We start from the raw sequence: 72089 nt of genomic DNA on the forward strand, positions 1-72089 counted from the left end.
TCACTGCTATGGGTTTTCAGTTTTCAGTTAGGTTTTCGAAAAGTGACCGTTACTAGATTTTTGCTATCGCCAATCCACAAATTTTCAATGCAGGCATCGAACTACCAAACGGAATTTCAATCTGAGTGTTGCTACAAACAAGGCCGATAGCCATTAGTCACGAGCTCTTGTGTAATGAATGAATGCATGAATGTAGGATTGACATGAAATTCTTAAAGATAAACTAAAATGACAGAAACCATGGGCTGAAATGACTTAAATAAATAAAAAGTAAATGACTTAGAATGACTTTAATGAAGTTAAGGAATGACCTTAAGAATGATTTGAATGCTTAAAAAATAACTGGAATCCTTCAAAAATAACTTGAATGATCTGGAGAATGACTGGAATGGCTTCGAGACATACTGGTTGTAAAGTGGGTGATCATTTTACATTAAATTAATACAGAAAAGTTATTCCCACTTTATATCAAAATTACAAACATAAGTACAGCATGTAGTAAGAACAGATGCTACACTTTGATCTTGGCCTTTTGGCCAGGAAAAGGGTATTTATTTGCTCCCCCACCAAGCAAATTAGGCACAAGGCCGATTTTTAATGTGAGGAGTGAAGGGGAAATGGGGACTAACTCCCCGGGGAGTGAAGGAGCTGAATAGTGACAATTGGTATAAAAGGGTTTCCCCTACATTGACCAAGGTCTTATATGTGGGTTTGCCCCCACATATGGTCTTTGCTTGCAGTATCTGTTCCGGCAGATACTACACTTTGATCTTGGCCAAAAGGCCAAGAAAAGAGTATTTATTTACTCCCCCATGGAGTCAATTAGGCACAAGGCCGATTTTTAATGTGAGGAGTGAAGGGGAAATGGGGACCAACTTCCCGGGAAGTAGGGGAGCTGAATAGTGACAATTGGTATGAAGGGTTGCCCCAACATTGAGCAAGGTCTTATATGTGGGTTTGTCCCCACATATGGTCTTTGCTTGCAGTACCGGCCGGAACAGATACTACACTTTAATCTTGACCAATGTCGTATATGTAAAGTTGCCCACACATATGGTCTTTGCTTGCAGTATGTATTTATTTGCTTTCCCACTGAGCAAATTAGGCACAAGGCCGTTTTTTTAATATGGAGAGAGAGGGAGGGGGGAGGGAAAAAGGGGATCAGCTCCCGAGAGGTGGGAAATGGGAGTTGGATAGTAACTGTTGGTATGAAGGGTTGCCCCTACATTGACCAAGGTCTGATATGTGGGGTTACCCCCACATATGGTCTTTGCTTGCAGTATCTGCCGGAACAGATGGTATTTATTTGCTCCCCCACCGAGCAAATTAGGCACAAGGCCGATTTTTAATGTGAGGAGTGAAGGGGAAATGGGGACCAACTCCCCGGGGAGTAGGGGAGCTGGATAGTGACAATTGGTATGAAGGGTTTCCCCTACATTGACCAAGGTTGTATATGTGGGGTCGCCCCCACATATGGTCTTTGCTTGCAGTATCTGTCGGAACAGATACTACACTTTGATCTTGTTTATATATTTTATTGCTTTTAAAAATTTTGAAAATACAATTAAGTAAAATTTGATCGTGACCAAAAGGCCAAGAAAAGGGTGGTATTTATTTTCTCCCTCACCGAGCAAATTAGGCACAAGGCCGATTTTTAATGTGAGGAGTGAAGGGGAAATATGGACCAACTCTCCGGGGAGTAGAGAAGCTGGATAGTGACAATTGGTATGAAGGGTTTCCTCTACATTGACCAAGGTCTTATATGTGGGGCTGTCCCCACATATGATCTTTGCTTGCAGTATCTGCCGGAACAGATACTACACTTTGATCTTGTTTATATAGTTTATTTCCGTAATGAAAAAATTTTACAATTAAATAATGAGAAATTAAAAAAATAAAAGCAAAAAATTAACATTTGTAAACAAACTTAGGCACAAGACCATACAAGAAGTGGGATGGCGAGTGTTGCAGGGTCTTTGTTACTAAAGTGAAAATGGAGTCTTTGGCGACTTTATTCTTGACTGGCAACATTTACCACAATACCTCATTCACTCTGTGGACTCTAAACTAACTAATGAAAACCCCAGCGTTTTTGCAAAAAAGAATATATTTATAATTTCTGCGTGTGTGTGTGTGTAAAAAATTTTTTTATTATTATTATTAAAATGTGTGTGAGTGTGCGTGTGAAAAAAAGTTCAATTCATTGGAAAATAAAAAGTCCTTGAATTTGGAAGAGAAACAGTTCGTATTGGGGAGTGGGGAATCTAGAAAAAATATACAAAAAGTAAAATTGCCTAGTGCATTGTTAGTAAGGTCTCTTCCCTTCCGGAGCAGATGGTATTTATTTGCTCCCCCACTGAGCAAATTAGGCACAAGGCCGTTTTTAATGTGAGGTAAAAACCAGCTCCCCTAAAAGTAGGCAAAAAGGGGGCACTCTAGTTACCAAAAATAATAATTGTCCCAGTATAGAGGGTTTCCCCTCCATTGACTGGTACAAATTATCTTAAGTGCAGCATCTGCCGGAACAGATGGTATTTATTTGCTCCCCCACTGAGCAAATTAGGCACAAGGCCGTTTTTAATGTGAGGTAAAAACCAGCTCCCCTAAAAGTAGGCAAAAAGGGGGCACTCTGGTTACCAAAAATAATAATTGTCCCAGTATAGAGGGTTTCCCCTCCATTGACTGGTACAAATTATCTTAAGTGTAGTATCTGCCGGAACAGATACTACACTTTGAGATATTAAATCTTTTATTCATGTTAAAAAAATACAGAAAAAAATCAACGATGAACAAAAAACTTAGGCACATGGCCAACTCAAAAGGGGGGATTTTGGGGGTCGTTGGTCATCCTTGTCACTCCAGAACTAAACAAAGTCAAAAGTTTCTCCCAGCTAGTATCTTCTTTCACCATAATACCGCATTCACCCTTTCATATTGGGGGACGTCCTAGTAACTCCCAATTTTTAAAACATTTTTTATTGACGTGTAAAAACAAAAAAGATAACAATAAAATGGTAACAATAATTCATTTGTGTCGAGGGAGGGGGAAGAAAAAACAAAAGGTGATTAGTAGGACCCTCCCAACCCCGTCTAGTTGATAGACTGCCCGTTCCACTAGGTTTGTAAAAGGAACCTCGCTTCTGCGGGTCAGTCTCTAGGTGGGGATGCCCTCTAGATGGGGGTGAATGGAGAAAAGAAAATTTTGTGGGTAAGGGATGGAGGTTAGTTTGTATTTCTTTTTCTCCAAGATGGGTAAAATTTAGAGGAAGGGGTGAAAACACAAATTGCAGGTAAGAGGGGATGGGGATCTTGGAGGCTTCCTAATCGGGGAGGGATGGAACACACACTCAGCTAGCTGAGAGACTACTTGTTTAATTTAACTTTACAGAACTGCGCGTTCCACACCTAGGCGGGGAACACGTATTCAAATCTGGCTCCTCTTCGTACACACAGACTTGCCACATGTATCCATCTTCTGTCAAATGATCTTGACCAAAAGGCCAAGAAAAGGGGTAGGGTATTCATTTGCTCCCCCACCAAGCAAATTAGGCACAAAGCCGACGGAGTGACTTATAGGGTCGCTTGCACGCAACTAAAAATCGTGTCCCAGTATTATTTCGCAACAAAGGTTTTTCATTACGGATAATTTAGTGGTTTTATGAGACGTCATTAAAAAGTAAGTCCACCAAACAATAACCATTTACTTGTGTAGTCAATGACATTTTCCATTGTTACTCTGCTGGGGGAGGGGACAAAATACAACTTGTTGGTTTTAACCAAGCTTTCTTTAATAAAATTTTCTGAGTTCCCGTTATCGAGCAAAGCATTCGTAGATCTCCCATTAATTTTCACTTTTACACGAGTTTTTGAAAGGCAGTCAGGGAAGGCGTCTAAAGTTGCAGATGTATTTTGACGAGTGGCTTTGTATAGGGTTTTAGAAGACTTGCATACCTTTGAAAAATGACCAAGTTTTCCACATTTATGACAACGAGTATCTCTGGCAGGGCATGAAAATCGTAGCTGTTTAGATAAGCTACAAAAATAACAGGTGTCTCTTTTTAAAGCGGCAGTGACCGATCGTTCTTGAAGCTTCGTCGGACTATCGTCATTAGGGGGCAGTAGGAACATGTCGGTTTAGCGTGACGCCCACGGTGCCTGGCTGTAAATAAGAACTAGACTGCTATATAGCACATTCGAAGGTGTAGGCTTGCTCGTAAGCTGTTCAAAGTATAATTGTCTTATTCTCAAGAAGTCTTACCTGAGCATTAGGTAAAACGTTAATGAAGGCGTCCAAAATGTGTTGCTCTTGGGCCTCTAATGCCGTCATTGGACAGAAATTGCCATCTTTGCGCAATGGCCGAAGGCTTTTAAGAAAATGGTTCAATGTTTCACCTGATTCTTGTCGGCGAGTCGCAAGTAGGTGTCGAGAAAATATATCATTTTTCGGGTTGATGGATGTAACGTTCAGTACATCGATTGCTTCTTCGCAGGTAATGCAATCAGAGATAATTTCGTTGACTGTGAGACAAGTAGTTAGAGGCACACAAGCTTATTGATGGGGCGTCCCGGTTTTTCTGAATGTAGAACCTCAAAGAAAATTTGTAAATGTCTCTCTCCAATGTTTCCAGCACTTGTCGGCTGAATCGTTTTCTGGATCTGTTGTAAATCGCTCCTGTCGCATAAATTGTTTCATTCTTAATTGAATAAATTGTATTGAAAACAAGGCAAGAAATTCCGTCTAGTAATCTTTTATTCAATTAAGAATCTTATTACTCGTCTACTTGACAAGCGGAAATGTACAGCTTTTGTTGCTTGGATTATCAAAGAGGAGATAATCCGTAATCACAACAGTAATAACATCTGTTATTTATCTGAACGCAAAAGATTTCGCACGGTAGTATAATTGCATACCAATAATATCTACGGTGTAACTACATCTACGATTTTCGTAAACGCAAGATAATTCGAACAGTAGCATAAAGGTAAGAATGTAAAAACATCGACGATTTATGTAAACCTAAAAGAAGTAACATAAGTGTATAAGAACAATTAAAATCTACGATGTAACAACATCTACGATTTATGAGAACTTGAAAGCTTATGAACGGTAGCATAAGGGTATGACCACGATTAAGATCTATGATGTAACTACGTCTTTTTTTTCTTTTTTTTACACAGTGGTCACCACTTATCAATGCCCGGAAGCCACTCAGGGATAAGGGTTATTGCAAGTACATTACGTTAGTGTGGAGATTTGATGAAGTGTTTACTTAAGGGGGCGGTTCATTAGGAATTTGTTAACATTGGACTTGAACACATCCAAGTTGTAGTCAGGTGGGAAGCAGGCAGACGGAACAGAGTTTCACAGGCGTGCAGTTCTAAGAAAGAAGCTTTGTTCATGGAATCCACGTTTTGATTTAGGCACAGATAAAGAGTGGGGGATATTTTTCACAGAAAATGGTTCAATGTTTCACCTGATTCTTGTCTACGATTTATGTAATCACAAAAAAAAATGCGTAGTAGCATAAGTGTATGACAAGATCTACGATGTAACAACATTAACGATTTGATTTAAGCGCACAAAATTTGGTGCGGTAGCATAAGTGTACAAAGACAATAAGCATCTATGATATAACAACAACTACAATTAATGTAAGCGCAAAAGATTTGGAACAGTAGAATACGTGCATGACAACAATTAAAATTTGCGATGTAACAGCATCTACGATTTATGTAAATGCAAAAGATTTCGCACGGTAGCATAAGTGCGTAACAACAATTAAAATTTACGATGTTACAACATCTACCACACTGGACAACATTTTTTTTATTTTGTGAATGTTGTCTAGATTTCTCCAAGTGATTTTGGGTATTTTTGCACTACGGAATCAGGATATAGAATCCGTTTCTCTCCATCCGGTCAGGCTTGTGCGCTAAGTTGATTAAAAAAAATCAGACCGTGTGACAAAATTGATTACATTATTGTGGTATTATCAGCTCATTTTTGTCAATACACATCATCCTAAGTAAGGTTTTTAAGGAAAAATGTTTTTCCAACAATATATATTGATTACCTGATGGAAACATCGATTACTGTAAACTGAATGGTGGACATTGAGTAAATTGCATGTCGCGACATCGTTGTTCAAACTTCAAGGCTTGAACTTCCGTTTCTTCAAACCCCTGGAATGCTTAGCGACAGGGAGGTCTCTCTTCAGAGTCCAAAAGTAGTTAGCCATCATGACTGCATCCGAACGACCTTGATCTCGTCTCCAGTTCTTTCATGTCCTGATGGAATATCTCCTCCTACTCGTCACTCATTTTTTTTTTATATGGGAGTCACCACTTATCAAGGCCCGAAGGCCACTCAGGGATAAGGGTTATTGCGTGTACAGTAATCAATGAGATAGTATCGTAGTAATCATTAGTATTGGAGATTTGATAGAGTGTCTTACTTAAGGGGGCGGTTTGTCAGGAGTTTGTTTATGTTGGACTTGAAGACATCCAAGTTGTAGTCAGGTGGGAAACAAGCAAGCGGCAGAGAGTTCCATTGGCGTGCAGATCTAAGAAAAAAGCTTTGCTCATGGAATCTACGTTTGGATTTAGGCACAGATAAAGAGTGGGGAAAATTATTGGCAGTAGTTTCAGCGAGACGGGTGTTTCTCGTGAGAGATTGGCGGGGGGGGGGCGAGGGATTGGAGCTCAGACGAGCACCTGCCATGGAAATAGCAATAAAACAAAGACAGGCTTGCAACGTCTCTTCTGTGGGAGATATGTTGCAGGGAAGAGAAAAGGGCATCCCCAACTAAACCACGAAGCCTATTTTGTACCCTGTCAAGGCAGGATAGGCTGTTTTTAGCAGCTCCTTCCCAGATGTGGCAGCAGTACTCCATCCTTGGACGTACTTGGCTTTTATAAAGATAGAGAATTGCATCAGAAGTGAGATATATTCTGGAGCGGTAGAAAGATACTACCATCTTTCCTAGCGTCCCTGGCAACAGACTTGATGTACGTGTTCCATTTCAGATCAGGAGTAAAGATCAAGCTCAGAAGCTTGTCAAAACATGGGGCCTCCCCTAGACGAGAGCCATCCATTTCAATTGAAGCCAGATGGGGATCAGAGCGTTCGTGATGTAAAGATAGGCGCTTGGTTTTAGATGCATTAAAGGTAACCAGCCACGTCTTTACCACTGAACCACACGCTCGAGATCAGAGGAGAGAGAATCAGAGAGAACTTTGTCATTTACAGCCTTTGATGTGTTGCCATAGATGGTCGTGCCATCAGCATAGATGTCAACGAATTATTTAAGTATGTGTTTTGGGAGATCATTGATATAGATGAGGAAGAGAGTTGGGCCCAGTATTGACCCCTGAGGAACTCCAGCATTAATACTGCGGGCCTCTGATTTTTGTCCATCAACCACTACTCTTATGAGCTTATCAGAGAGAAATGATTTAATGATTGAGAAAACATTTCCAGTTATACCGTAACTGGAAATCTTGTGAAGTAGGCCTTTATGCCATACCTTGTCGAAGGCCTTTGGTATGTCAAGAGCAATTGCCTTAGAAAGGAAGCCTTTGGTCGAGAGCTTTGGTAAACTGCTTGATCAAGACGAGCTTAATGTGCAACGGTGGGAAGAGTATTCTGTCAGTCAACCAGAGGGTCATTGATGACGTTACTTTCTTTGCAAGGCATAGTTCCTCCTGCACAGGCCAGTTCTTCTTCGTGTAATGCTTAGCATGGTCCCTACTATCTCACATGCTCAGAAAACCTGGATCTTGGTGAAGCCAGACTGTTGTTCCAACAAAAAGTCCACCATTTTCAAGTCAACACTAATAAACAACTTATGATGATCATGACGAATTTTCTTCACCACATACTTCACCGCTTCATACTTCTCTTTCAGTGTAGTCGAGTGAGCGATGTGTACAGAGTCAAACTTGTTGCCGTTGTGTAACAGAACACATTTCAGTGATCGCTGCTGTCAATGAACAGTCTCCAATCTTTGGGTTTGTATTATGGCAACCCAAGCTTGAGCAGAAGCTGCGCAATATCTGCACAGTATACCAAGTCCTTTTCTTCAGAGAAAAAAACGGAAGTATTCTTTACGTCTGTTGCGGAAGAAGGTGATGCTATCACTGTCAGAGAAGAGATTTTCTTTTCCTTCAATCTGGGTGCCAACAGTTTGGCAGAGTTATTTGACAAGCTGAAGTCGTAAACTAGATCATTCAACTCCTTTTGGGAAACTGGATGTGGAGCATCATCTTAAGAAATCACTTCTTTTTCTTCTTCTTCTTTAACTACATCTACTATTTATGTAAACGCAAAAGATTTCGCATCATGGCATAAGTGAATAACGCCGGTTGAAAAATAATTATTCAGAATCGGGTTTCTATATCCATTTATCTGTTTAATATCCATTTTTCTCTAGCTGACAGAATGACAATAGTTAAATCGTGGGAAAAGCTTAAAGGATCAATGTTGAATGATCCGATCGGCTGCTGGTTTTGAGAAACTTAGAATAATTTAGTTGTTGAGTCTAGACACGACAGAAGCAACATGTGAAAAACAGCATCTCTCCCAAAAAGGGGGCGACGGGTTTGCCCGTATGTCAAGATCGCCATCATTCTAGTCTGACAGACGAAAATGTCTGGGGAGTGAATAAAAACATATAAGAACAAATCATCATCTTGTGTTATCTCGCATGCGTTTGTAAACAGAATCCACTCCCTAGATGATCGACGAAATCCTCCCCAGCAAAGCAGAACCAGATACGTCACGTCATGTTTATGTATTCGTGTTATATGTAATTGCCACACACACACACACACACACACACACACTCACACACACACACAAACAAACAAACACACACACAGATTTTTAGACAATCACAGAGACACTAAGAAACAAATAGATAACGATACAGACATTTCACTCATAATTACAAGTTAGAGAACATTATAGTAAAGTAAAAGTAACGAACCTCTCTCCTTGTAAGACGCAACACGAAATTTTGTTACATAAGAACAATATCTTCTATTTATGTAAACCCACAAGATTTTGTCCGGTAGCATAAGTGCATAGGAACAATTTACATGTACGAAGTATTTAATGTAAAATAAAGTTTTTGGTTATTATGTTTGTATTTTGTTTATTTTATGTAAAACGAATACATCGTGTAGAGATAGCCGCCATATTTGAAAAGGTTTGGCGCGTTCGTTTCTGTAATATGATGTGTATTCCTGAATAATAGATCTTTCAGTTCTCAGCCAATGAGAATTCCTAGAATTTTAGAAGGGAGGAATTTCTTATTTTTAAATCGGGGAAAGGAAAGATAATGACATGTCTATGAGTTTATGATCCCATTACGAATGGTGCTAGGAAAATATCGGTATAATGTGTAGATTTATTTCCGTTAATGACTGGGGCCAGTAGAAGGATTTCAAATTTTGAGGGGAAAATAGGAACTACTTCGCCTAAAAACGGTTCGATTTTGATGATGTTGCTCCTAGGATAAAATGTAGGATTTTATTATAACCAACCTTTGAATTGAAAAAAAAAAAAAATCACTTAACCGCCGGTCGAGTGTGAGGGAAAAGTTACCCGCCCTAAAATATTTTTACTCGTCCGACTTTATGTTTTTGTTTCAGTCAATAATAGTAAATAATTTTACAACAATTTAAGAAATTACCGAAAATCCTATCCACAAAAATAGCAAGGTTTGTAAAATAAATACCATAATGCTTTGCTTCTGGTTTTTTCCTAGTCAACATGCTTGTTTGCGTTTCGTGTATACGATTAAATTTGGCAAGGCATTTTTATTTATTTATTTATTTTTCATTTTTTCAGTAAAACATGGTTAATTTAAAACATAAGAGTAGATGTGGTAAATGTCAAGATTAGGTGTCACTTAAGTTTTGTCGAAATGCAATAGGTTAAAGCATTTGATAACCTGCTGATTGAACGCATTTGACTTAAAATTGAATTAGTCTTCTATGTTGAAGAAAGACGCTTTGAATTATAACATTAGTGTACTTGCATTATTTTAAAATTTGAGATAAAAATTTACGAAACTAGGTGTAATGAAAAGCATGTCTAGGGATTGTACAGTTAAACCAACAAATAACTAAAGGAAAAATAATTATTTAATAGCGGGACCTGTGAAAATTCCACAAGAAAATCATTCATATGTAATATTTTGATGTTGGTATCCTGTAGATGTTCAGTGTAAATGAAGATGCTCTGATATTATTGTAGCTTTTTTTGCTAAAACTGCAAAATTATTTATCTAAGTTAGCATGAACGCCCGGCAAATACGCTTAAATATGTGAGAAAATAAAAATAAAAATAAAAAAAGAAGATTGCTTACTTGGTGGCGCCGGCCTCGAGGGCAGAATTCTAATCTGAGTGGTTGAGAGGACGAGTCTCTTATAGACTTGGAGGAGTAGGGGGAGGCACAATTCTTCTGTTATAAAAGAATTGTGTCTCTGACTAGTACGAGTTCTGTTAATGACTTACTGGTGAACGGTTGGCACAACTTAGTTACTCGCTGCTCGCCGTACTACAATACTTGTTACTCGACCCAGTAGGGGGGGGGTCGCATAGGGCATCCTTTGCAACCCCTCGGAGCTTACGCTATCACCGGGTAATCTACTTTACCCTCTAAATAGTTTTTTTTTCCACATTTTGCAAAGGTTTTGCTGCTTACTCTTTCGTTGGTTAACTACTGTCATGAACGTCACGAAAGAGCAGCTCCTATGCAGAAGGGAGTCATTGACTCAGAAGATTCAGGGACGACTGAACATGTGTCGTGATGGAGTTAGGCCATCGGCGTACTCATTCTTAAGGACGGAGATTCGACAATTCATTGTCGAGTTAGAGACTTGTATCACACAGCTGGAGTTAGGCTCCTTTGATGAGAGTACACCTGCCGAGATTGAGGGTGCTTGGCTGCCTCAACTGAAGGATTATTATGAAGACTTGGGCGATTTGGATCAAGCATACCGACAGCCAGAGCCCAGCCCTTACTCGGAATCTGCCTTTGAGTTCTCAAGGGCTTCTGCAACTACCGGGAGAGGTTCTTCCTTCATTGTTAAACCCCCACGTATACAGATCACAGGGCCTACATTTAGCAGACAGGAAATGGAGTCCGACCGCATGAGTTTCAGAAACTTCTTGACTAGGTTTGAGAACTGCGTGATCGGCATGGCCAATGATGCCGAGAGGTTGAACTTCTTGAAGTGTTCACTCTCAGACAGAGCCTTGAGGCTGGTAAATCATCTGAGTTGCACTGACACCAATTACCAGCAAGCCATGGCTATACTGAAGAGGGAGTATCTGGACCTGGATGAAATCATTGACCAAATATTCCAGGATATTCTGGACTATGTACCAAAGAAAGGTGGAGGCCTTTTTGAGCTGGGAAACTTCGTTTCCAGGACGGCATCGCTGTTGGAAGAGCTGGGGAATTCCTTTTCGTGTGACTTTTCTGTGGACGATTCTGGCGGAGCCAGACTGATGGCTAAGATTCTATTTAGGAAATTTCCTCTCGAACTGAAAGGGGAGATAATAGCGCTAACAAATAGACGGGTGCCGCCTTTGTCCTCCATATTGAGACTAACTGGAGAAGCAATAAAGAGATTGCAGATTAAGGGCGGTGTCTCCACTGCATTTACATCAACAGTAAGACAGAATACGTCTCAAAAGTTTGGTAGGGGGAACGATATTACTCCTTCTTTTCATGTGGATGTGAACAATGCAACTTCAACCGGGTATTCCCGCACGTTGCCACCCATTCTCTCAGTTACATTCTCTTGTGGACCAAAGACAGTGTCAGTGAATTGCCTACTGGACACGGGTAGCGGGCGGACATATCTGGCGGCAGATGTACTGAGAACTTTGTGCCCAATCGAAACCCTTGGTGTCAATTGTCAGCTGAGATTGTCTACCTTTCTAGGTGAGTGTCAGCGTGGGTTCACAGAGGTAGTCCTGGGAGTTGACTTGGGTTCTGGAAGGACTGTGACATCTCCTGTCTTGGTAGCCGATGGTATGGACTTGTCGGTTCGAGTGGCCAACCTGGAATCTCTATTGCGTGTCTTTCAGGATGCAAAATATGCTTTGGCCGGCCAGTTTGAGACCGGAAGGGATTTAATACCGATCAAGGGAATAATTGGGTTAGACCTGATTTTATCTCAAAACATGGCTAGCAAAAATGTTTTTGCAAAAAATAGACTTAAAGACATTCTGCAGATGAAAGTGGAGTTGGAGTCTCGCTATGGCTTGAAGACTCTCTTCAGATATGTTGATAGTACACTCAACCCGGCGGATTTGTTAACAAGAGGATTAACATTGAGAAAGTTCCAATCCAAGATGGAATTTTGGTGTTCAGGCCCTTCCTGGCTATGCAAAGGAATATCTCAATGGCCAGGACAGGATATGCCCTGTTTGAGTGAGATATGCCAGCGAATGACCCGCAGTTCAGCAAATTGTTCTTTGATCCATGATCAAGAGTACACTTCGGCCATACCTTTTCAGAGGTTTTCCTCATTCTCTGGTGTACTGACTGTTACTGCCTTGGTGTTTAAGTTCCTAGCCATCCGATTTAATTGACAATGGGACTACAACTCTAAGGCAGCGATCTACCTTATGAAGACAGTGTAACGGCAAGAATTTCCCGTGGAAGTGGAGTACCTAAAGGAGCCGAGTGGTAAACCCATGCCAGTTAGGGTTCGTGCTCTAGATCTTTTTCTGGACCCTGACGGTTTGATTCGATCTCGGGGAAGAATCAACCAATCTTCCCACTTTGGTTATGAAGTTAAAAACCCCATTCTGATAGGGAAACATCATCCTGTTACCAGACTCATCATTTTAGATTGTCATGAAAGGTGTTGCCACCTTGGAACTGGGTCAACTCTAGCGGAGTTGAGGCGAAGCGGTTATTGGGTCCCGCAGGGTCGACAAGCTGTGAATAAGGTACTGGCTGTTTGTGCCAGATGTAAACGTTATAACTCAACGCCAGTGACGCCGAATGCTGCTGCTGCCCTGCCGTCGCACCGTACCGATTTCAGAGTCCCCTATCAACACACTGGGATTGATTTTACTGGCCATCTTTGGGTGAGTGACGGGAAACGAGATACGAAAATGTACTTGCTCCTGTTCACTTGCTTGAATATCAGAGCAATACACATTGAAGTAGTTCCCGACATGAGCGTACCCTCTTTCTTCCAGGCACTGGTTCGATTTACTAACCGATGTGGCGTTCCCGAAACCCTTTATAGTGACAACGCGAAAACGTTTATAGGAAGTGGAAAGATTTTCGACCGTCTCTCTCTTTTTATGGACTATCAAAGAAAATACGGTCCTTGTAAGTTAAAACTTAAAACCATTCCCTTGTTCTCTCCTTGGTATGGAGGAACATGGGAGCGATGTATCAAGACCATGAAGAACTGCCTATTTAAGATTCTTGGCAGGGGTAGATTGGATTACTTTACCCTTCTGACAGTGTTATCGGATATTCAGAGGTCTGTTAATAACCGGCCTCTTACTTACCAGGTGTCAGCCGACAAAAATGCTACTCCAATTACCCCTAATATGTTCCTTAAGCCCAATCAGAGCCCCGGGCTATTGATACGACTGGATAGAGAGGATAGAACAACCTTGTTGCCTCCCAGCAGGGAGAGGCTAATTCAAACCTTGGAACTTAGGGACCAATGTCTGACAGATTTCCACAAACTATGGTATGAGGAGTACCTGCTAGAGCTGGGAAGGAAGATTCCTGGTCGATCCCGACTCAGTACAAGAACCCGCCTCCAGAAGGATGATGTTGTGCTGATTAAGAGTCCTTTGAAACCCAGACCGTTTTGGGTCTTAGGAACTATTACTGAACTGATTCCAGGCCATGATGGTGTCGTTAGAGCAGCACGTGTTCAAAAAGGGGAGGGCTTGGAGGAAGTACATTCCCTGAAACATCTGTACCCCTTAGAGCTTTCTAGGACTCCTGAAGGACCTCCTGTTGCGGAGGGAGGGGAGACGTTGGGTTCACCCCCTAGTGTTGAGGAGCAGGTCTGGTTGTGTCCCCTGTGCAGCTCTCCGCAGCAGAATCAGAATATGATCGGGTGTGACTCGTGCGACGATTGGTACCATTTCCGATGTGTCGGTATCGACTCAGAACCTCCCAACAGACAAAAGTGGTATTGCCCAGAATGCGCGCCCCTTAAAAAACGACGGGGTAGACCTAGCCTGCTGCCTGCTTGATTGATATCTGGACTGATCGACTACTGCTATATTGTACTAACAGCTGTTTTTTGATTAAGTATTTTGGTGATCTGTCATTTTTATGTAACTTTTTTCTTTTTCTTTTCTCTCTTCTACCTTTTGTTTTTTTTCTCGTTTTTGTCGGGAGTGTGTGAGAAAATAAAAATAAAAATAAAAAAAGAAGATTACTTACTTGGTGGCGCCGGCCTCGAGGGCGGAATTCTAATCTGAGTGGTTGAGAGGACGAGTCTCTTATAGACTTGGAGGAGTAGGGGGAGGCACAATTCTTCTGTTATAAAAGAATTGTGTCTCTGACTAGTACGAGTTCTGTTAATGACTTACTGGTGAACGGTTGGCACAACTTAGTTACTCGCTGCTCGCCGTACTACAATACTTGTTACTCGACCCAGTAGGGGGGGAGGTCGCATAGGGCATCCTTTGCAACCCCTTGGAGCTTACGCTATCACCGGGTAATCTACTTTACCCTCTAAATAGTTTTTTTTTTCCACAAATATGACATTTTAATTCTTGCAGATTTCGTATATATTATTATTAGCGGAAAAATCTACTTTTCTGAGACTGAAACTGAGACTGAGACTGCCCCCCCTCAACAAAAACTTGTTCATTTTATACATTCGATCCACTTGGACAATTTTCTTTTAAATGACGACTTTTTGGGGTTTTCGACTATGCTTAATAAGAAAATATTTAAATTTTGTATCAACAAGTAATTTGAGATATAAAGACTGCTCCCCCCCACTTATTTTTTTTACGATATTTGTAAGCTAAAAGTACAGAATAATTAAAAAACACCATCCACTTAAGTATGTGTAACTAAATATTTCAGGTTCGCAAGAAAAATAAATGAATAAATAAAAGGAGAGAACATTCAAATTCAACGCTCACCTTTAAAATTACGACTTTTATTGGTTTTCATGTATGCTGAAAACGAATATCACATTTAAACTTTCCACGGACTCCGGGTATTAAGATATCTTGGTCAAATAACACGGCAAATAAGTAACAGACAAGATTGTTTTCCCCCGAACAGAAACATATTTGAAAACCAAAAAAATGCGTAAAAAAACAAAATTTTAATAAAACAATCTTTTAATTAAAGCAACATTGTATTTTTATAAAGTTGAACTGTGAAAAAATGTCAGTGATATTTTGAATGAAGCGATGTAACTATTCAGTCGGAAAAATCAGTTCGCTTTGTTTACAGTGCATGCGTATCAGATGTTTTGTGTGCACGAGAATCAGAAATTCTATATTACAGGTCTTTATGTCTTGCAAACTACTTGTTTCAGTAAAATTTAAATGAGATTTTAGTCTACGGAAGTTACAGTTTAAAAAAAAATTGTGGATTGTTGGCGCGGAGAAATAGATTTGTTTCAGTGGCGGAAATAGCATGGTCTTTGTTTGAGCCACTTGTGTGAGATCACAAAACGTTAATGGAAAATTTAGGCATTTCCACCCAGTGGCGTAGCATCAGATTTTGCCCCCCACCCTGGCATATAATTGTCTGTTTTGACCCCCTCCCCGCTGAAATATAATTACCTGTCCCCCCCCCCCGCTGGCATATAATTACATATTTTGCACCCCTCCCCCGCTGGCATATGATTACCTGTTTTGCTGACCCCCCCCCCCACTGCTGGCATACGACAACCTATTAAAACCTTCAAAATTCCAAAAAGCCTTCAAAATATTTATTTTCATTGAACTAATGTTTACTAATTCCCTTCAGATTAATGCCTACACAATTTCCCCTGTTTAAATTTTAATTTAACAAATTTTTATCAATAATTTGAATAATAATAAATATTATGGAATTATGTAAAGGATGATATGAAACAAAAAAAAACAAATATTTTTTTCAAAACAAAAACGTAGAATTCAGATTATAAATTATTTTTTAAATCAACTTAATTGGTTATGCAAACAAACATAATAATAAATTTAAATGAGAACATTTGGACACCTGAAAATGTTATGAAATGATAAAATCATTTTTATTTACTTTTTTGTTGTTATTAAAGTCCGAATTTTCACCAAATAACATGTCTGTATCAAAGAGAAGATAGTCCGATGTAGTTTTCTTTTCTTTTTCTTCATAATATTATTATTAAGAGGTCGAGCCTCTCGAAGAAAAAAAAAGTCTTGTATTGGCGCTTTTTGAAATCCTTGTATGTAATCGCTCGGTTTAAGCGCAAACTTTACGAAATGAAAAATAAAAAATATTAGAAAACATTTGATTTTATAATTTTACTGGGAATATTTGAAATTTGAATTTATAAATTTAAATGAGAACATTTGAAAACATGAAAAGATTAAGAAATGATAAAATGATTTTTATTTACTCTTTTATTGTTGTTATTTCCAAATTTTCACAAAAAAATATGGCTGTATCAAGGAGAAGATAGCCCGATGCAGTTTTTTCTTTTTCTTCATAATGTTATTATTAAGAGGTCGAGCCTCCCGAAGAGAAAAACGTTTTTTATCTGTGCTTTTTGAAATCCGTGGTTTAAGCGCGAAATGTAAGAAATTTGTTGTTAATAAGGTTTCAATCCTTTTAAAAATAGTTTAATGTTTTTTTTTAAATAAATGTATTTATGGATTGAACATATGGCTATAAATTTATTTTTGTGAGAGAACTATCGCAAGGCATCAAGTCGGTCAAAAATTTACAAACGTACTTTTCGCGCTTTTTTCGGCAAAGTTATCAATAACCCTATCAAATTCCATTATATCGACAAGTTCCCTCTCTATGGAGAGGATTGCCAAGTCTGTAAGCTCATTTTTGATCGAAGGTAGTTTTTTATGAGCTTCAGTTTCGAGAAAGAGCGCTCACAGCTGGCAACGCGAATAGCTCGGGTAAGGAAAATGCCCAGAAAGATCAAAATATTAGGTAGGAATCCCCAATGTGGCATCAAGAGGTCCATTAATTTTGTCTTTGCCTGAAGCTTTTACAAAATACTGTAATCTCTTCCTTTCGGCAAAGAATTTATCTTTTTCTATATCTTCGTCAACTTCACTAAGCTGACAATTATAATAATCAACATGCAGATTTGATGGCGTAAGAAAAACGTATTTACTTGCAAGATTGTGAACTTGTTGTAATCTGCAAGATATTTCTTCAGTCAACCTGTCCATGACAGACAGTATTTCCCATCTCAACTCAGTATCCAACCCAAGTGCTGCATCAGTCAATCGTTCCCCACCCATTCGTTTCTTTTTGCGGATATTGCTCCATGCTTATCCCCATTTCAGAGCAGAACTTTTTTGACTCGTCTATTGTAGTTTCCACCATCTTTTCTCTGTTCTGAAGAAGGCAATCTTTCACCGCCGATGACAGAACTTGACAGAACTTTGTTGCAGATCCAGCCCTTTTTCTTGAAGATACTTCTGGGCATCATTGATTTCTGGGAGAATAGTTTTCCAAAGGCTCAGAAATAAAAGAAACGGAAACGATAATACCGAGTTGAGAATTTGATGTAATGGAATAACCTAACATCCCTTCATAGCTGAAATGAACTATAGATATATTGACCCTCTCACGTGACTGAGAGAGAAGGAAAAAGGCAGGAAGTGAATAAGAAAAGAAGTCGAGTAACGCTTATGTCACATGTATTCCCTTGTAAATAAACCCCTTTGTCTTTCATCCATAACCCCTTGTTTCTTGCTGTATTTTTATTTAAAATAAGGATATAACAAATGGCGACAGGATTCGAATTCACAAAAAGGAAACTTTAAGCCAGAAACATTGGAAAACGAAGAGAAAAAATACTGCACGGAAAAATTCAACTACTGAAAAAAAAAGGTAAGACACACACAAAAAGTAAGTTATATATATTTTTTAATTCAGTCTGTTACGGTCCTACTGAGAAAAAAAGAGCAATTGACATTTTACGAAGTATTGAAAATAACAATTTTTTAAAGTTGTCCATTTCAAATTTCTTTTGTTTGATAAGAATAAGAAATACGGCGGAAAAGAACGCTTGCATGCTGTTGGTTCAGTGTTAATTTCGTGTGTGTTGCAAAAACCTTTTCTACAAAAGAATGTTTTTTGTGGTTAAAAAAAACTATTCAGTGAATTTATTTAATGCTTTGTGCAGACACTGTTAACCTTTTGTGTTATTACTGTGTAAAAAAAATTCTTCAACATGTAACAATTAGCCGAGTTTACAAAAACGATACAATTAGCACTAGCAGCTCAACAAAGCCAGATGGAACTTTTACAAAAAGAACAGTTAAAACAAAATGAAGTATTAAAAACAATACTAATGAAACAATAAGAAAAAAAGGATTGTCGGTTCACTCTGGAAGGAATTGTAAATTCGCTGACAGAATTTTGATATGAACCAACTAATGGCTTAACGTTTCCAGCATATTATCGTAGATACGAAAATATTTTTTCCAAACGATGCCAGGCCTGGTCGGATGAAGAAAAAATATTTTATTGTTGCAAAAACTGGGTTCCCATGAAAATACCAAGTATACCAATTTTATACTTCCAAGGAAACCCGAAGATATTTCTTTTAAAGAGACTATAGAAGTTTTATTGAACATTTTCGGGGAACGGGATAGCTTATTTTATACTCGTTATAGGTGTTTAAATATTTTTAAACAAGATAATGAACGCTTTATCGCCTATGCTGGGAGAGTAAATGCCTAATGCGAGTTATTTAAGTTGAAAGACTTAAAAGAGGACATGTTTAAATACTTGATATTTGTGAAAGGGTTAACATCCTCGAAGGATAAAGAGATTCGTTCTAGGATATTATCCATTATCCATAACCTTACAGAAAGTTCCTGAGGAATGCCAGAAACTGTTAAATTTAAAACAAGATAATACTAGTATCGAAGAGAAAAATGTTGACAAAATACAAAGGGTAAAGCAAGTATATAGTGAACAGCCACGCTAAGACTGGCTGGTTAGCCGTTCTTATTTGACTCCTCTTCTCTCTTACCCTCGTACCGCTCCACTTCGACGTTCTACTTTTCTACCTCGAGTTTCAACAAGCCGTATTTTAATTTTTGGTAGATAGTAGTAATCCAAAATAACGGTATTTTTGTTAACCGACCTTTTTTTTTTCGTTTGTTTTGTTATTGTTGTAAATATTTGTGAATCACCTTATTTGTTTATTTTGTTATTGTTGAAAATAAAGGAAAGCATCATTTTTCCGAAAACCATATTTCATATCGTCCATATTTTTAATTGTTACACAGTTTGAACGTAGCAGATGAAATGAACTATAGATATATCGACCCTCTCACGTGACTGAGAGAGAAGGAAAAAAGACAGGAAGATAATAAGAAAAGAGATCAAGTAACTCTTGTGTCACATGTATTCCCTTGTAAATAACCCCCTTTGTCTTTCACCCATAACCCCGTGTTTCTTGCTGTATTTTTATTTAAAGTAATGATATAACAAAATTAAAGATGCATCTGATTTTCTGGTTACATTTTCTCCTTCTTCTGTGAGCAATGACGACTTCCAATATTTTTTTTACCACAACATTTACAGCATCTGCTTGACTACATCTAGTTTCCACAGTCCTCTTGATACTTATACCGGTTAACTGAATCAATATTTCTTAAAAGGGTGCCGCAAAAACAACATTATCCCCAACACAAAGATATACATCTACAAGATTAAAAAAAAATAGCCAATAAATATTAATAACAAAAATATTACCCCCACTTACCTACATCTTACTGCGGTTCTAACCTCTATCTGCGGTCCTAGTTTCTTTTGGTATCTTGAATATACTCTTGTTTTCTTTTTGAAAAGGGGGTACTTTCTCCAGAAATTAATCAAAGTTCGATACCACCAACGGACTTTATATACACCGGACATACAATAACTTGGTTGCAAATAATTATGTAATAAGGGGAGGAGTGATAAATGAATAAATAGTCTATTTGTTTGTTTGTTTTTCCTTTCTTTCCTCTCGTGGATCTGGCCCTTTCCGCATTGCTCTCGGCTTATTAAAACTTCCATAGATTTAAAAATAATTGTTTGTGTTTTTTTCGGCAAGATTTTCAAGGTGTCCATATGCAATCGCATAAAACAAAATGAAAGTAGAATAAAACAAAAGGAGAATATCATTATAGCCAACAAATCAATCTACTTCATATCTATGACATTATCAATAGTCATAACCGGGCAAATATTTATGATTAGGGTAAAACCATTAACATCCTTTGGTAGAGAGAACGTATAGTTTAGAATACATTCACATCTGTTCTTAAGTTAATAATTGTTTTCTATATATAAATATGTTATTTAGAAACTCATGCTTAAAATTGAAAAAGGGAATTTGTTTACTATATGCCGTTTTATTTTCCAATCGTTTATGAAATATTCAAATAGCATTTTGCCGACTAATCACAAATACAAATCGGCTTTGTTTAAAAGAGAAATGCATCTTTAGTTGTTTCAATCAATTAAAAGGAAAACATTCGAGAAAAATATTTAGACCCCCCTCCCCAAATATTTAATATATGTCCTTTCCAAACACACTAAGTGGATTTTTTGTTTGTGATAATATACGCAGACATGAGAAGGTTTTAGAGTAATTCGAAAAAAAAAAAGACAATAACAAATCACTAATTTAGAAATTTAAAAAGAATTGGAATCGGAATCGGGAATTGTGTCGGATCAGGAATTTAAGACAGAATCGGTAATTGAATCGGAATTGGGGAAAAAATTGGAATCGTCCCATCACTAGTACACACACACACACACACACACACACACACACACACACACACACACATATATATATATATGCACTGCGTATCAAATTATTAACGAGTTTACATTTTTTAAAAATATTTAAGGAACGAGTGAATAAAAATCTATGAAACTTTGAGAAAGTGCTTACAATACTATTCAGCTACTCCAGTCAGAAAATAGAAGTATTTAAAGCAGTATTAGCGAAACTATGACAGAGAATAGGAATATCTGTTGATTTCAGTGTGTCAAGTTATTAAAGAGGTTGAGAAAAAACACAATATACCCATAACTTGTTTATTGAAATAATTTTCAAACATTAAATGAACTAGGAAAATGCTTAGAGCACAATAACTACATAGCAATTTCTATGTTGACGTAATTAGTAGGGGATATACGATCTTTTTTTATGAATGACTTGTAAAAGACGTTGATCCACAGAATAAGTCAAATTTGTGATTTCGTCAACAGTTATTCCTCGCGATACCTCTCTGAGAGCATCCCACAACTCATCTTTACTCTTAAATTGGCGTTCATTTGCATAGAGGCGTAGTTTCATGATATTCCAAAGGTTCTCAATTGGGTTCAAATCTGGTGAATTCGCAGGCCACTCCATCTTCCATCGCCAGAGAACCACAGTTGTTGCAAATACTCTTTGCTTTTGTTTGCTGCATGCGAGGGAGCATCATCCTGCATAACAATAATGGTTCTTCTGAAGGTCAACCTTTTCTTCTTCAGCCATGGTCTAAAGTTCTCCTTCAGATAAGCTATATAAGAATTTGACGTCATTTTTACGCTTTCTGTGACTCTTCATGGGCCAACTAAAGTACCCCCGATAATCCCTGCTCAAATCATTATCCCACCACCACCTTGTTGGCGCCTTAAACGCTGATGACGATGTCGTCCATCTAGGACCCATTCCTTGCTCCAGCCATCTGGGCTATCAAGAGCGACACGCACTTCATCCGTGAACAAAACTTTGGAAAAATCCGTTTTCATGTTGTCCTCTGCCCATTTCAATCGGTTTTGAATTTGATGTTGCTTTAATGGAGACTTGATCACAGGCTTAACAGACTTTGCCATTTCATTCAGAAGGCGACATCGAGTACTTTTTGAGACGTTCTTCAATCCGGCTTGGTCAAAGACTTTTCGACTTGTCCGGGGGTTCTTAACGACTTAAGTTTAATTTGGAATAGAAAACAGCGTGAAACAACTCTAGATTTATCTTTATCAGCTCTCTTACATACCTTTGTAGGGTTCTTGGCAAAGTTCTTCAGTTTGATGGTATCTTCCTATCATTTTCGATATTTCGAGGGTAGTTTTACCTTTTGCTAGCTGTTCTGTAATTATACTCTTTTCAGAACTACTCAGTTCACCTTTACGAACAATTTTATTGACGAAACAAACTGCCTTGTTAATAATTTGACACACCTCAAATACCGTGCATTCAGCAATTACGATGGCAAATTGTTTACATTGCGTGGAACAGTACGAAAAATTCACAGTACACGCAGCTCAGCATTGCCAACGTTTCCAAAGCTTTTGATACAAAACTACCGGTAAGTTTCTGAAACTAGTAAAAAATGATATCATCTCGTTAATAATTTGACACGCAGTGTGTATATATATATATATATATATATATATATATATATATATATATATATATATATATATATTAAATGGTAGTCACCACTTATCAAGGCCCGGTAGCCACTCGAGGATAAAGGTTATTGTGTTTACAGTAATCAATGGGATAATATCGTAGTAATCGTTAGTATTGGAGATTTGATAAAGTGTCTTACTTAAGGGGGCGGTTCATCAGGAATTTGTTTATGTTGGACTTGAAGACATCCAAGTTGTAGTCAGGTGGGAAACAGGCAAACGGAAAAGAGTTCCACAGGCGTGCACTTCTAAGAAAGAAGCTTCGTTCATGGAATCTACGTTTTGATTTAGGCACAAATAAAGAGTGGTGAAAATTATTGATAGTGGTTTCAGCCAGACGGGTGTTTTTCGTGAAAGATTGGTGAGGGGCTACCAGGAATGTGAGCTCGGATGAACACTTGCCATGAAAATAACGATAAAATAAAGACAGGCTCACAACATCTCTTCTGTGGGAGAGAGGTTACAGGGAACAGAAAAGGGCATCCCCCACTAAGCTATGAAGTCTATTTTGAACTCTGTCAAGGCAGGATAGACTATTTTTAGCAGCTCCTGCCCAGATGTGGCAACAGTATTCTATCCTTGGACGTACTTAGCTTTTATATAGATAGAGAATTGCATCAGCAGTGAGATATCTTCTGGAGCGGTAGAAGGATCCCACCATTTTTCCAGCGACCTTGGCAATAGATTTGATGTACGTGTTCCATTTCAGATCAGGAGTAAATCACAGAAGCTTGTCAAAACATGGAGCCTCCCCTAGACGAGAACCGTTCATTTCAATTGATGCCAGATGGGGATCAGAGCATTGATGATGAAAAGATAGGAGCTTGGTTTTAGATGCATTAAAAGTAACCAATCCCATCTTCCCCCACTGTACCACATGCTCAAGATCAGAGGAGAAAGAATCAGAGAGAACTTTGTCATTTACGGTCTTTGATATGTTGCCATAGATGGTCGTGTCATCAGCATAGATGTCAACGAATGATTTAAGTATGTGTTTTGGGAGATGATTGATGTAGATCAGGAAGAGAGTTGGGCCCAGGATGGACGCCTGAGGGAATCCAGCATTAATACTGTGGGCCTCTTATTTCTGCTCATCAACCACTACTCTTATGAGCCTATCAGAGAGAAATAATTTAATAATTCAGTTATACCGTAGCTGGAAATCTTGTGAAGTATGCCTTTATGTCATACCTTATCGAAGGCCTTTGTCAGGAGAAATTGCCCTAGAAAGGAAGCCTTGATGGGCAGAAATAAGAAGCTCACAGTATTAATGCTGGAGTCCCTCAGGGGTCCATCCTGGGTCCAACTCACTTCCTGATCTACATTAATGATCTTCCAAGTCACATCCTTACATCATTCATAGACATTTATGCTGATGACACTACCATCTATCTATGGTAGCACATCTAAGACCGTAAACGACTCTCTGATTCTCTCTACTCTGATCTTGAGCAAGTGGTACAATGGGGAAAGAGGTGGCTAGTTACTTTTAATGCATCTAAAACCAAGCTTTTATCTTTACATCATCAGCGCTCTGATCTCCATCTGGCATCAATTGAAATGAATGGCTCTTGTCTTGGCGAGGCCTCATGTTTTGACAAGCTTCTGGGCTTGACCTTTACTCCTGATCTTAAATAGAACACATACATTAAATCCGTAGCTATGGCCGCTGGAAAAATAGTGGGATCCTTCTATCGATCCAGTAGATATTTCACTGCTGATGCAATTCTCTATCTATATAAGAGCAAGGTACGTCCAAGGATGGAGTACTGTTGCCATATTTGGACAGGAGTTGCTAGAAAGGACTTATCCTGCCTTGATAGAGTTCAAAATAGACTTTGTAGTCTTGTAAGGGATGTCCTTTTCTCTTCCCTGTAACCTCTTTCTCATAGAAGAGATGTTCCGAGCCTGTCTGTTTTATCGTTATTTTCATGGCAAGTGCCCGACTGAGCTCCAATCTATGCCCCCCTCCCGCCAAATTTTCACAACAAATACCCGTCTAGCTAAAATCACTGTCAATAATTTTCCCCACTCTTTATCTGTGCCTAAATCTAAACGTAGATTCCATGAACAAAGCTTATTTCTTAGAAGTGCATGCCTGTAGAACTCTTTTCCGCTTACCTGTTTCCCACCTGATTACAACTTGGATGTCTTCAAGTCCAACATAAACAAATTCCTGATAAACCGCCCCCTTAAGTAAGACACTATAAAATCTCCAATACTAACGATTACTACGATACTATCCTATTGATTACTGTACACGCAATAACCCTTATCTCCGGGCCTTGATAAGTGGTGACTACCATGTTAAAAAAAAAATCCCGAAATGTGAATAAAATGATCAGAATTTTATTAAAATAAAAGTTATGAATTACTTTTATTTCCCAAAGTTAGGGGTTAAAAAACCCTTAAAAAACATTAAAAATCAAAAACAAATACAAAAATAACAACAATTCTTAGTTGAAAGGCTGAAAACGAACATACAAAAAATGGGAAATAGTTCTTTCAAGTCCTTGTTTTAAGTCTAGTCTTTCTTTTAACAAAATGTTTTTTTTTTCTTTCTCGAAAGAGAACCACACACAAATAACGCCTCTTTGACCTTAATTAGGAGAAAAGAGGTAAAAATATGTTTCTTTTGTGAAGGCTCAGGTACCTTTAAATTCAAAGGAGAGAAAAGAAAACCATAAAGCCGCTCTATGTGTACAAATAAAATGATTCTTACGTCTGTATTTACAGTCTGTCTTTTTTTTTTTTTTTTTTTTTACACAGTGGTCACCACTTATCAAGGCCCGGAAGCCACTTAGGGATAAGGGTTATTGCAAGTACATTACGTTAGTGTGGAGATTTGATGAAGTGTTTAATTAAGGGGCCGGTTCATTAGGAATTTGTTAACATTGGACTTGAAGACATCCAAGTTGTAGTCCGGAGGGAAGCAGGCAGACGGAACAGAGTTCCACAGGCGTGCAGTTCTAAGAAAGAAACTTTGTTCATGAAATCCGCGTTTTGATTTAGGCACAGATATAGAGTGGGGGAGATTTTTCACAGTGGATTCAGCTAGACGGGTGTTTTTCGTGAAAGATTGGCGAGGGGGGGGGACCAGAGATTGGAGTTCAGTCTAGGATGTGTCTTCCTTACACGGGGAAAATTCTGGTATTTTTTTTTTCTTTAAAAAAAAAAAAAATGTTCTATGAAGGAAACTTCGGTTGAATTGTCTTTCAAGTTCCTTGAACAAAGAGAGAATTTTCTCTCCTGGCGGTGCCGATAATCTTCTCCTCTTTTTCTCAGGCCGGCGAAATTAATTTCTGTCTTTTACAGAAAAAAAAATGTTGTTCTATGAAGGAAACTTCGGTTGAATTGTCTTTCAAGAAGATCTCTTTCAAGTTCCTTGAACAAAGAGAGAATTTTCTCTGCTGACGGTGCCGATAATCTTCTCTTCTTTTTCTCAGGCCGGCGAAATTAATTTCTGTCTTTTACAGAAAAAAAAAAATCCCCAAAACACAACCGATTTCTTCCGTTGGTCTTTTAGAGACTGATTAGTTTCCAGTTGTAAGACCTTGTTGCCTTGTAATAACTGGGAATAAAATTACGTTGAAAGTTTAGTAACTATTAATGGAGTTCCAAACAAACGTCTTTCTCTAAAGGAGAAAAATTAGCAACATTATATTTAACGTGAAAACCCTTTTTGAATGAGAACGAAGTAAGCTTCCTCCTCGAAAGGCCGGCGATACTCGAAGTGGCGAAAGGGCAAAGTTCCTTTCTTCCTCAACCCCACCCCCTAGAGGGGCAAGAGTAGCTGACTGCTGGAAAGGAATTATGACATGAAGATGATGGTGGAAGGGGAAAGAGGCGACAAAGGGCAAGTGGGATGAAAAAAAAAGCCATCAAAGGGTGCGTCCCTTTCACTATATGTCAAGATATTGAATGTGTGTATTGTGGTAAAATAATAATCACTTGAGAGTAGTCTGCCCCTTTCTTGGAAATTGTCTCCCTTTGTTTGATATACCGAGTCGCCATCTTGTATATGTATCATGTGTTGTTCTAGTCGAATAAAACCTAAATCTCCTAAAGGTATACTTTATTCTTGTAAAAAAAAATGTATATAAAAAATAAATAAAAATTATTTCTTTATTAAAATTGTAGTAATGTTTAAAATATATATCGCAATTATGCAATGCAAAATTTACTCTGAGACTGATAAATAGATAAGTACAGCTTTGTAGTAAGTTTTGTAATTGTGTATAGCGATTATGCTGGAAAATTAATTACCAAAGCGCTTAATATAAAAGTAGAACTCTGTAGAAATTTTTGAAATCATTTTTCTCATTTATGCTAGAAAAATTTACTTCGAGAGTGCTCAATACATTAGTATAGCTTCATCGTAAGTTTAAAAAATATATATGCCGATTATGCTAGAGAAATTAACTTCGAGTGTGCTCAATACAGCTCTTTAGTAAATTTTTAAATTGTATAGTGCAATGTCGGAATTTATCTTGCTTCCAGATAAATTCGACGCTAAAGTAACTAAGCTGAAAAAAAAAACATGAAACAAAAGAGGGGGAAAGGGTAAAAATGAAATCTAAAGGTCTTGATTTGAAACGAAGAAGGAACCTTATTTACAATAAGTTGCAAATTTTTCCCTTTGCGGGCATTAAACTTAAACGCCAAGGTAGCACATGAAAAAAGTAACATGTAATGAAAAAATAACAACACTGCTGGTTCTTATAAAGAAGTTGTGTATATCCATTAACGAATACAACAAGAATATACAAAATAGTAGTATCTCCTAATTAAACTCGCATATGAAATAAATTTTAGGAGCGTACTCACAATTGAAAGCCAGTTAGGCACGTGCCTTTTTCTTTTTTTTTTTTTTTTGTTTAAAGTTCTTTTAGAATTTTCTTTCCCTCTATGTTGCATGAAAACCGTAGACACACATGTATTACAGGAGCAAGACCTCGTCGCTTGTCCGGATAGGAAATTCCATAATACCTTGTCACGTAAAAGGTATTTTCTTTAATTCCACTCCTAAAATACGTGCAGAACCGTAGTCACGTAAATAGTTTCCAGAAGCCTGTCTCGTCACAGCCGGGTATTAATTTCTTGCCGGGTTTACTTCTTTCAAGGAGGCTCATCAAAATTCCATTTTCAGCGCCGGGCAATGAACACGTTCACTCTCCACGACAGCAGAATTTCAAAAGAGAACGAAATATGCGCTGAGCTCGTGACGTCGTTACAGAGCTAGCATTTCTCTTTTCTTCAAATTAAAGGGAGTTTCGTACAAATCCAAAATATACGAAACTAAAAATCATAATAGATACAAAAAATCATATATAAGAACCAGATAAACAATAATAAATGTAAACAGGGGGGATGCACCATTATTGGTACAAAAAAATTCCAACAGCAATTATGCTAGACAAATTTAGTTCGAGAGCACTCAATACATTTGTAGAGCTATGTTGTAATTTTTAAAACATATTTTTGCAATTATGCTAGACGAATTTACTTCTAGAGTGCTCAACATATTAAAGAGCTAAGTGGAACATTTGGAAAACAGGTATGGCAATTCAGTTACACAAATATACTTTCACAATGCTCAGTACATTAGTAGAGCTAAGTACAAAGTTTTGTAAACGTATATGGCAATTCAGTTACACAAATATATTTTGACAGTGCTCAATACATTAGTAGAGCTAAGTGGAAAGTTTGGAAAACATGTATAGCAATTCAGCTACACAAATATATTTTGACAGTACTCAGTACATTAGTAGACCTAAGCATAAAGTTTAGAAAACATGTATTCAGCTACACAAATGCTCAATACATATGTAGAACTCTGCAGTACATTTTGAAAACATAGATGGCAATACATAAGTAGAGCTATATAGTAAGTTTTCAAAATATATGCAATTATGCTAAACAAGTTTACTTTTTGCATGCTCAATATGTTTGAGAGCTCTATAATAACTGTTATAAGGGACATAACTACGTATCGAACCGGATACGAAACAGTATATAAAAGAGCTACCATTTTAAGGTAGGACGTCTTGTCTTGTTTTCAGCCTTGCGTCCTACCAGTCTCGCGTCTTACACTCTACAAGTGTACTCCGGTTAACCAAGCTTCCCAGGGGCGAGATTTTAGCTCTCACACGCTGTTCCTTTTTATTTACCTTCATTTACACTTATCTAACTTCAAAAGCAAGTAGACATTTTGTATTTGTATTATTGCAAAGTACTAATAAACCTTTTTGTTATGCATTCCACTCGGCGTATTTTGTCAGATTATTATATACCGTTAAACAGGATATAACAGTTGGTGAACGAAGATGATTCTTTATCTCTTAACAGAGATAAATTACTGTATTTAAAGGACTGTGTACTATTCAATGATTTTTGACGAGAATTTAAAAGGATTTCGTTACTGAACTACCATTAGGATCACGTGCGACAAAGAACTATTCGAATTTTCCTACATAAAGTAGTGGAAAGTACGGATTTCTCCGATAAGAACTCACGGAAAGGTAATAAAATTGTACTAGAAAGATATTGTCACAACAAATGCGAGGTAAAGTGAACTTTATTTATATTTTTGACGAAAGAATATTTGGGAAACGCAAACTGAATTCAAACCCGGCACCATAGGATTACGAGTTTTTCGAAAGCACTCTTACAATTTTTTCTCTAAACAAAACAGACTATTGTTATAATTTTTTTTTTTTTGCAACCGTATTTTTGTTAAAAAACAGTTTGTTCGTCATGGGTAAATTAATTAGAACTATTTGTTGTGTAAATTTGAAAAAGTATTGTGTAAAATTACGTTGTTGAAACAGTTTATTTAGCAAAACTTGTAGAAGTATTGTTGCTAATTTGCGAAAACGCATATTTACGAACTTTTATAGAATTCTGTAAATTTTGAAAAGACATTTTAAAGCTAAAATGGAACAATTGGCTGAGTTGACGAAGGTGCTAACTCTTAGCATTCAGGAACAGTCAAAAATGACACAACAATTCTTAGTGCAGCAACAACAACAATAACAGCAACAACAGCTACAACAACAGCAAGAAATGACACGAAAAACTTTAGAGGCACAACAAGAACAAACAAAAATATTTCAACGCCAAATGTCGACTCAACAAAAGAATTTGGAAAAATTAATTCAAACCTCGACAACTGAGAGAAAAAACGGATTTTTCTGCAAAGGGTATTTCAAACTCTTTGTCGGCATTTCTCCCGATACTGGCGTTACATTTCCAGCATACTATAGAAGGTATGAAACAGTTTTTACAAAGAGGTGTTCGGAAAAAGTTACGCTGTTACTCCAAAAACTGGGTACTAACGAAAACACACAGTATGCTAACTTAATTTTACCCCAAAAACCGGAAGAAATGACCTTTGAAGAGACAATCAATACTTTATCTAGAATATTCGATAAGAGATAGCCTTTTCCACTTTAGATATAAACGTTTATATTTACAGAAATCGGAATCTGAAGATTATTTAGAGTATGCTTGTACTGTAAATTGCTTATGTGAATCATTTAAATTAAATGAAATTTCTGCGGATTTATTTAAATGCTTGATCTTTGTGCAGGGACTCAGAGCACCAGGGGACAAAGATAGATTCTGGATCCTGACAATGGAGTCGGACCCAAATATAACTTTACAAAAAGTTACCGAGGACTGTCAACGTCTCATTAATATAAAGAGAGGCAACACCCGCATTGAAGAAAAAAAGCGTTTACAAGGTACAACATGTAAAAAGGCAAAGGACCTCTAGAACGTACAAGACCCAAAAACAAAAGACCCCCAGAATGCACAAGTACCAAAATTGTGAATGCTGCGTAAGTAGGAGAAACACCAAAAAGACCTGCTGGTTCAGGAATAGGATATGTTACGAATGTGGATTCAGAGGCCACAAGGGAACGTACTGTGATCAGAAGAAAAATCGAAGGACCGACAAAGTGAATGCGCTTCTCACAAGGAAAGAGAAAAGTTGTGAAAGGCGTAAGTATGTCGATGTTCACATAAATGGACATCCTGTAACATTACTCCTGGATAGTGGTGCGGATATCAGCATCATAGATGAAGATATCTGGAGAAGGATCGGTGGGCCTGAACTAAGGGAAACCAGCAAGATGGCGAAGAGCATGTGCGGCAAAAAGTTGGAATTCAAAGGAGAACTAAGGTGCAACGTGACATTTGGTGGTCAGACACGCAAGTCCAAAGTGTACGTGGTGCCAGGAAGGAACACAAGTCTATTTGGAGTGGATTCGTTTGTCCTGTTTAACGTATGGGAACGACCAGTTAATTCTTTTTGTAATAGGTTGAAATCAAACCAAGTGGAAGTCTTCCTGTACGATGTAAAAGAATTCCCAAGAGTTTTTTGCCGAAGGACTTGGACACTGTGAAAATAGAAGCCAAATTTGAAGTGAAGAAAGATGCCACCCCAGTGTTCAAACCTAAAAGAAATGTACCTTTTTTATCGATGGACGCAATCGAGAAGGAGTTGGAGAGACTTCAACAGTTAGATGTCATTGAAAAAGTTGACCATATAGATTGGGCCAGCCCGACTGTATATGTGAAGAAAAAGAATAATAAAATCAGAGTCTGTGCTGATTTCTCAACAGGCCTAAATGATTGTTTAAAGGACCACAATTATCCCCTTCCGTTGGCAGAAGATCTATTCTCAAAACTAAACGGAGCAAAAATTTATTCCAAGATAGACTTCTCGGATGCGTACTTGCAAATCAAGGTCAACGATGAATGCTCAAAGTACCTGTGCATTAACATGCATAAGGGTATCTTCAAGCTAAAGAGGCTTCCTTTCGGCTTAAAGGTCACCCCTGCTCTCTTCCAACAGATAATGGATACGATGATCGCAGGGTTGGAATTTGCAATGGCATACCTTGATGATGTCTTCATAAAGAGCAGTAATTTGCAAGAGCACAAGAAGCACGTCAGAGAAGTACTTAAGAGAATGGATGTGTTTGGATTCAGATTCAGTCCGGAGAAATGCGATTTCTTCATGGAAAGGATCAAATACCTGGGTCAAATAATTGACGAAGGTGGACGAAGGCCAGATCCACAACGGACCGAAGCAATCGAAAAGATTCCTGCCCCAGACTCAGTACCAAAATTACAGTCATTTTTGGGTTGTTACAATATTATGCGATATACATCCCTAATGTGCATAATTTGAGAGCTCTTCTTAACGAGCTACTGAAAAAAGGCAGTAGATGGAATTGGACAAAGGAATGTGCATCTGCTTTCCAGAAAATTAAGAAATGTTTACTGTCAGATCTGGTATTAGCGCATTTCGATCCAGAAAAGGAGATGGTACTAGCAACGGACGCCAGTGATTACAGAGTGGCTAGAGAAATTGTCTTTGAGAGAGCTCAATTATAAGTAGAGCTCTGTAGAAAGTTTGCAAAATATATTTGGCAATTCTGTTTGACAAATTTACTTCAAGAGTGCTCATTTCATAAGTAAACTCTCTTCCTGATCTATATCAATGATCTCCCAAAACACATACTTCGTTGACATCTATGCTGATGACACCACCATCTATGGCAGCATATCAAAGGCCGTAAATGACAAAGTTCTCTCTGATTCTCTCTCCTCTGATCTTGAGCGCATAGTACAGTGGAGGAAGAAGTGGCTGGTTACTTTTAATGCATCTAAAACCAAGCTCCTATCTTTATATCATCAACGCTCTGACCCGTATCTGGCATCAATTGAAAGGGATGGCTCTCGTCTTCGCGAGGCTCCATGTTTTGACAAGCTTCTGGGATTGACCTTTACTCCTGATCTGAAATGGAACACGTACATCAAGTCTGTTGCCAAGGTCGCTGGGAAAATGGTAGGATCCTTCTACCTTTCCAGAATATATGTCACTACTGATGCAATTCTCTATCTATATAAAAGTCAAGTACATCCAAGGATGTAGTACTGCTGCCACATCTGGACAGGAGCTGCTAAAAATAGCCTATTCTGCCTTGACACAGTACAAAATAGACTTTGTGGCCTAGTGGGGGATGCCTTTTTCTCTTCCCTACAACCTCTCTCTCACAGAAGAGACGTTGTGAGCCTTTGTTTTATCGTTACTTCCATGGCAAGTGCTTTATTTTCAGTTTATGGGTATTATTTTTTACTTATCCAAATAAAATTAATGTTAAAGCATAGTATCTGTTCTGATACTTTATTTTATCTTTACTGTCCTTGGTTAATGAAAGAGGGCTCTTTTAAGATTGAGGATTAAGAAAAAGTTGTCCCAATCCGAAATTATTCTTTTTAGAGGTAGCGGGGTTATAACTACATTAACAACTGACTTTGTGTCAAATTTTGCCTTCGATAAAGCAGAGACATGCCCGCAACGTCTCTTCTGTGGGAAAGAGGTTAAAGGGGGGAAAAAGGTATCATCTAGTAGGTTTCGAAGCGTGTTTTGAACTCTATCATGGCTGGAGAGGTTGTGCTCAGCAGCTCCTTCCATTTTAGAGCATACTTTGCTCTTATATAGATAAAGGATTGCATCAATAGTGAGATATCTACTGGAGCAGAAGAGTGATCCAACAATTTTCTCAGCAATCTTGGCAACAGATTTGATGTATGTGTTCCATTTCAGATCTGGAGTGAAGGTCAGTGTCAGAAGCTTGTCAAGACATGGAGCTTCCCTAAGGCAAGAGCCATTCATTTGAATTGAGGTATGATGGGGGGGGGGGGCGGCAGAGCAGTTATGGTGAAAGGAGAGAAGCTTGATTTTCGATGCATTAAAATTAACCACCATTGCATCACGTTCTCAAGATCAGAAGAGAGAGAATCAGAAAGGTCTTGGTTGTTGCTGGCCTTTGAATGTTGTCATAGATTGTGGTGTCGTCTGCATAAATGTCTACAAATGATCTAAGAATGTGATTTGGGAAATCATTGATGAAGATCAGGAAGAGAGTTGGCCCCAGAATGGAATGCTGAGAGATGCCAGCATTAATACAATGAGTTTCTGAGTTTTGCCCATCAATGAATACTCTTATAAACCTGTCAGAGAAAGGATTTGATAATTGAGAGGACCTTTCCAACTATTCCAGAGCTAGCGATCTTGTGAAGTAGACCTTTATGCCATACTCTATTGAAAGCCTTTGATATGTCAAGAGCTATTGCTCTAGAAACAAAGAATATGTCGAGAAATTCATTAGTCCTGTGTGATATAACAGTACATCCGCAGAATGGAAACCATATTGCATGCAACTGAGCAGATTATTTTTGCTGATGTGGTTAACCACTTTTCTGTTTATCACAGATTCCAGCAACTTACTCATGATGCACAGGAGACTGATTGGTCTATACTGAGAGGAAAATAACCAATCTCCAGAATTTTGAAATACGGGACAGGCTGATGAACTTTTCTTGGGTGTTATGAAGCATTTCTTATTAAGGCAGTGTTTAAACAGCTTTGTAAGTATGGGAGATAGTTATGGTTGAAGCTTTTTAAGCACTATGACTGGAATGGCGTCAGGGCCAGTTATTTTACTGGAATCAAGGTTTTTGATAAGCTTGGCAACATCACGTACAGAAATTTGTATGTCACATAGTGTGTTTTCAGTCAGGGAGGAACTACGGGGAATAGGAAGCCCTGATCACAAAGGTTTGAATTTGCTGTAAAGTTCTTGGCCAAGAGTTTTGCTTTATCAGACGCTGATGAAATTACCTCAGATCCGTTGATGATGGTAGGGATAGAGGGCACACTTCTGTTTCAGACTATGCTTGTTATTTGCCAAAACTGGTTGGAACCAAGCCACTGCTCAGCTACTTTAAACTTGACGTACTGAGCATACAAATCTCTAGCATTCTTTATTACTCTTTTACAATGGCTTCTGGCAGTCCTAAAGGTGGCTTTAGTTTCACAACATCTGTTATGTTGGAAGCAATGGAAATAATGATTTCTGTGCGCAATAGCAGTAGCACATTCTGGGGTGAAACACGACTGGCTGTTGGGATTTTGCTGGAATTTCATGGGGATATAAATTGGTCTATACTGACAATTAGCCATTCAATTAGATCAGATACCATAGAGGACACATTTTTTTTTAACATGGAGTGCAGAGATATATCTGATATAAATGTTTGGAAGTTATCCCAAGCAGTCAGGGATATGCGAGCGACTTCATAAAAGTTAACTAATTTGCATAGTCCTTTGATAAAGAAACTTTCATTAATTATTCATTTTTTATGGTTTGTTATTGGATGAATGGTTGCATTTAACTATTTTTCACTCAGATCTATTTATGCATGTTTTTTACATTGCGAGAGCATTTAGAAAAATAATTTCTAGGGATGTAATTATATCACAGGTTGGTTCTTTTGTTCCATTTGCTATTCCTGGGAACCTGGTATTTTCCAGGATTTTTTGTTAATTAGATTCTTTTTCTTTTATACCCAGCATCATCTGACTCACAAAACCCGACACTGCCCGGGTCACTATCCAACAAATGTAGATGTAATTTATCGTTGTATTTAAAAACAATTGTGTCTTAGTGCATTCATATCTCAAAGTATTATTGTATTAGATAATAATATAATATACCTAATAGTTATTATAATACAGGTTAATTAGAGTTAATTATAATACAGGTTAGTGGTTATTCAAATTAAAATCAATAGTACTAATTCTAGTGGTTAGTTTGTGCACTGGGTATTATATGGTGGATGAGGTATTTATGACTCAATAAAATAAAATATTTTTTATGCATCTGTAATATTTATTTACACATTTATTTCTTTTAGGATCATATCAACCAAATGTCTATGTTAAAATTGTTCATGATTTTATCCATTTCTGGACTCGTTCTGGTGGTCGGTTATGGCATATATATCAACTTGTTCGATTCCATAGAAATAAAGATGACTCCGCGGCCATTTTGTCCTGAGATTTCACCACTCTCAGGTAGGAACTCTTTAATGTCTTTTCTGATTAATCTTGTCGTCCAATCACGTTTTGCTTTACAGCACTTCTTAAAAAGAATTTAGAAATATAGTTTTATGAACACGTCTGCAGACATTCACTGCACCAGCCGTAATTGCCTCACTTGTGTCGGTCAGCTTGAGTCTAGCATAGATTTAAAGATTAACATATCTTTGAATCCTACTGGCAGGGAGCCCCGACATTGTCCGGGATTGAATAATAATCAACAAATATTTCACATCGCTATATTTTTCTTGTCATCGAAATCAGTGAAGTCGATAATTTTTTTAAAAAAATAAAATCGATTGATTACCTACTCTAGATGGAAACCCATCATGGTATACTCAGAGGAAGGTTCACATGCCTCCCCACAGTGACTTAATCCACAATATATTGTTGTCTACATAGCACTGTAGAGAACCTACTGTTGATTTTATAAGAATATTTTTATATAAAGCAGCTTTGAATTAAAGTTTAAAATGCAAACGTCAAGTATCATGGTTTAGTGGAGCTTAAACAGTAACATTTATTTTGAACGCGCCCCTGTAAAAGTTCAAGTATAATGTTCAACTCCCTACATAGTATGCCTGTAAAATGATCCGAAATAGTAACCCTTACATCGAAGTAGCACTGCGCCTTTTTTTGATTAGGTTGAAATATCAGTAATAAAAAAATCTGAGAGCAAGGGTACTGAGAAGATGAAAGGTTGGAGCCAATATGTATGAAAATTTGAATGTTTTAAACATCCAGTAAACTTTCTATCATGATGAAATCTTGTTTTAAAAATGGAAATTTCTTAATTTGAAATTTTACTTTTTTTTATATACAAATATAATTGTTGAATTTTATTTCTCATTTCTGATGGATAAAAATTTCTTTTTCAGTGGGAATTCAGCCGGTCAAATTGCAGATACAAACTTGGAATTCGATGATGGAAAATCAAACTGGATTACAACCTGGTGGACACTACACCCCCCCAAACTGTACACCCAGACATCGAGTTGCCATAATTGTTCCTTACCGAAACAGAAATGCACATCTTTGGATTTTTCTTAACAACATTCATCCGTTTCTACAACGCCAACAACTCGACTATCGGATTTTTGTCATTGAACAGGTGATAGATATGAAAAATCAATTAAATATCTTTTTTTCAAGTTTCGTCTATCTTTCTTAACGCACGCACTCATATTCAATTTAATAAATTGAGCAAATAATAAAATGTGCTGTAGTCCCTGGCTTTCGTAGACGCCATCTTGGAGCGTCTTTGCTTTAACAAAGGAAGAAAATGAACAAGATATTAAGTGCGAGTATATTCGTAACAATGACTAAGATTTTTCAAGTTTTGTATATCTTTCTTAACGCACGCACACATATTCAATTTAATAAATTGAGCAAATAATAAAATGTGGTGTGGTCCCTGGCTTTCGTAGACGCCATCTTGGAGCGTCTTTGCTTTAACAAAGGAAAAAAATGAACAAGATATTAATTAAGTTCGAGTATATTCGTAACAGTGACTAACATTTTTCAAAAGTGCTCTATACATGTGTAGAGCTTTTGTATAAAGTTATATAATCATTGTAAGGAGTCTATGCAGATCAATCCATGTTTATATATATATATATATATATATATATATATATATATATATAGATAGATAGATAGATAGATAGATAGATAGATAGATATGTTGTTGTTTTTTTAACGATAAATATGGTTAAATAGTGGCTTCGCCTTGAATCTCATTATTTATTTACTTAGAAAGTCGCCCATAATTTATTTGGACGTATATAACATTTTATTTATTTTTATTTTTTTTTACAACAATATTTATTTTTAGTATTTTTAAAACAGTATTTAAAAATAATAAAAATACAAACATATGTATATAATTATAAAAAATGATTATATATAAATTATTTTTTATAATCTATGTATATAAAGGGCAAAATGGGCGTGTCCATGAAAGGCTTTTTCGCTAAGGATTCTCGCGTCGGTTAGATTCCAGAAGTTTTTGTATACTTCCTAGATAATAATATCTCAGATTTGCAAATGGACATCGTCTCTATCTTTTTTTTTTTTTATCGAGTTTAAAAAAAATTCCCTTCAGGACCCTCTTTCGAGTGTTTGTTTGTCTTTTTCGTATAAATAAAGTGAAACTAACTGAACGTTGGTGCCAACTCCTGGCCTTTGCCTGGGTTGTATCTGTTCTGTAATTGGTCCTTGGTCAATGTAGGGAAACCCTATTACTATTTATTTGGATACTTCCAGAGTGCCCCCTTTTATGGGGGAGCTGGTTTTCCCCAATATTACAAACGACCTTGTGTCTAATTTCCTTTCGTGGGGAAACAAATAACTAAAACGACAGTAAGCAGGAAGCTTAGCTGACCTTCAGCCAGTTTGAAAAAGCAACATTCATTTCTGCGCATGCGTGGCGATTCCTATGATTCTTAAGTTAATTACCAATGCATTCAATTCACTATCCTTTTTGAACTAATGGTTAACGAGGAAGATTAATTAGTCTACGTTTTCGAGTTCAATCCCACCTCTCTACCTTTTTTTATTTTTTTTATTTTGTCTTTGTGCCAATATCCTCCACCCAAGCAAAAGTTAATTACCAACTCATCTTTTTTTTCACGTTTGTTTCGTCCTTCACGGTATGGGTTTAAGTCTGCCTGCCTACTACCACTTTCTTTTTAAACACCACTAAATACCCGGACAACACCGGGCACCCTCCGCTAGTCTATTATATAAATCTAACTTGTATGTTTAAATGTATATATGTGTGTATGTATGTATGTATGTCTGGCTAAACTTTTCGACAGAGGCAACGGATTTTCATGAAATCAGTATCGTTTTGAAGCTCTGTGTCTCGGACGACAAATACGAAAAATTGGCTAAAAACATTAATTCATTCACCCTCAACTGGGCAGTTTTCTACAAGGAGGGGCAGTTTTTTTGCGCCAAGTCATTGTATCGGTTGGAGAGACTTTACTAATTTCAACGTTCGGAACTTTCGGTCGAGTCATGGAGTAGCGGTAAGATGTCAGGGTTTTTTTTTTTTCACTTTCTTTTTCGCTTTCGCGTCATGGGTTCGAGCCTGCTTCATTACTACCACTTTTTTTTTTGTTCAACACACATCTCCAAACACCCGGGCAATGCCGGCACCCCCACTAGTTTTATATATATACAAAATTATAAAAGATAATTATATATATAAATTATTTTTTATAATTTTATATATATATTAGTGGGAGTACCTGGTGTTGCCCGGGTGTGTGGAGGTGTCGTAAGTACCCCCCGGGGGGGGGTAAGAGGGTATAAAAGGTGTTAAAAAAAGTTGTATAGTAATGAAGTTCCCCGGCGTTGCTTGGATCGAGTAAGTGGGGGGATTAAAAAAAATAAATTAGTAGTAGCGGGGGGGGGGACGAAACAACAGTAGGCAGTTTGGCTGGAGACAGAGAGAGAAAAAAAGTGGTAGGTGGCAGGCAGGCTCGAACCTGTAATGCTAAGGAGAAAAAAAAATCGTTATGTATTTACCGATGTGTCCAACGTCCGACCGGAAGTTTAGAACGTTGAAATTAAGTGAACTCAATCTAACCGATAATCAAGCTATAGAACGATTTTTGCGAGACACACACACACACACACACACACACACACACACACACACACACACACACACACACACACACACACACACACACACACACATTTTGCCTTTTAGATATTAAATATAATTATATATATATAAATTATTTTTTTTATAATTATATATATATTATATAAAGTCATAAAACATAATTATATGTATAAATTATTTTTTAGACCTATGAACACTACTATTTCATATTTTCATAATTATCAGTGTAGGAAGTGACGATTGCTGTTGGTCAAACAATTTGAACCTCTCAATGAAGCTACCTAGTGAGGAACCAAACCCTAGGCATAACCACCACACAATAAAGAGAAATTTAAACATTAATCAAGCTTAACTTTAATTCAGACGATCTGTAGTGATTGTGCAACAGAAAGTCGCGATCTCTCAACAAATTTAACTGACAAACTTTTTTGTATTTCCCAGTGTTCAACATTTACAAATTTATTTCTTAAAGTGGCGAAATAATTATAACGTAATAAATATCTTTTTTTTATTCCTACAGACACTAGTGTTTCATGCTTTCACAATATATTATATATATATATATATATATATATATATATATATATATATATATATATATATATATATATATACACACACACACACACACACACACACACATATATATATTATTTCAATATTAATTTTTTTATAAACATGCATATTAAAATAAGACATTAGGATATTAGGTTGAAAAGAAAGTTCTTGCGGAATATTTGATTTTGATTTCAAATGATGTATTTGCAAATAAGTTTTAATACCTTTACTTTACATATCGTTTTAAAGAGCGTTTTGCACTCTATCTAATCGTTTATCTAATCATTTATCTAATCATTTATCTAATCATTTATCTAATCGTTTATCTAATCATTTATCTAATCGTTTATCTAATCATTTATCTAATCATTTATCTAATCATTTATCTAATCATTTATCTAATCATCTATCTAATCGTTTATCTAATCATCTATCTAATCGTTTATCTAATCATTTATCTAATCATTTATCTAATCGTTTATTTAATAATTTATCTAATCATTTATCTAATCGTTCATCTAATCATTTATCTAATCGTTTATTTAATCATTTATCTAATCATTTATCTAATCGTTTATCTAATCATCTATCTAATCGTTTATCTAATCATTTATCTAATCATTTATCTAATCATTTATCTAATCGTTTATTTAATCATTTATCTAATCGTTCATCTAATCATTCATCTAATCATTTATCTAATCGTTTATCTAATCATTTATCTAATCGTTTATCTAATCATCTATCTAATCGTTTATCTAATAATTTATCTAATCATTTATCTAATCATTTATCTAATCGTTTATTTAATAATTTATCTAATCATTTATCTAATCGTTCATCTAATCATTTATCTAATCGTTTATTTAATCGTTTATTTAATCGTTTATCTATTCGTTTATTTAATCATCTATCTAATCGTTTATCTAATCATTTATCTAATCATTTATCTAATCATTTATCTAATCGTTTATCTAATCATCTATCTAATCGTTTATCTAATCATTTATCTAATCATTTATCTTATCGTTTATCTAATCATTTATCTAATCATTTATCTAATCGTTTATTTAATCATTTATCTAATCGTTTATCTAATCATTTATCTAATCGTTTATCTAATCATTTATCTAATCATTTATCTAATCATTTATGTAATCGTTTATCTAATCATTTATCTAATCGTTTATTTAATCATTTATCTAATCGTTTATTTAATAATTTATCTAATCGTTTATCTAATCGTTTATTTAATCATTTATCTAATCATTTATCTAATCGTTTATCTTATCGTTTATCTAATCGTTTATCTAATCGTTTATCTAATCATTTATCTAATCGTTTATCTAATCGTTTATCTAATCGTTTATCTAATCATTTATCTAATCATTTATCTAATCGTTTATCTAATCGTTTATCTAATCATTTATCTAATCATTTATCTAATCATTTATCTAATCGTTTATCTAATCGTTTATCTAATCATTTATCTAATCGTTTATCTAATCGTTTATCTAATCGTTTATCTAATCATTTATCTAATCGTTTATCTAATCATTTATCTAATCATTTACCTAATCATTTATGTAATCGTTTATCTAATCATTTATCTAATCATTTATCTAATCATTTATGTAATCGTTTATCTAATCATTTATCTAATCATTTATCTAATCGTTTATCTAATCGTTTATCTAATCGTTTATCTAATCATTTATCTAATCATTTATCTAATCGTTTATCTAATCATTTATCTAATCGTTTATCTAATCATTTATCTAATCATTTATCTAATCGTTTATCTAATCGTTTATCTAATCATTTATCTAATCATTTATCTAATCGTTTATCTAATCGTTTATCTAATCATTTATCTAATCGTTTATCTAATCATTTATCTAATCATTTATCTAATCGTTTATCTAATCATTTATCTAATCATTTATCTAATCGTTTATCTAATCATTTATTAATTAAGCAGCTCGAACGCTGGTCCAGACGAAAAAGGGAAGTTAACAGGTTTTGTTGACTTTTATACTGGAGTTGGTGTTCTGGGTGTGCATGTCTGGTTTTCACTTTAAAGGAACTGACGTCACAGCTCGGGTGTGTGTGTGTGCACGTTAGCGTGTGTGTGTATGCGCATGAATGTGAGTGTGTGTATGAGGATGTGTATATGCGTGCATGCGTTTGTGTGTGCGTATGTGTGTGCGTATGTGTGGGTGTGTATATGTGTGGGAAAACATGTTCGAACAAGGTATTGTAAATAGGTACTCTTACAGGGGGTATCCATTGTCTCTTGAGACTGAACGGAGGCATCGCATATAATATGAACAGGGTCTATCTTAACACTTTCATAATTAATCATTATGATGCTCTATTAGAAAGAATACTGAGTTCTTTATATCTACAACATATGATTCGGCTCAGCTCCGATTTTAGGAACTTGACTTTTATGTTATATATAAACATATATATATATATATATTTAGTAATGTGATTGACAATTTAAAATTCAAATTAGAATTAAAAATTAAAAAATCCGTTTCATAAGAAGAAACAACAACAAAGGCAATAATTTGTACGATTGTTTCGGAAATTATGTTTTTATTGTGATAGACATTAAGCCACAGACAATAATTTTGACATATAGTTTTTTTTAAACAAAGTCTCCTCATCAGCAAAAGTATTGGGTGTTTTTTTTTTTAATATATGTAAAAGGCACCATAAATAAACCTAGCATTTTTAAGTAAGGCAGATGTATCTTTTAATTCTTCGCCTTTTGAAAACCGTAATTATCGTTAAAGCATTCATTTGGATGTTGATTGTAGCTTATAAACGCTTATTTATTTCCCTGTGCCTTGTTTGGGGTGAAAATGTAATAAAAAATTATATATATATATATATATATATATATATATATATATATATATATATATATATATATATATATATATATATATATATATATATATATATCAGGAAGACCTGATGTTGTCCAGGGTTGAATGATGATCAACGAATGTTTTACATTCTAATGTTTTTATTATCATCGAAATCGGTGAAATTGCCAATTTTTCAATCAAATCAATTGATTGCCTATTCTAGTTGGGGAAGCTTCACATGCCCCCCTGCAGTGACTTAATCTACAATACATTGTTGTCTACATTATATTGTAGAGACATTACTGTTGATTTTATAAAACTATTGTTATATATAATGGCTCGAATTAAAGTTTGAAATGAAAAAGTCAAGTACTATGGTTCAGTTGTGCTCTAAACAGAAACATACACTATATCAATGTCATGATCAGATTAGATGTCTACTCGGGCCAAGATTAAAGTGTAGAATCTGGTTTTCAGATGCTACACTTCAATTTCTTGTTCTCTGAGAAATCCTTCACGACTGAGACAATTTTAATTTGTGTTCCTTTTCTCCACGTTAAAAAAACGACCCTGATGTCTGAGAGGAAAAAAAAATCGTTATGTATTTATCGATGTGTCCAATGTCCGACCGGAAGTTTAGAACGTTGAAATTAAGTGAAGTCAATCTAACCGATAATCAAGCGGGTTTGTATTACTGTACACATAGATTCGAAAAAGTTGTCAAAAAACAAATATATAACAAATAAATGTTATCAAAGGCAAGATAATTTACTTTTCTACCAAACTGGATATATTTTTCGTGTTTTTATTCAATGTAACATATTTATTCAGCTCGAAACCCATACAGTGTTTACCGATGTATTGGAACATTCAAGATGGCGTCTTATTCTCTCTTTAACACGGTAAGTGTGGGAAAAGATGTTATAAATAAAAAACCGGATAAAATACTGTTAAAAACTCGCTCAATATATGTTACCGTGACATAGGTTGACATATATTCGGCGGGGTTTTAATAGTATTTTGTATTGTATTTTATTTATAACACCTTTTTCCATACTTACGGTGTTAAAGAGGGTGTGAGACGCCATCTTGAATTTTCGAATACATCGGTAAAGACTATGTTTTTCGAGCTGAATAAATATGTTACATTGAATAAAAACACAAAAAATATATCCAGTTTGGCAGAAAAGTAAATTATCTTGCCTTTGATAACATTTATCTGTTATATATTTGTTTTTTGACAACTTTTTCGAATCTATGTGTACAGTAATACAAACCCAATCAAGCTATAGAACGATACCGATTTCGTGAAAATTCGTCGTAGGAACTATAGAGGAGATTGTTGGCCAAAATGAGATGACCACATATCAACACCCAAGAAAGAAAAGGTTAATTTTTCTAAGTCGGATTTAATAAGGTAGAGCGCAGACCCTGCTCCATCGTTTCCACTGAGGAAAATTAATAAGGCAATATGGCGTCTTGTTAGTGCTTTTATTGAAGGGAGGTAACTCTCTGACTAGATGTAAGAATTTTACTGTAAGAGGGGAAATAACTCTAACGTTTGCATGATTTTTTTTAATTTGTATAATTTATTAAATTTAGTATCAAGATTTAGGATAATAAAATATGAAGAACTTATTCCAGTGAAATAAAAAGAAAAAATAATGTTTAGGTGAAATGACAGCCAAGTATTTAAACAATTATTTTTTTAAATTAATTTTTAGAATTTTATTTTGAAATTAATACTAAAATTGTTAAAGTGAATTTTTAACTTTTAAATTTTATTTAGATTAAATGAAAAAAAAATCATTTTTAAAAAAAAATTATTTTTAAATAATTTTTTAAAATCCATCACTAATAAATGAACTTCCATGTTTTTTTACTTTTAAAATAAAACCCTATATCATTAATATTATTATTTTTATAATTTTAATCTTCAGCTGACGATGGTTCCATTCAACCGAGGAATGCTCATGAATATTGGTTTCATTGAGGCACAACGGATTTATGATTTCACCTGCTTCATCTTTCATGATGTTGATATGATTCCAGAGAATGACAAGAATGCTTACAATTGTGTCAACTCTCCCAGGCATTTGATTGTTGCGGCTGATGTTTATAAATACAAGTTCGTATTTTCATGTACTTTTTTTGGTTTTTATTGTTTTTAAATATGTTTTTATGCTGTAAATTTAGCTCAATATTTTTTTTTCTCGTAGAATATTTATTTACATGTTTTATAATATGACGGACGCTCCAAAAAGTACTGCTTTCGCAATAGATCTGATGGGATTACAAATTACATTGTTATGATGATTGAACTTATGCATTCATGACATGAAATTTTCATCTCTCTTTTGCAGATATTGAGGGTGTAAGATTCAAAGAAAACAGCCTCTGTCATGGACGTGCACTTGGTGTATCAGAATTTTTGTAGGAATTTTTGACACCCCTAACACGAAACTGCGAATAAAATATAAAAATCTCGTAATTTCTGTGGGTTGTTTATTTTCTTTATGGATTATACTTGAAAAATAAACTATTAAAGTTGTATAAAAAGTAATAGAAATATTATCTTTTTTATTTTTTAAAAAACAGTAATGAAATTAATTGATTTTACGAGTTCAGTATTTGTCAATTTTTAAAATTTAAAAATCTATCAAAATTTTTCTATTGATTCTATTTTTACGATGTTTTCAGGGTCAATGTGAAATTTTATGCTCTTTCCAATAAACTGAATATAATATTTTAGACAAACGTTTTTTTTTAATTCACGCCCCTCCCCCATATCAAATGTCTATTAAAAAGTAAATGATTAATTTACTCACCAAAGTTTTATATATCACAAATTGAAGATAAAAGATCAGTAAATAATATATTCAAATTTAAAATAAAAAAAAGTAGTTTTTTAGTAATTTACCTGTAAAGTCTGAAGTTTAAAACCTTTTTTTTTAATAAACCACGTTGTTTGTTTTTTTTTTGTTTTTTTTTAATGAAACCTTGGTCGTTGCTCCTTTAATTGAAAAAAAAATATGGCTTGAATTATATATATTTTTTTTTTTACAAGGTGGTCACCACTTATCAAGGCCCGGAAGCCACTCAGGGATAAGGGTTATTGTAAGTACAGTACGTTAGTGTGGATATTTAATAAAGTGTCTACTTAAGGGGGCGGTTCATCAGGAATTTTTTTACGTTGGACTTGAAGACATCCAAGTTGTAGTCAGGTGGGAAGCAGGCAGACGGAACAGAGTTCCACATCCGTGCAGTTCTAAGAAAGAAGCTTTGTTCATGTAATCTACGTTTTGATTTAGGCATAGATAAAGAGTAGGGAAAGTTTTTGACAATGGATTCAGCTAGACGGGTGTTTTTCATAAAAGATTGGCGAGGGGGGACCAGAGATTGGAGTTCAGACGAGCACCTGCCATGGAAATAGCGATAAAACAAGGATAGGCTCGCAACATCTCTTCTGTGCGAGAGAGGTTGCAGAGAAGAGAAAAGATCATCCCCCACTAAGCCACAAAGTCTATTTTGTACTCTGTCAATGCAGGATAGGCTGTTTTTAGCAGCTCCTACCCAGATATGGCAGCAGTATTCCATCCTTGGACGTACTTGGCTTTTATATAGATAGAGAATTGCATCAGTAGGGAGATATCTTCTGGAGTGGTAGAAGGATTACACCATCTTTCCAGCGACCTTGGCAACAGACTTGATATACGTGTTCCATTTCAGATGAGGAGTGAAGGTCAAGCCCTTCTCCTGGACGAGAGCCATCCATTTCAATTGATGCCAGATGGGGATCAGAGCGTTGATGATGTAAAGATAGGAGTTTGGTTTTAGATGCATTAAATGTAACCAGCCACGTCTTCCCCCACTGAACCACTCATTCGAGATCAGAGAAGAGAGAATCAGAGAGAGCTTTGCCATTTACAGCCTTTGATGTGTTGCCGTAGATGGTCGTATCATCAGCATAGATGTCAACAAATGATTTAAGTATGTGTTTAGGGAGATCATTGATGTAGATCAGGAAGAGAGTTGGGCCCAGGATGGACCCTTGAGGGACTCCAGCATTAATATTGTGGGCCTCTGATTTTTGTCCATCAACCACTACTCTTATGAGCCTATCAGAGAGAAATGATTTAATGATAGAGAGAATATTTCTAGTTATACTGTAGCTGGAGATCTTGTGAAGTAGGCCTTTATGCCATACCTTGTTGAAGGCCTTTGATATGTCAAGAGCAATTGCCCTGGAAAGGAAGCCTTTGTCAAGAGATTCACTAATCCTATGAGATATAACAGTTAGCACATCTGCGGTAGATCTTGCAGAACGGAAACCATATTGCATGTCACTAAGAAGGTTATTTCTGCTGAGGTGGTTGACTATTTCTCTATTTAATATGGATTCCAGCAACTTACTCATGCCACACAGGAGACTTATTGGTCTGTACTGAGAGGAAGATGACTTATCACCTAAGTTCTTAAATACCGAGCATACTGATGAAGTTTTCCAGGGTGTTGGGAAGCACTTTTCCTTAAGGCAATGTTTAAACAGTTTCGTAAGTATGGGAGCAAGTTCTGGTTGAAGCTTTTAAACACTATAATTGGGATGCCGTCAGGGCCAGTAGCTTTACTGGAATCAAGGTTCTTGATTAGCTTGGCGACCTCATGCACAGATATTTGTATGTTCCCTAGTGTGTTCTGTGTTGTAGGAGGAAATATGGGGAGTTGATGGCCTTCGTCGCATAGGGTAGAATTAGCTGCAAAGTTCTTGGCAAATAGTTTGGCCTTGTCTGATGATGACGAGATGACCTCTGGTCCGTTGATAATGGTTGGAATAGAACACACACTTCTGTTCAGGATCCTATTTGTTATTTGCCAAAATTGGTGGGAACCAAGCCGCTGATCAGCTACTTTGGATTTAACAGACTGGGCATATAGCTCTCTTGCATTTTTTATTACTCTTTTACAGTGGTTGCTGGCGTTCCTGAAAGCAGCTTTAGTCTCAGTGCATCTATTACGTTGGTAGCTATGGAAAAAGTGATTTCTGTGCGCGATAGCAGCAGCACATTCAGGGGAGAACCATGGCTGGCTGGTAGGTTTTTGTTGGAATTTTTAGATGATATGAATCGGTCTATGCCTACAATTAACCATTCGGTCAGGTCTGATACTATAGAGGACACATCCTTTTTAAACATGGAATGCAGAGGTAGGTCAGATATAAATGCACGGAGCACATATCCCAGTTAGCTATGGAGTATCGGTGGAGGGGTACGTCTGAGGACTTATTACATTTTTCAAGTAGTTATAAGCTTGGAAAGACAGGGGATCGAATTAATTCACGCTATCCATTTTGAAATGTCTATTAAAAAGTAAATAATTAATTTACTCACCAAAGTGTTATATATCACAAATTTAAGATAAAAGATCAACAAATAATATATTCAAATTTAAAATAAAAAAAGTAGTGTTTTTTAGAAATTTACCTGTAAAGTCCGAAGTTTTAAACCTTTTCTTAAAAAAAAAAAACACTTTGTTTGTTTTTTTGTGTTTTTTATTTAATGAAACCTTGGTCCTTGCTCCTTTAATTGAAAAAAAAATTAGAGCTTGAATTACATTTTTTGAGGAGTTATAAGTTTGGAAAGACAGGGGTGGAATTATTCAGTATTTTTCACGAAATTTCTGACACATCTCGACGTGCACCGAAAGTAAAGCTGCTTCATTGAATTCCTAGAAAAGTGGATTGAGAAATCTGAACAATATTTTTGAATATTTAAGAAATTGGTGAAAATTATTACACTAGAAACAATTTTGAATAATCATCTAAAAAAAACCCAAAAAACTCAAAATGTAAGGGAGATAATTCATCCGGTGTTTACTTCATTGTGAGTATATGAGTTACCTCCCTTGTACTTCTTCTTTTTCTTCTTCTTCTTCTTCTTCTTCTTCTTCTTCTTCTTCTTCTTCTTCTTCTTCTTCTTCTTCTTCTTATTATTATTATTATTATTATTATTATTATTATTATTATTATTATTATTATTGGCGGCGCTTATGTCAACGGATCATTAAATCTAAGGGAGATAATCAGCATAAAAATAGCAAAAATAAGCATATTTTGCAAAATATAATTTGGGGCGCTGACTGAAATAATCAGTAGAACAATGAAAAAAAAAAAATGATTACACGATTACTGTAGCCGAATCCCGGAAATTGCCGAAACAGTTTACGAAAAGGAAACAAGTTAACGAAGTTAATCAATGAGCTTTAAATATAACCATTTTAAGTAAAAAAATAAACTTATTAATTATCGTATTACAAGAAACAAAAGTAAACTGTTACAATGTAACGATGTTAATTAATCCACAAAAAAATTTAAATAAACCTGTTAATTAACGAAACTTTATTGAGGGAGATTTTGAAGTATTTAAACCGTTATTTAATTTTTTTTTAAACGAAGATGAAACAAAAACAAAGCAAAAAAAAAAGAAATTTGTTTTTCTTTATTTTAGGTAACCAGTCAGCGTCAGGCACTTTTTTGAAGGAGATTTTGAAGTATTTTAAGTCAATTTCTGGATATGAATAAATTTTAATTTAATTAAAAAATTTGTTTTTTTTTTGTTTTTTTGTTTTTTACTATTCTTTAGTTTTATTTTGCAAGGTATAATTTGGGCCGCATAATAATTGACGTATACAAAACAACGAAAAATAGAAAACGTTTTTGAAGGATATTTGGAAGTAATTAAACCGTCAATGTAATTTTTTTAATGAAAATAATTTTTTTAAAAAATGACGGTTTAAATACTTCAAAATCTCCCTAAAAAAGTTTCGTTATTTTCGTTAATTAACAACTTTATTTAATTGTTCTTGTGGATTAATTAGCATCTTTACATTGTAATAGTTTACTTTTGTTTTGTGTATAAGTTTATTTTGTTACGTAACATTGTTATATTTTAAGTTCGTTGATTTACTTGTTTTTTTTTTTTTTTTTTTTTTTTTTTTTTTTTTTTAAATTTCCGGGACTAACTTCAACTTCACCTTGCAGGTATAGTATTAGGTGTATCGTAATTTCTCTTTTAAAAGTGGGTTGTTTATTTTCTTTATGGAATATACTTCCAAAATAAACTATTAAAGTTGTTTAAAAAATAATAGAAATATTATTTTTTATTAAAAAAAAAAAAAAAAACTGTTTAGAAAGTGCCGGCGCGTCTTCATGCAGCCATTTTTTTTTTACATAATGAAATCAACTGAATTTTACGAGTTAAATATTTTTCAATTTTTAAACTTTAAAAATCTATCTGAATTTTACGAGTTAAATATTTTTCAATTTTTAAACTTTAAAAATCTATCAGAATTTTTCTATTGGTTCAATTTTTACGATATTTTCAGGGTCAATGGGAAATTTTATGCTCTTTCCAATAAACCAAATATAATATTTTAGACAAAAGTTGTTTTTTTTTTAATTCACTCCCCACCCCTTTTGAAATGCCTATTAAAATTTTGATAATTAATTTATGTACCAAAGTTTTATATATCACAAATTGAAGATAAAAGATCAATAAATAATATATTGTAATTTAAAACAACAACAAAAAAAGAATAGTTTTTTGGAAATTTACCTGTAAAGTCCAAAATGTGAAACTATTTTATTTTTCAAAAACCATGTTGAATTTTTTTAAGCTTATGTTATGCTTAGAATGTCAAGTAAATATGAGATGCTTACAACAATTTTTTCTATTTCATAAAATGTTTTCTTTTTCTTTAGATATAAAAAACAAAAAATTCAGTCGATAAAGAAGTATTAAAATATATCAATCAAAAACTCATGTATTTCATTAAGAGAATAAAAAAAAATCGGTCAACTGTTTTTTTTTTTGTTTAACAATAAAAAACTTATAAGTGAATAATTTCCGTTTTTTAAGTACGGAGGACCGAAATACTAAATTTGGTTTACAGTACGCATTAAAAAGACATATAATTTATGTCCCTTCTATGCGCCACATTATAAAGGCAAATAAAATCAGACTTGTCTCCCTTTATTTTAACAGTTAAAAAAAATGAGTTCGCGTTTATTTTTAATCATTGTTTAAAAACGTATTTTATTTAAAAAGGACATGGAATATAAGTATAAATATGGATAAGTTCTTAACAATGAACAATGGAACTACTCATCGAGTACTAGTTTGTAAAGGTAAGTATTTTTTTGGAATTTATATATATTTTTTATAATTGAAGGAAGTAAAATTTCGTTGTTTTTTTTTTTTTATCTCTTTTAAGGAAAACCGATTTAAAAGAACACATATTGCATAATTTGCTATTAAACTTGTTATTTTTTTTTTTTAATGTTGGTCTTTGCTCCTTTAATTAACAAAAACTTAGGGTTTGAATTACATTTTTCAAGAATTTATAAGCTTTGAAAGACAGTAAGTCTAAATATTCCATTGTTTACCGTGAATTTTTTATGACGATTTCTGACACAGCTAGTATAGTATTCGTGTAATCATCTCTCTCTCTCTCTCTCTCTCTCTCTCTCTCTCTCTCTCTCTCTCTCTCTCTCTCTCTCTCTCTTTAACATTCTTTCATTGTTCTGCTGATTATTTCAGCGTCCCAAATTATATCTGGCAAAATATGCTTATTTTTGCTATGTCTTTGCTGGTTATCTCCCTTAGATTTAATGATCGTTGCGCATTATTATTATTATTATTATTATTATTATTATTATTATTATTATTATTATTATTATTAATAATAATAATAATAATAATAACAATAACAACAACAACAACAACAATAACAATAACAATAATAATAATAATAATAATAATAATAATAATAATAATAATAATGACTAACACATTCTTTTTTTAGATTAATGAATCCTGGACTACGCCAGTTAGGTAGAGTTAGCTCTTAATTACAGTCCATGCAAGCAATTTTATTCTTCTTTGACAAGAAACAAATGAATGTATTTTTTTTTTTTTTTCTTTTTTTTTTCAGATTACCATATGAGAGTTATTACGGCGGCGCCATGGCAATGAAAGCTGAGCAGTTTCAAAGCGTGAATGGATTTTCCAATCAATTTTTTGGATGGGGCGGAGAAGATGATGATTTGTTTAATAGGTAAAAAGCAATCAGATTCTGGATAACTTTACATAAACACAACTCGTAGCATTTGTGCCTCCTCAACGTACATACTCCAGACTCACTTGACAAGCAGCAAAATCCCACCTCTTCACTGTTGAAGTCCCTAGATACCGAAAAACGTTCTACTCTAATAGTTTCTTCTCTCAGACCGCTAGACTTTGGAATTCCCTCCCTGTTTCCTGCTTCCCTGGCTGTACTAACCCGCTGAAGTTTAAATGTAATGCTAAAGACATCTTACTGTTCAACTCCCCACAGTCCTTTATTAGACACGATCCCAAATAGCAACCCTTTATGTTTTAAGTGGCAATATGTATTTTTTAAAGTAAAAAAAAAAATTTTTTCATTAATGTTTTTTTTTTTTTTTTAAATTTCATTTTAGGGTAAAAAAAAAAATGATGTCGATTTCTCGATATTCGAAGGAAATTGCTCGTTATACTATGATTAAACATGTCAAAGAACATCCAAACCCAAATCGGTAAGTTGAAAAAATACTCCAGTCAAATAATATATAAGCCAAATAAATGAAAAAAATTATAACAAGCTGAAATTTGCACATGACTTCTTTAGACACTTAGAAACAACAGACCCCGTCGCTCCACCTTGAGCTTCATCCGCCATCTTGGAAAATGGCTGCCAAATTTCTGTTTTTTGCTATTTGCATGAAAACGGGTTAATTTTATTAAAATGACTATTGAGTACATTGTTATAGCTCATAAAATTATCTACAAAAAGTGTTCTCCGCATTTTTTCTCTACAAGATGTTGCTAGTCTCTGCCTTGCATTATTGAATGCATATAAAATTTTCTAGCTTGCACTTTCAAATGCTTGCACCTCACAATTCTTTTTTGTTGGTGTTCTGAAAATCAACACAGGCGAATTTTGTCAACATAAAAGTTTATTTACAATGCAATGATGACCGTTGACAAGAGACAGAAAATAACTGCATTTAACTGTAAGGATGTGTGTGTGTGTGTGTGTGTGTGTGTGTGTGTGTGTGTGTGTGTGTGTGTGTGTGTGTGTGTGTGTGTGGCAGTCAACGGCAGAAAAATGTCAATCACGCTGGACGACTGTCAATCTTCTGTCTTCCTCTCTCTCGTTGTTCATGTTAAGTGTCTTATATAGACTTCAACCGACATTCCTGAAATGTAAATAATCTATCAATACACACGCACACAAAAAAAAACACCAGGGTCGGCAAGTGGGATTGAGAAGTCAGCGCCCCAGAGGAGGGGCACTCTGACCTACAAAAAGTGCCTGGGCAGATCCGTCGGCATTCCCCGGTGATAGCGCCTCAGGTGATTAGCAATAAACTAACTCCTTCTCAAAGATAGAAGACAAGGCCTGGGAGAATGGACCTCCTAGAACTGCACAAAACTTTACTCCCAATGCAAAGATCAACAGAGACTGGATCATTGCATCAATGGTCTAATTGGTCTAATCTCTGCTAATTTTGAGGGGCCAGGATAAAAATCCATCTGTTTATTTTGTCCCTTATGTAGTGGTACTTAATATCTATGTGCTTTACTCGCTGGATTGTGATGGAATTTTTTGCTATGCAGATTGCACTCTGGTTGTCGGAATATACTATTGCTTGTTCCCATTTCCTTGGGTAGCCCATTTCATTTACCAACTGCGAAAGGTATTGTGCCTCTTGTATAGCTGGCGTCATTGCTGTATATTCTGCCTCACATGTGGATAACGCTACTGTGGGCTGTTTCTTGCTTTTTCAGGCAATGACTGGTCCTTCCTCATTTAGGGAGAAGCAATACCCTGATGTACTCTTTCTGTCTTCAGAGCTACCCCAATCAGCATCAGTATATCCCGTCAACTGCAGGCCGCTTTCATATTTCCTGAAAGATAAACAAAAAACAAGGATCTGAATACATGTTTAACTGCATTCCAGTGTTCAATTGTGGGACTTTGATTGTATTGCGATAATTTGTTTACAACCCATGAAATGTCAGGTCTGGTGCAAGTTGATAGATACACCAAACTTCCTATAGCCTCTCTGTATCTAGTGGGATCAAAGGCTTCCGCTTCCTGAGAAAAGGTTAATTTTTGTTCACAGGGTGTTGATCTTGGCTTGCAGTCTAACATATCGAATTTTTCTAATAATTTTTCCGTATATGCTCACTGATTCATCTCTATTTTGTTTCCTTCGATGATAAAATCTACACTCAGAAATCGTGAGATCTGCCCCAAGTCTTTCATGTCCAACTTCTGCTTGAGTCGGGTCTTAACTTCTGTTATAGTGTTTAAACTATTTGCTGCGATTAAGATATCTTCTACCCATACGAGGATAATGATTCTCTTACCTTCGTTTACTTTCACAAACATGCATGGATCGATGAGGTTTTGCTTAAAATTTTCAAGCAGAAGTTCTTTGCTTAGTAGGTCGTTCCAATTTTTGCCGCTCTGCTTTAGCCCATAGATCGACTTATTTAATTTCCAAACAAGTCTTTCCTTGCCTGGAACTCTGTATCCTTCTGGCTGTTGGGTATAAATGTCACAGTCTATATTGGCATTTAAGTATGCGGATTTGACATCCATCTGATGTATTATTAGATCATATTGCATAGCAAATTGCATTAGGATTCTAATGGTGGTCATTTTTGTGGTAGGTGCATAGGTTTTGTGATAGTCTATGTCCTTTATCTGGCTGTACCCCTTAGCAACATATCGGGCTTTGTACTCATCATCATTTTTGTCGTCTTTTTTGATGTTATACACCCATTTTCCCCCAACTACATTTTTGTTTTCAGGGAGGGTTGTCAGCGTGAAAGTGTTGTTTTCCTTTAAGGAATTCATTTCCCTTTCCATTGTTAATTTCCATTTGTTTACATCCGGGGAATTAATGGCTTCCTGGTATGATCCAGGGATAATTTTTGTTTCATACGAGTTTATATGTTCTTTATCACTTGGGTTATTACTGGTGTCATAGTCTATTAGGTAAGGGGGCGGTTTTCTCTGCCTTAGTGGATATCTTTGATTTCTGTTTCCAATATTTTCATTAATTCTGTTATTTGTCTGTTCCCCTACTTGATTTTCACTATTTTCAGCATTACTCTGGTGGGGATCATGGGCAAGTTCATTTGTTTCATGGTCGTTGATTTCGTGTTCACTGAATTGGGGATGATTTGTATTTATAGAGGGGGATTAAAGTTGGTTCAATATAATTATTTTTGGGGATAGCCGGAGTTCTCTCCCTTACACTGACGAATTTATTTGTGAAAGTTACTAATCGTATCTTTTTTACAGATTTCTTTTCGTCAAAGTAAACAAAGTAGGCTGGGCTGTATTTGTCGTAGCCTACAAAAATACCCTTTTCTGACCGGAGGTCTAACTTTTTTTTATTTTGAGTGTGAGCGTAGCATATTGTTCCAAAAATGTTCATGTTTTCAACATTTGGTTTTTTATTCTTTAATGCTTCATAAGGTGTTAATTTTATCCTATGGTTATAACATCGATTTCGGATGTAGGTTGCACACAGGAAAGCATAAGGCCAGAGTTCGTGTGTTAAATGGGACTCTATAAGCATGCATTTCGAAAAGAGTTCTCCATCCCCGCTCCGCAGTTCCATTTTGGTGCGGTGAATATGGTGCTGATGTTTCATGTCGGATTTTGTGTTGGATAAGAAGTGATTTGAATTCTCTTGATGTGAATTCAGTACCATTATCACTTCTTATTCTCTTAACATTTCCATAAAGAGCGCTATCGGCTAAAAACTGTTTTGTAGCATCGACTGTGTTGCTTTTGTTCCTTAGGAGATATGCCATTACATAGCCTGAATAATCGTCCGTAAATGTTATGGCGTACCGAAACCCTCCAATACCGACAGGCTCTATTCCACCTGCCAAGTCGCAGTGGATTAGTTCCAGAGGGTACTTGGCTCTTTCGTCTTGTTTTCTTGAACGGATATCCTACATTTTTCCGAGGCTACAAGTTTCGCACGGTATGTTACTGTCTTTTTCAGTAATGGTCATTCCCTCAACCACAGTTGACATTTTTAAAATATCAGGAATATTGCAATGGCCGAAAATTTTGTGCCACGTGTTTAAAGCGTGTTTTGTATTATTTACACTGTTTGTTACACATTTATTTAAATAATAAAGTTTCCCTCTTTGGAAAAGACTTGAAATTTGGGTCTTTCTAAGGCTTCACAGGTTGGCCTTTGTGGGGCCAAATGGAGCTTTTTTACGTTCTTACGTGGATCCATGGTGCATGCAATAGCGTAAAATGGCCCATTCTGACAATCCTTAGAAAGGCCAAATTTTAAAAACAAGATGGCGGCCTCGATTGTTGTACATTTAATCTAATAAAAAATGTTGAAAGAAATAATAAAAATTAAATTTTTTCAGGTTTTATTTCAACCTTAGGTTCTAATAATGTGTTTTATATAAAAACAAATCATTTTTATAAATTTTTGTCTGTCAAATAATTTATGCCGCTGAAATACACATGTGCCTAACTTTTTTATCTAACAATGTTTGCTGCGGACTTTATGTCACCGAATCTTCTGCATCACCATTTTCTTCTGTCGCAGATTCAAAATTTTAAAGGAACCCAATTATGAAGTGGATGGGTTGAACAGTCTTAACTACAAAATAGATTTACTTGAAGAAGGAGACCTCTTCACCTTAGTAGCTGTTGATTTGAAACCAGCTTAATGATGGGGGCCAGTCAACTTCTCGCATCATCATCGTTGTCAAAAGTCAAAACTTTGGTAAGTTTTGCAAAAAATGTTCTATTCTATAATGTAAAGTTGGTTCATTTTTATTGTTAATATTAAATATGAAAATTAAATGAATAGATGTCCGTAAACATAAAAAACAAACAAAAAAAAGACATAATTGTTTTAAAACGATTGTAATTTAAATGATTAGATAGAGCGAGAAACGCTCTTTTAAATTATATATATATATATATATATATATATATATATATATATATATATATATACATTATAATGAAAACTTATTTGAAATCAAAATTAAAAATTCCACAAGAACTTTCATGTGTCCACCTAATCAATATGCAAATTAAACCTAATAGTTATCCATAGACAAAACTATTTATTCAGATGTGTTCTCCTCACACAGCCTCTTCATAAATATAATAGAATACAGAAGAAAAAAAAATGAGTTTTGTAAATTTTTATATTGAATTTATTGTGGCCAAAACTAAACTATTTTTCAAAAGTAATTTTCTATTTTATCGATTTTCATAATTTTTGGACATGTTACTAATTTCAATATCATCATGTTGAAATTAGTAACATGTCCAAAAATTATTCAGTAATTCATTTTCTATTTTATCGGTTTTCATAATTTTTGGACATGTTACTAATTTCAACATGATAATTCAGTAAATAACATTGGTTTTAATTGAAATTCAATTTTTCGATTTTTGTTATTATTCGAAATAAGAACCATATTTTCTTTAAAATAAAAAAGATAAAAAATGAAATTGATTTGTAACTTCTGGTTTTCTTTTTATCTCAAATATGATTCATTTACAAGATTGAGGGTCAAAAGTCAGCTCAACTGACCAACGATCGGGGATAAACTTGAGCTGATTATTTGGTCAAAGCAACAGTATCAAAATATCAAGAATACAAGAAAAAAAAGTAGTTTTGGATATTTTTATGTTGAGCTTATTTTGGCCAAAACTAAACTATTTCTCTGTAGATGTAAAATAAACGCGTTTGAAATCATAATTTACAACAAAAAAAAAAAAAACGTTTTGTAAAAAAAACTTCTTTAAAAACAAAAATCTGCATTGTTTACAAAAATGATGTATAAGTAATGGTCTACGACTGCATGTGTCACGGACAACAAGAGTTACTCACACCAAGACACTCAGAGTGACATAAATACCAAAACCGGATGAAGAAGGAGGTACCCATAAACAAATTTCGAATAATTTATTCAGTCCTATTATTTATCTATTATTATCTGTCATTAATTAGGTTCTTTTCCTAGCTTAGCCTTGTTTGCTTTGTACAGATAGGTATATGTCTGTGTATATATGTATATATATATGTTATATGTATGGGTGTATATGTCCACGTATGTATGTATATATATATATATATATATATATATGTTATATGTATGGATGTATATGTCCATTAGGGTAGGTCGATTTTTCATTTTTTTTTAAATATCAAAAAGAATGATGCACTGAAAGTTGTGTATATAGCTATTGAAGACTCATACCAAAAATTAGATATGAATCTTTAACGGTTTTTTGCTAATTTGGCGTAAAAGATTTCAAATAATCACGGACGGAAAACCCCTTGATTTTGCCAGATTTGGCTTAAATATTGATGTAAAAACCAAACAATTTCACTATTGAAACCAGGAATCGGAATTGGGAAAACGTATTGGAATCGAAAATTTAGAGCGGAATCGGTAATTGTATCAGAATTGGAAAAATTTTGGAATCGTTCCACCACTAATGTCCATGTATGTATGTATATGCACAATGCACCAGGTTGGGGCCACCCAATATATATATATGGACACTTTGCGATGCATTTGCCTAACCTCCCAATATAACCACAGCCATCTGTTTACTTTCTTTAATTTTAATATTTTCTTAAAATTTTAAAATTTAATATTTTATATTTTTATTTATTTTTTTAGATTTTTTTTAAATATTATTATTCTAATTTATTTATCTATTATTGTCCATTTGTCATAACTTTACCTTGTTTACTTAGTATAAATTTGGACATGTCTGTATATACGGGGTGGTCAAAAAGTCAGATAACATTTTAAAGAAAAACGATATTAGCAATACACGTATATTTAAGTACCATACATTGAAATATAAAATGAAACAAACATGAAATATGTTTATTTTGTTAATTGTCGTCCATTTCTCTCTATCAATCGCTGGAAGCGATTAACCACTGATTGTGTAACACGTGTAATCATGTCAGCTGATATCCTCGCAATATCCTCTTCAATAAATAACTTTAAAGACGCTATTGTATCAGGCTTCTTGCCATAAACGCTATCCTTTACATAGCCCCAAAGCCAGAAATCAGGAGGGGTAGTTTATATATTACACTCAAATATTTAAACAAATAATATTAAACGAATAGAGATTATAATGGATCATATTGTTTTTTCTACCTTTAACACGTTACCTGACTTTTTGACCACCCTGTATATATATAAAAGCGAAAATGTATGTATGTATGTATATATGTACGCTTTTCCTCGATGTCCACAAAAGGCTTCTTTCAGAGAAGCGCTTGCTCGGTTCACAACTTCTTAAAACTTTTTATATCATCTATAAATTGTAATATCTCAGAGTTACCCACGGAGCTCGCCTGTCTATTTAATTTTATTGACTTTCAAACGTTAATTATTCGACATTTCCCGCATCGGCATGCGTTACATTCGGTTTTCGGTATAAAAAAAAAGCGAAACTCGACTCTAATCACAGGCCGACAGGCCGCTTGCCCGCGCGCCCTCCGGGGCACGGGTGACATGATCAAAGTGTAGTATCTGTTCCGGCAGATGCTGCAAGCTAGGACTAGCTATGACTAGCAAAGACCAGATGTGGGGGCAACCCCACATGCTTGACCTTTAACCAGCTCCCATTTCCCTCCTCTCGGGAGCTGGTCCCCATTTTCCCTTCCCCTTCCCTTGACTCCTCACATTAAAAATTGGCCTTGTGCCTAATTTGCTCGGTGGGGGAGCAAATAAATACAACAGGCCGACAGGCCGCTTGCCCGCGCGCCCTCCGGGGCCCGGGTGACATGATCAAAGTGTAGTATCTGTTCCGGCAGATGCTGCAAGCTAGGACTAGCTATGACTAGCAAAGACCAGATGTGGGGGCAACCCCACATGCTTGACCCTTAACCAGCTCCCATTTCCCTCCTCTCGGGAGCTGGTCCCCTTTTTTCCCTTCCCCCTCCCTGGACTCCTCACATTAAAAATCGGCCTTGTGCCTAATTTGCTCGGTGGGGGAGCAAATAAATACAACAGGCCGACAGGCCGCTTGCCTGCGCGCCCTCCGGGGCCCGGGTGACATGATCAAAGTGTAGTATCTGTTCCGACAGATACTGCAAGCTATGACTAGCTAGGACTAGCTATGACTAGCAAAGACCAGATGTGGGGGCAACCCCACATGCTTGACCCTTAACCAGCTCCCATTTCCCTCCTCTCGGGAGCTGGTCCCCATTTTCCCTTCCCCCTCCCTGGACTCCTCACATTAAAAATTGGCCTTGTGCCTAATTTGCTCGGTGGGGGAGCAAATAAATACAACAGGCCGGTGGGGGAGCAAATTAACCCGGGCGGTGGCAGGGGGGAATTCCCTAGAACTAGCTCTAGTTAAGGGGGACCTCAATCGCTTGGCTAGCGAGCGATATGAAGGTCAAGTAGTTAGGGCTAGGTTAGAAAGAGTCTCCAACGAAGCCGTGAACGTTGACGCTGTTGAGCGTAGGGCCGCCCTAAGATGCGGCTTGGATGGGTACATTCGGGAGGTGAAAAACCTGGAAGGGCGTTCTCTCGTGTCGGCACGGGAGATCTGCAATGGGTTTCGGCAACATTTGGAGGAGCGCTTCACCAAACTACCCAGACTCCGCGGCCAGGAGTTTGGCAGCTATTTAGCTGGCTCGCCCCGCCTTACTGCGGCCCGAGCGGCTAGCTGCGAGGGGATGGTTACGGAGCGTGAGGTCATTACTGCGTTGAAGCAGGTTGGCCGCAACAAATCTCCGGGGCTCGATGGTTTACCTTACGAACTGTTCTTGAGGCTGTCACCCATGTTTGTGCCCCTTCTGACGGGCGTGTTTAACCACTGGTTTGCCCAGGACTCGATCCCGAGGCAGGTAACCAAAGGAGTGGTCACGCTTCTGAAGAAGGGGAACCAACATGGAGGGGGGAATCTAGACGACTATAGACCCATTACTCTGCTTAACGCAGATTTCAAGATTTTGTCCCGCGTTCTTGCGAACCGACTGCAGGTTGTTATCAACGACTTGATCGAACCGGATCAGAACTACGCTGTGAAGGGTCGATCGATTCAGAATAATCTGCACTTGATTCGCACGATCTTAGAGGGGTTAGAAGACGACACGGAAGCCGCGCTGATCAATTTAGATCAGTCCAAGGCGTTCGACAGGGTGGACCATGGGTTCCTGAGGGCTGTTGTGGAAACCGCCGGCTTTGGTCCGGACTTCCGCAAGTGGATCTCCGCCCTGTATCGTGATCCCGCGGTGGTGGTGCAAGTAAATGGTAGGTTGTCGGAGTCCTTTGGGGTCTCCCGGTCGGTGCGGCAGGGTTGCCTGCTGTCGCCTCTGCTTTATGTCCTGGCGTTGGAGCCATTCCTCTGCAAATTAAGGGACGAGGCGGCGAGACCAGTCCTACGCGGCATAGCTCTGCCTGGCGGCAAATTTGCCAGGGTGTCCGCGTACGCCGATGACGTCACCGTGTTTGTTGCACGCCGTATCGATATCAAAGCGGTGATAGAGGCGATCGCTGAGTATGAAGTTGTTACAGGGGCCGTGATCAATCGTAGCAAGTCCGTTGGCCTGCGGTTGGGCGCCTGGACCGGGGTAAACTCGCTTCCAGGTGCGTTCGGCTGGACTGATGGCCCAGTAAAGATCCTCGGAGTGTGGTTCGGGCCGGACCTCCAGCTGGACAAGAATTGGTCGGAAGTACAGACTAAGGTCGAGTCGTCAGTAAGGACTTGGATTCGGAGGAGATTGTCCTTGAAGGGTCGCGCGGAGGCATGTGCTACGTACGTGTTTCCTCTGATCCTTTACCGTTTATCTGTTCTTCCCCTGCCTGCGGACCGCTGTAAGGCTTTAGAGCGCCTACTGTTCAAACTTCTTTGGATGGGAGGAAAGCCGTATGTCCGTAGACAGGTCTGTACACAGAAGCTTAGCGAGGGAGGCTTAGGGATGCCTGATCTGCAAAGTCACAAGCACGCAGAAAGATTGGCGTTCCTGAGGCGGACACTGATGGAGGAAACGCACTGGGTACCAGTCGTGGAACAGGCTTTTCCACGGCTCATATCCGACCCTGCCACTGAAGGTCGCAGAAGACCGGCGGGGGAAAGGTGTTTCCTGACCGAATGCCGAGCCGCCCTTAGGGCATTACCGGGGTCCAGTGGCCTTGCACGGCCTAGGTGGAGGCTATATGAGGAATTAGTGGTGGGGACTGCAAAAGACCCGCTGGTGGAGCGGCTGCATCTGTCGAGGGGGGAAGTTCTCTCGCTGTGGAGTTGGGCGCCTGCCAGTAGCCATATTAATAACTCAGAGTTCTCACTTACGTGGAGGCTAGTCCGGGACGCGCTGCCACTCTTCGGCAAACTAGCCAGGGATGATCGGGATGGTGAATATTATTATCCCCCGTGCCCACGCTGCAATGATGAAGATGAGGAGGAGACGAGAGAACACGCGTTCTTTCTTTGCAGCGGGGTGCGGAGTCTCTGGGAGTATGTCGAAGGGGTAACGGCTCGCATCGACCCCGAGCGGTCGGTGCCACTTGATTTAGCGTACGTTGTCGATAATGTAGACCCGCCGTTTGACAGGGAGAAACGGTTGGTGTTTCTAGCGATCCTAGCAGTGGCTAGGTTAGTGACGTGGGTTTCACGTCTGGACATTGTCCATGAGGAGCGATCTGTTTCTGATCACTGATCTGGTTGTTCGTTTTAAGCATCAACTTAAAACGAAAATTAGATGTGATTGGAAAAGATTGCACCGCATGGACTTTGATAGGAGATGGGTGCACAACACTAGTTTATGCATCCGACGAGGCGCTAGTTTTCAGTTCGTGTTTCCACCCTAGTGGTATTGGTCCTAGGGTGCTGAGGTTTCTTTTTTCTCGGAACCCAGCCCCAAAAGACATTGTAATATAAGGTTTACCTTATAAGATGGGTAGTTTTTAGGCTAGGTAGGAATGTAACCACCAAGAGTGGATAGCTTGTGCTTTTTGTAGGGCCTAGACTGGGGTAGTATGCGTGTTGATCCTGTTCCCATAGCTCTTTATTTTTGTTAGATTGGCACTAGGAGAGCTTCCAAAGATGCCCAAAAGTCCACTTGTTTTATTTTGTCCCAGGCCTATTATTGCCCATCACGTATTTTATCTTGGAAGACGCCATCCATCCCTGTTGTCCCAACCCTAATTTATTTTTTCATACAATTCCCTAGGTCCTCCATTCCCTTCTAGGGAACGACCTGCTTGCTTTCACCTCTTTTCCCCCCGGGGGAAGTGGACTGGAAGACAGTGGGCGTTTCACATGACAGACCAGCGATTAGGTAGGGAGGGTCCCCTTACTAACCCGCCCCCATAGGCATTTTGTTCATTTGTTTTATTTTTCTTTCTTTTTTGGGTGTATTCTAGTTTGCCCCCCTCCCCATCATCTCACCCCCATTATATAGAAAAAAAAAAAAAAAAAAAAATGCCTTAGTTTGTAAATATGTTTTTCCTTTGTTTTACGTGTAAATATGTTATATGTTTTTCTTTTTCCTTTTTCATAGCGTGAATGTCACCCGCCATCCCGTAAGCTGGGGAGCTGTTATTTTAAGTAGGTCCTGGTAAGAATGTTAGGCGGAATAGTGCGTGATAGAAACTCTAGTGTAGATTTTACAATAAAGTACTTGCTATCCAACGCAAGTCTAGCTAAGGACTAGAAAGACCCCTATTTTTTCCCCACTTCCCCTTACTGGCCATAGTGCCTAAGCGCTTTCGTACCCCAAATAAGGTCTTGGCAGTAGATAATGCCAAGGCCGGGGACGAAAGGCTAAATATCCACAGGCCGGTGGGGGAGCAAATAAATACCCACAGGCCGACAGGCCGCTTGCCGGCGCGCCCTCCGGGGCCCGGGTGACATGATCAAAGTGTAGTATCTGTTCCGGCAGATGCTGCACTTAAGATAATTTGTACCAGTCAATGGAGGGGAAACCCTCTATACTGGGACAATTATTATTTTTGGTAACCAGAGTGCCCCCTTTTTGCCTACTTTTAGGGGAGCTGGTTTTAACCTCACATTAAAAACGGCCTTGTGCCTAATTTGCTCAGTGGGGGAGCAAATAAATACCATCTGTTCCGGCAGATGCTGCAAGCTATTACTAGCTATGACTAGCAAAGACCAGATGTGGGGGCAACCCCACATGCCTGACCATTAACCAGCTCCCATTTCCCACCTCTCGGGAGCTGGTCCACTTTTTCCCTTCCCCCTCCCTTCACTCCTCACATTAAAAATCGGCCTTGTGCCTAACTTGCTCGGTGGGGGAGCAAATAAATACCATCTGTTCCGGCAGATACTGCAGCTATGACTAGCTAGGACTAGCTATGACTAGCAAAGACCAGATGTGGGGGCAACCCCACATGCTTGACCCTTAACCAGCTCTCATTTCCCTCCTCTCGGGAGCTGGTCCCCATTTTCCCTTCCTCCTCCCTTGACACCTCACATTAAAAATTGGCCTTGTGCCTAATTTGCTCGGTGGGGGAGCAAATAAATACCACAGGCCGGTGGAGGAGCAAATAAATACCCACAGGCCGACAGGCCGCTTGGACTCTTTGAGTAGATCAAAGTGTAGTTTTGTGCTTACTTTGACTTCTTACAAGGACCAGCTGCACTCGCCTGGCGATTACCCTTTTGGGTTCTCGTTTTTTGTTTCTGCCAATAAGGACCGACCCCTTCTTTGGGTGTGTGGTCCTTTAGGCATTGTACTTTGTTTTCCCTACTAATTGTTTTGCTTTCCATTTCCTTTGCAGATAGTCCAGTGTCTGGAACCGACTTAAGCAGCCGGCAGGACTAGAGGTAACCGACGTGCCCTTTTGCGGCGAAGGCCCTCTAGCTTCCAAATCGGCGGGTCGGGGAAGGGCACTGGGCCAGCAAACCAGGAGGCAGGCCTCTGCCTCTAGCACCATGGGGGACGCCCCTGGTGTTGTGCCGAGAAGGGGGGGTGTCACATCCGGTGACACCCCAGTGCCGAGAAGGGGGGGTGTCACACCCGGTGACACCCCAGTGCTGAGAACGGGGGGGGTGTCACATCCGGTGACACCCCAGTGCCGAGAACGCTTGTGGTGCCCCCCGTCATCGGCACTGGGATATCACCTTCGGGGATATCCCAGTGCCGATGACGGGGGGCACCACACCCGGTGGTGCTCCAATACAGTGGACGGTCCCGGGGGTCGCCACCCCCAGTTCGAGAGCGGTACCAGGGTTTGCTATCCCTAGTGACGTCGGGGGGTCGAGTTCGATTACGGGGGCTGCAGCCGTGGTGGACCTGGACAGGCCAGGGACAACGCCCCAAACCATGGTCGCCACCACGAGGGAGGAGGATTTGGCTGCATGGAGACAATTCGTCCAGGGCACACCTGGTGGAGAAGTGGTAACCGGCAGGAGGAAAAGACCTGTAAAGAAATGGTGGATCCTGGACGACGGAGCAGTCATTCGGCCATCGCAGTCGGAAGCCAGCAGCCCCCAGAAAGTGGAAACCGGAGACCTCAGAAGGGCAAAATCGTTGGACGTCATTGTGGTTGATGGGTGCTCCTCGGGGATGGGGGGACCTAAAAACACAATATCACAAACGACACCAGTGACAACGCCAGCTAGCACAGCGGACTGGCCAGCCCTCACAGGTGATGACTCCCCAATCACCCCAGCACAGAGGCAAAATCTGCAGCAGACAGCCGGGACCAGTACACCAGGGGAACCAGAGAAGTCTGGAGCCTGGGGAAGGAAGGACAGTGGTGCCATCAACACCAAGACTCCCGAGTACTACAAGAATCTCTTCGAGAATAAGTACCGGGAGTATGTAGAGGGCAATACGATCAAGCCCCTACCTGGAAGACTGGAGGAAATCAAAGAAAGAACACTGTCCTTCATAACTTTTGACGCCACTGGAAAGGGGCTCACCGGGGTTCCCCTGGAAAAGATGTTGGAGATACTGGGCGAATTGAAGATCCCGGCCCAGTATCTGGTCAAGAGATACAATTCCACGTGGGATCTCCTTTTGCCGTCAAGGGAGGTGGCGATGAGTTGGGCAAAGGGAGACCTCACTTGTAAAAACATTAGACTTAGGCCAGAGTATCTTTCAAAAAGGCGGACATTGGTGACTGTGATGGGGGTCCCCTGTTTTGTCGGGGAGGATCAGCTGGGAGCTACCCTGTCCCAGTACGGAGAAGTAGAAGGAGTACACCCGGTGAAGGGCCCCAGGAACATCTTAACGGGGACATTTAAGATATATATGAGAGTGGATAGGAAGAGCTTCCACCTGATCCCCGCCCTATTGACTTGCGAGGGTTGGAACATGGCTATAATAGTTGAAGGTAGGAGGCCGCTGTGCTGGCAGTGCCTGAAGCCTGGGCATATGGCCCGTTTCTGCCCCCTGCGGAAGGAAGTAACAGCAAGAAGACCAGAGGAGAAGGAAAAGCCAGCAGAAGATGGGCAGATGCCAGAAAAGACGAAGGGGGAGGAAGGATGGAACAAAGTCGCCGCGAAGAAAGGAAAGAAGACGGAGGTGGGGCCAACAACATCAAGGGCAGCAGCGGCGACAGCAAAGAGGAAGCTCCAAACAAGCTCCTCCGAATCAGAGGGGGAGGAGGCAGAGGTGAAAAGTAAAAGAAAGGAGAAAAGAGAGAGGAAAGAGTCTCCCCAAGAAACCCCCCAGGAGCTTCCTCAAGAGACAATTAATGAGACTTCCCCTGAGTCCATGGAGAATGACAATGAAGCTGAGCCTCCAGCATCACCCCACCAGGAAGTTGCTCAGCCTACCCCTCCCCTATTCAACACCCCGGAGCAGATAGAAGCAGCTCCGGAGAAAAAAGAAGCGGTGTCGGCGGAAAAGAAGAACGAAGAGGACAAGGCGCCCCCCAGGACGGAGAAGACCAGAAAATTTCCTTTCTGGCCGGGGAAGCGTCTTTGCGAGGCAGAGCTCGTTGTGTCGGACCTCAATGGGACCCAGAGGAAAAACCTCAAACAACTAGAACAATTGAGGATAGTCGACAAGAAGGATGTGACCGATCCAAGAAATTTCGCCGACGCCCCAAACCTGATCACATTTGTTGGGCCAAATAGGGGAGGAAGAGCGAAGGCTCTTTGGAGAATGCTGGAGGCTGGAAGAACCACTTTCCCGGGCTTCAGGCTGGTCGATGGGGAGCACCCATCACTTGGACAAATAGCGAAACAATGCGAGGGACGGGTCCCAGTTTACGTTCACCCCTCCTTCTATAGAGCTATTAAAATGACGTTCCCCTTGGAGGTGGGGGGTCTAGCAACAGACGGGCGGCTTACGCCCGACCTGCTCACGGGCAGTCTCGGACAGACCTTCGGCGTCCTTTCTCCCGAGGACTTTAGACCCCTAGTAGGCGAATACTACTAGGTAGTGGAAACATGGAATCGAGCTTAAATCTAGCTAGCTTGAATGCGAGGGGCATGAGATCTCGAAGCAAGGCTGCTCACGTGCTGAGGGATCTCGTGGCCCTTGAGGTAGATGTAGCCACCATACAAGAGACCCACTTTGTTGGGGCCGGGGACTGCGATGTGCTGGTGAACGAATTTGATGTTTACTCAGCATATGGCAGCCCCCGGAGCCGGGGGGTTTCTGTACTAGTAAGTCGCACTCTGTCTGCGACGGTTACACTTGTCCACACGGATGCTCATGGGAGGCTGGTCGTGGTTGATGTTGCCGTTTCGGATCGTGGCAGTTTATGCGCCTAATTTCCCCAGCGAGAGGGTTTCCTTTTTTCGGGAGGTGGAGGTGTTTCTCTCTTCGGGTCCGGAGCGGGTAGTTTTAATGGGGGACTGGAATGCCATCCTGGACCCCAGCATAGATAAGGTCGGGGGGGTTAGAGGGTCGGGGGGGTGTGAAAGCAGCCTGTCTGACCTGATGGCCTCGTGCGATCTGGTCGATAGGTTCCGTCTGGATAACCCCGGGAGGGAGATGTGGACGTGGCAATCTAACTCGGCCGCCTGTGCAAGTTCATACTTGGACAGGATGTTAATTAGAAGGGGCGATATAGATTTCCTATCTTGTCCCACGTTCCACTGGTTAGGTCATTCGGACCACAAACTCGTGCTGGACCGTTTGAAATTAGGTAATAGGCCTAGGTTGGCTGGCTACTGGAAGATGAATGCCTCCTTATTGGAGTCGGTCGACTTCCGGGAGCAGCTGACGACACTAATTCAGAGGGAGTTAGTGGGGGCGGTTACCGGGAGTAGATGGTGGGTTAACCTTAAGGCTACCATTAGGCGCTTTTGTGTCCAATACAGCCAACGCCTCGCGTTAACTAGGGCTCGGACCAAAAGGCACTTAGATGATAGATTAACCCGGGCGGTGGCAGGGGGGGATTCCCTAGAACTAGCTCTAGTTAAGGGGGACCTCAATCGCTTGGCTAGCGAGCGATATGAAGGTCAAGTAGTTAGGGCTAGGTTAGAAAGAGTCTCCAACGAAGCCGTGAACGTTGACGCTGTTGAGCGTAGGGCCGCCCTAAGACGCGGCTTGGATGGGTACATTCGGGAGGTGAAAAACCTGGAAGGGCGTTCTCTCGTGTCGGCACGGGAGATCTGCAATGGGTTTCGGCAACATTTGGAGGAGCGCTTCACCAAACTACCCAGACTCCGCGGCCAGGAGTTTGGCAGCTATTTAGCTGGCTCGCCCCGCCTTACTGCGGCCCGAGCGGCTAGCTGCGAGGGGATGGTTACGGAGCGTGAGGTCATTACTGCGTTGAAGCAGGTTGGCCGCAACAAATCTCCGGGGCTCGATGGTTTACCTTACGAACTGTTCTTGAGGCTGTCGCCCATGTTTGTGCCCCTTCTGACGGGCGTGTTTAACCACTGGTTTGCCCAGGACTCGATCCCGAGGCAGGTAACCAAAGGAGTGGTCACGCTTCTGAAGAAGGGGAACCAACATGGAGGGGGGAATCTAGACGACTATAGACCCATTACTCTGCTTAACGCAGATTTCAAGATTTTGTCCCGCGTTCTTGCGAACCGACTGCAGGTTGTTATCAACGACTTGATCGAACCGGATCAGAACTACGCTGTGAAGGGTCGATCGATTCAGAATAATCTGCACTTGATTCGCACGATCTTAGAGGGGTTAGAAGACGACACGGAAGCCGCGCTGATCAATTTAGATCAGTCCAAGGCGTTCGACAGGGTGGACCATGGGTTCCTGAGGGCTGTTGTGGAAACCGCCGGCTTTGGTCCGGACTTCCGCAAGTGGATCTCCGCCCTGTATCGTGATCCCGCGGTGGTGGTGCAAGTAAATGGTAGGTTGTCGGAGTCCTTTGGGGTCTCCCGGTCGGTGCGGCAGGGTTGCCCGCTGTCGCCTCTGCTTTATGTCCTGGCGTTGGAGCCCTTCCTTCGCAAATTAAGGGACGAGGCGGCGAGACCAGTCCTACGCGGCATAGCTCTGCCTGGCGGCAAATTTGCCAGGGTGTCCGCGTACGCCGATGACGTCACCGTGTTTGTTGCACGCCGTATCGATATCAAAGCGGTGATAGAGGCGATCGCTGAGTATGAAGTTGTTACAGGGGCCGTGATCAATCGTAGCAAGTCCGTTGGCCTGCGGTTGGGCGCCTGGACCGGGGTAAACTCGCTTCCAGGTGCGTTCGGCTGGACTGATGGCCCAGTAAAGATCCTCGGAGTGTGGTTCGGGCCAGACCTCCAGCTGGACAAGAATTGGTCGGAAGTACAGACTAAGGTCGAGTCGTCAGTAAGGACTTGGATTCGGAGGAGATTGTCCTTGAAGGGTCGCGCGGAGGCATGTGCTACGTACGTGTTTCCTTTGATACTTTACCGTTTATCTGTTCTTCCCCTGCCTACGGACCGCTGTAAGGCTTTAGAGCGCCTCCTGTTCAAACTTCTTTGGATGGGAGGAAAGCCGTATGTCCGTAGACAGGTCTGTACACAGAAACTTAGCGAGGGAGGCTTAGGGATGCCTGATCTGCAAAGTCACAAGCACGCAGAAAGATTGGCGTTCCTGAGTCGGACACTGATGGAGGAAACGCACTGGGTACCAGTCGTGGAACAGGCTTTTCCACGGCTCATATCCGACCCTGCCGCTGAAGGTCGCAGAAGACCGGCGGGGGAAAGGTGTTTCCTGACCGAATGCCGAGCCGCCCTTAGGGCATTACCGGGGTCCAGTGACCTTGCACGGCCTAGATGGAGGCTATATGAGGAATTAGTGGTGGGGACTGCAAAAGACCCGCTGGTGGAGCGGCTGCATCTGTCGAGGGGGGAAGTTCTCTCGCTGTGGAGTTGGGCGCCTGCCAGTAGCCATATTAATAACTCAGAGTTCTCACTTACGTGGAGGCTAGTCCGGGACGCGCTGCCACTCTTCGGCAAACTAGCCAGGGATGATCGGGATGGTGAATATTATTATCCCCCGTGCCCATGCTGCAATGATGAAGATGAGGAGGAGACGAGAGAACACGCGTTCTTTCTTTGCAGCGGGGTGCGGAGTCTCTGGGAGTATGTCGAGGGGGTAACGGCTCGCATCGACCCCGAGCGGTCGGTGCCACTTGATTTAGCGTACGTTGTCGATAATGTGGACCCGCCGTTTGACAGGGAGAAACGGTTGGTGTTTCTAGCGATCCTAGCAGTGGCTAGGTTAGTGACGTGGGTTTCACGTCTGGACATTGTCCATGAGGAGCGATCTGTTTCTGATCACGATCTGGTTGTTCGTTTTAAGCATCAACTTAAAACGAAAATCAGATGTGATTGGAAAAGATTGCACCGCATGGACTTTGATAGGAGATGGGTGCACAACACTAGTTTGTGCATCCGACGAGGCGCTAGTTTTCAGTTCGTGTTTCCACCCTAGTGGTATTGGTCCTAGGGTGCTGAGGTTTCTTTTTTCTCGGAACCCAGCCCCAAAAGACATTGTAATATAAGGTTTACCTTATAAGATGGGTAGTTTTTAGCTAGGTAGGAATGTAACCACCAAGAGTGGATAGCTTGTGCTTTTTGTAGGGCCTAGACTAGGGTAGTATGCGTGTTGATCCTGTTCCCATAGCTCTTTATTTTTGTTAGATTGGCACTAGGAGAGCTTCCAAAGATGCCCAAAAGTCCACTTGTTTTATTTTGTCCCAGGCCTATTATTGCCCATCACGTATTTTATCTTGGAAGACGCCATCCATCCCTGTTGTCCCCAACCCTAATTTAATTTTTCATACAATTCCCTAGGTCCTCCACTCCCTTCTAGGGAACGACCTGCTTGCTTTCACCTTCTTTCCCCCCTGGGGAAGTGGACCGGAAGACAGTGGGCGTTTCACATGACAGACCAGCGATTAGGTAGGGAGGGCCCCCTTACTAACCTGCCCCCATAAGCATTTTGTTCATTTGTTTTATTTTTCTTTCTTTTTGGGTGTATTCTAGTTTGCCCCCCTCCCCATCATCTCACCCCCATTATATATTTAAAAAAAAAAAAAAAAAAAATGCCTTAGTTTGTAAATATGTTTTTCCTTTGTTTTACTTGTAAATATGTTATATGTTTTTCCTTTTTCCTCTTCATAGCGTGAATGTCACCCGCCATCCCGTAAGCTGGGGAGCTGTTATTTTAAGTAGGTCCTGGTAAGAATGTTAGGCGGAATAGTGCGTGATAGAAACTCTAGTGTAGATTTTACAATAAAGTACTTGCTATCCAACGCAAGTCTAGCTAAGGACAAGAAAGACCCCTATTTTTCCCCACTTCCCCTTACTGGCCATTGTGCCTAAGCGCTTTCGTACCCCAAATAAGGTCTTGGCAGTAGATAATGCCAAGGCCGGGGACGAAAGGCTAAATATCCACAGGCCGGTGGGGGAGCAAATAAATACCCACAGGCCGACAGGCCGCTTGCCGGCGCGCCCTCCGGGGCCCGGGTGACATGATCAAAGTGTAGTATCTGTTCCGGCAGATGCTGCACTTAAGATAATTTGTACCAGTCAATGGAGGGGAAACCCTCTATACTGGGACAATTATTATTTTTGGTAACCAGAGTGCCCCCTTTCTGCCTACTTTTAGGGGAGCTGGTTTTAACCTCACATTAAAAACGGCCTTGTGCCTAATTTGCTCAGTGGGGGAGCAAATAAATACCATCTGTTCCGGCAGATGCTGCAAGCTATGACTAGCTATGACTAGCAAAGACCAGATGTGGGGGCAACCCCACATGCCTGACCATTAACCAGCTCCCATTTCCCACCTCTCGGGAGCTGGTCCACTTTTTCCCTTCCCCCTCCCTTCACTCCTCACATTAAAAATCGGCCTTGTGCCTAACTTGCTCGGTGGGGGAGCAAATAAATAC

The 72089-nt window shown here is 38.4% G+C and overlaps 1 protein-coding gene across 1 annotated transcript; it reads left to right on the forward strand.

The window, feature by feature from the left end:
- The first annotated feature begins 31524 nt into the window (after positions 1–31524).
- LOC145297057 (beta1,4-N-acetylgalactosaminyltransferase A-like) lies at positions 31525–53490 on the forward strand. Its single transcript, XM_080143284.1, has 6 exons — positions 31525–31591; positions 36498–36730; positions 44637–44824; positions 51685–51807; positions 52211–52306; positions 53391–53490. The coding sequence occupies exons 1-6, from the start codon at positions 31525–31527 to the stop codon at positions 53488–53490; spliced, it is 807 nt and encodes a 268-aa protein (XP_079999410.1).
- The last annotated feature ends 18599 nt before the right edge of the window (positions 53491–72089 follow it).

Source organism: Euprymna scolopes, chromosome 17 (assembly GCF_053919585.1).
Source record: "Euprymna scolopes isolate OS-2025 chromosome 17, ASM5391958v1, whole genome shotgun sequence".
Classification (NCBI taxonomy): domain Eukaryota; kingdom Metazoa; phylum Mollusca; class Cephalopoda; order Sepiida; family Sepiolidae; genus Euprymna; species Euprymna scolopes.

What these genes read in the sequence shown, in the direction of transcription:
- LOC145297057 (XM_080143284.1), top strand. Translation starts at nt 31,525, where the DNA reads ATGGATACGATGATCGCAGGGTTGGAATTTGCAATGGCATACCTTGAT. An exon ending in TGATGTCTTCATAAAGAGCA is followed by an intron (nt 31,592 to 36,497) that starts GTAATTTGCAAG and finishes TTTCTTTTTCAG; the next exon opens with TGGGAATTCAGCCGGTCAAA. An exon ending in GCTGATGTTTATAAATACAA is followed by an intron (nt 44,825 to 51,684) that starts GTTCGTATTTTC and finishes TTTTTTTTTCAG; the next exon opens with ATTACCATATGAGAGTTATT.